At 34.9% G+C, this 72,089-nt stretch overlaps 1 protein-coding gene across 1 annotated transcript; it reads left to right on the forward strand.

The window, feature by feature from the left end:
* Positions 1–15,456: 15,456 nt before the first annotated feature.
* On the forward strand, positions 15,457–18,371 carry LOC143887643 (uncharacterized). The gene is made up of 4 exons (XM_077391758.1): positions 15,457–15,964; positions 16,056–16,162; positions 16,302–17,210; positions 17,301–18,371. The coding sequence occupies exons 1-4, from the start codon at positions 15,457–15,459 to the stop codon at positions 18,369–18,371; spliced, it is 2,595 nt and encodes an 864-aa protein (XP_077247873.1).
* Positions 18,372–72,089: the final 53,718 nt, after the last annotated feature.

Consider the following 72,089-nt stretch of genomic DNA (forward strand, 5'->3'; position numbering starts at 1 on the left):
AGAAGTCCTAGAGTTAGGAGTCCAACCTCATCACGACCGATTGCTATTATTAGCATTTGAGTCATAGATCTAGTTACACTACTTATCCCTTTTTCCCATTGGACAAGCCTAGTTACCTAGGATGTAGGTTAACCTGCATTAGTCTAAGGGATGTCTTGCACTTAGCTAGGACCATGTAGCATCTTAGATGAAGTCCTAGGAAAATAAGATCTTCAACTTGAACTAAATAATTTCTCTTAAAACTGTTGAAACAGTCAATCCAGTCTAGATCGGTGTCTTAGATGAGTTAGGCATAAGTAGCTTAGTTTAAGTGCACCGAACTACGTCGAGTTTGATCCCAATGAGGCTTGGGTACGTAGGCAGCTTGGATGCTTGATGGCATACCAATCACGAGTCGGCCTCATACACAAATGATGGGGTTTTGTATATTAGTTTTTTCTAAATTTTTAATTAAATTAAATAAATATATAGGATTTCCCCCAAATTAGAATTTTATGAGAATATTCACTTAGATTGAATCCAAACAAATCAAGAAAATCAAGATACACATTTGGGAATACATTAAAATTAGATTCTAGGATGCATGTCATATAGTTCGCACATTAATAAAGAGTTAAATGAGCCATTTAAAAGAAATTCAAAAGAGTTAACTTTTGGAATTGAAGACCGATTAGTGCAAGTGGTGGTAACTCCCCATACCTTCCATTCTCGTAACCAGGTAACGAGTTTAGATTTCTGGTCAATTATGGGTCCTAGATCCCTCATCTAGGTGGCGACTCTGTCACTCTCTTTTGCGTGGAATTCGGATTACCTTAGTGATCCCAAGTTCATGGAAAAGATGAATTAAATCACACCTTGCTAGATTCGACAGCTTACCCCTGCCCTTATGGGTACTGGGTTGCACGTTTGTTTGCACCCTATGGCTTGGTTGCTGCCTCTTTGGTTGGGTAATTAAAATCAATAATAAAAAGCACATGACATTCGCGTGGGTACGAGAGACCAAGAGAGAGGAAGACGGCTCGCGGGCCATTCCCCTCTCTCGGGATCGGGTCCCACAGTTTGGCGACTCTGCTGGGGACCACCTAACTTCATTAAAACTTCAAAGGATAACCCATTTGAATTTAATTTAACTGGCTCATAAAACACTCTATCTTATATCTTATACTTGTTAGATTAGTTTGTATGTTTTTTTTTCTCATCACATTTTACTCAACTTTAATCTAACAAAACATGAAGGCATCATAGATTTCGCAAACATATTGCACACACTTACATCACTTGCATCTAAACCCTTGCATCTCACATGCACATACGTCCTATTTTAGGAACCCGAAGTCTTATCTAGCATGGTTGACTGTGATTTCATCACCTGATGCCTCTGTGCTAAAGAAGCATTCCACTCTTAGCCTTGTACCTTTATGGTGCGTAAACGGATCTCTTGTTCACGTACTGATACGCCGGACACTGGTACAGTATATTGAGCACAGATTCGCGCTAAGGAAACTCTTGGCCTTACCCCTAGATTACCCCACACATGCATGTAGTATACGAACACACGTGCATCACTTATGTGGGCCTAGCTTAGGATATCCTACCCATTTGTGTCTAGATTAGGCCGTAGTCCATCTTCCAATGGCTACGATCGGTCCTTAGGTACACAAACAAAGTCATGAGTCGAGATCCTCTCTCCACTCCGCTAGATTAGGATTAGGGTTTGATGCCTTCAGGTAACACTGTTAAAATGTACGAAGATTAAAAAACTTTCCCTTTGGGGTTAGGATATAAATCCCATCTTTCCTAAGCTCTCATAGGATTAGTCATTCTTGATCTACCCGTTGAAAGTAATCTTATGTAATCTCATCTAATCTTTTGATCAGTTGTCTTTCATTCATACGATTCGATCATGTCTTCATGCTTTCTTTAAACTGGCAGGAACTTGTCCCAATCTCATGTTTATGTATTCTTGATCCTTCTTGTATCCCTTCTCTTGGCGTACAAGCACCATGTCTACTCGTAAAATTCTTGATTGGATCCGTGGTACATTAAAGGAATCACACATCTATGCCATAAGTGAGCAAGAGAAAAATCTCTTCGGCTACATGGCAACCATTGAGCTCGATTGGGGATTACTCTATGCCGCATCAGAGTGTTGGGATCCCGATCATTATGTCTTCCGTTTTGGCAACCAAGAAATGTGTCCCACTTTTGAAGAATGGTGTGCCTTGTCGGAATATCCTGTGGATAGCCCTCTGGTAAAGCCATCCTGTGTGCCGGATTATCATCCTTTATTCCTTCGCTTAATGAATAATCCAGATGAATCCATGGACTCTTTCATAAAAGGCCAAGAAATGTCCATGCAACTGCTGATCGACACTTACCCTCCTATTGGACACATTGGCGCTGTTGATATTCAAAAGGCCAGACGTCGCGCTTTGAGATTCTGCTCCTTTGCTAGGTTCCTCACTGTCCAGCCTTCTAGCTTCGCGTCAGCTTCTCTTTTAGATCTCGTTGATCAAATGGATCGTGGTGCCAATCCAATCACTACTATACTTGCAGAAACCTTCAATGGATTGGATGATATGGCTCGTCTTCGTGCCAGCTCAGGTCCAGGCTCTTACGTTCGCTCTTTCGTTGGGTCCTTCTCAGGATGTCCTGCATTACTTCAGGTGTGGTTATGCCACAAGCTAAAAATCGCAGCTCCTGTACATTTCGATCATACATTGTACACCTTCAGCGAATGGCGTCATGATGTTTCCTTCGATCATAAAAGCGATTGGGCTGATTGGTTAAGTTCTCACCCACAAAATCAGATTTGTTGGCAAATTCCTAGAATCTAAGAAGCTGTCTTCAACACTGGAGAGGCCAATTACATTCGCCTTCTTGGTCTCAAAAAGACTTCCTTCTATGTTCCTGCCAGAATTCTACGTCAGTATGGAAGGGAGCAATCTATTGTGCCTCCCCTTCGTCATTTTTATCCACCTGAGGATCTCAAGCCCAAGATTGTCAGAGCCGTTTCATCTGCTTGGGATCTCAAAATCATCAAACCTTTAAAGGAGTCAGTTGAGGAAGATTATCATCTGAAGAAGAAGTCTATAAAGAATATTTAGTTTCATGTTTAATCTTATCAGTTTATCTTTGAAAGAGTGAACCATGTACTCAAGCTTTAATGATTGATCAATAAAGTCCATCTTTCTCTTTCATTATCTTCGTCTATGCGTGAATCATCGTCTATTTTTCTCTGTGATTTGAAAATATGTCTTTCAAATATTTCAGGGAAGTGACACCATAGCTAAGCCTACTACTCCTTGGGTTCGGATTTCTTCACGATTGGAGAGGAAATCTGTCTCTCTGCCACCTTCTCTGAGAACCCCAGCATCTCCTCCTTTCTCATCCTCATCCTCGCCAATGGCAGAAAACCAAGATAATCTTCCACCTATTGTTGTTACAGATACTCTCGCCTTAATTCTCCAGCAACTTCAAGACCTCAAAGAGGAGAACCGAGTTATCAAGGCCCAGCTTTCCGAGAAGTTGGCGCCATCGTCTTCCAAAGATAAAGGGCCTATGCACCATACAGCTACTTCAGCAGCACCTGCCCAGCCAGTGTTCATCCCTATCCCGGATAAAACTCAAGAAGAGTTGGAAAAAGAACAGTACAAGGAAGGTCACAGTAAGCCTGCTTACTCAGCGGTTGATAAGACTGTTATGGAGAAATTAGAAAGTCTTACCAGGAAAGTTCAAGACATCCAAATTCAGGACCAGGGTGGTTTCAACCCAAGTGATCTTACATTGTTTCCTGAAATCCGTCTCCCTGCCAATTTTCAAATGCCGGATTTCGATAAATATGACGGCGTTGGTTGTCCCGTCACTCACTTGCAGATGTTTACCATTATGTGTCAGCCTCAAGGCTTATCTCCTGAGAAAATGGCCCAACTATTCCTCGTTTCGCTCACTAAAGTAGCTAGGAGATGGTTCATGGTCCTAGACAAAACCCGTTATAGGACATGGAAGGACATTGGCAAACAATTCATCAAGCAATTCAAGTATGATGATGGGACAAAAATCACTAGAAATGATTTAGAGAGAACCAAGCAAGACTCGAAGGAATCTTTTCTAACCTTTGTGAAAAGATGGAGGAGACTAGCAGCCCAAATGATGGAGCGCCTTTCTGAGGAAGAGAAGGTCCAAATAATTATGAAGAGTATTTCCCCCCAACTCCAGTATCACATGTCTCTACAGTATTATCTAGATTTCAAATATTTCATCGTGGCAGGCACCCAAATAGAGGAGGCTATGGCTCAAGGTGTATTCAACCGTAGCAACCCAAACACCAGAGATTTCAAAAAGTCCCCTCTAGCCTAAGTTAGTAATATTTCTCATTCCAATGCTCAGTCATCTAGGTCTCAGGAACCTCTAGTGATGGACTATGCCCAACCCGCAGCTGCACCTCGACAACGAACCCAGACTGAATTTACCCCTCTTCCTATTCCACCTTCAGAGGTACTTAAGCAATGTCTTGCCTCAGGTCGCATAACCCTACCCGTCATCCGGGCTCCCCCCAATCCTTTACCTGCAAATCGGCGAGCTGACCAACACTGTGAGTATCATAGGGGTCCTGGTCATCTTACTGACAACTGCATTGCCTTGAAATTTAGGATTCAGAAACTCATTGATGAGAAAGGCATTGCATTCCAGCCAAGACCCAATGTTACCCAAAACCCGTTACCCGGTCATGCCAATCCTCCTGGTGCCATTAATTCCATAACCATAGGAGATTCTGAGTTTGACCCTCTCACCCTCATCTGTGCCTTAAAACCCGTTTATGAACCTCAAATAATCTTCTGTGATGAGTCATACCTAAGAGAGTCTGTATCTCTCTTGGTGATCACCTATGAGCCACAAGTTCCGCAAGTTATTACTTATGACGAGCTAGAGCTAGATGAGGTCAGACATGTTACTAGGGGAGGAAGGATCTTCAAACCTGTCGAACTGAGAGTCGAAAATCCAAGGGCATTGGCTCGAGGAGAAGAGCCGCAATGTGTGAAAGACCCAGATGATGAGGTTGTGCCACAGTTGAAGAAAACTCAAGCTGTTATATCTGTTTGGGGATTATTGATAGCGTCAAAGAAACACAGGGAAGCCGTGTTAAAAGAATTGAATACTACACAGGTGTCTTCAGAAATATCACCAGAACAATTGGCAGAAGTTGTTGCTCTCACACAAGCTGCCAGAGTCATTAGCTTCTCAAATCAAGAGTTGCCTCCTCAAGGTCGGAATCATGCTAGAGCTCTTCATGTCACCATTGTCTGTAAAAGAAAGTACCATCAGTGTTAGTAGATAACGGATATGCGTTGAATGTGTGTCCGTTGAGAACTGCCATTACCTTGGGTTTCGGTCCCACTGATTTTTCCGAATCAACCCTCGAGATCCTCGAATATGACAACACCCGCAGAAATGTAGTTGGGGTCCTTACCACCAAGATTGTTGTAGGTGGTCAAGAATTTGAAGTTGAGTTTCAAGTTATTGACATCACGGCCTCGTTTAATATGCTTCTGGGACATCCCTGGTTACATAAGGAAGGTGTTGTTGCTTCAACCCTTCATCAAAAATTGAAGTTCATCAAAGATGGAAAGTTGATCACTGTCAGAGGTGACGAAGAGCCAGAAATAGGACAAATAACAGGAGAAACTCTGATTCTCCCAGTTGCAAAAGCAGAAGACTACAACTTGAATGGTTTTGCGTTCGACGTTGCTGCTATCTCCTATGAAGAGGCCTCTCATGAGGAGTTGTGTTTACCTTTTTTCATCAGTCCTGTGGTTGCCAAGATAATGAGAAAAATGAATTACTTTCCTAGCATGAGTTTGGGCCGTAATCCGAGCAAGGCATCTCACTGGCGCCCAATCAAAGCAAACCATGGAACTTTTGGTCTTGGGTATATACCTATTGAGGAAGAGGAAGAAGCCATGAAAAAATTATTGAAATTGAGGGAAGAAATTCGCCGCACCGAAGAGGTACTCCGAATGGCTCTATACTCCTTATCAATGAATGGACACTTTGTTAGGGAAGGCGAGACTTTACCATACTATGGGTTTTCCGAACCTTCCTTGAGGTGCTTGATTCACAATAAAAAGAAAATACAACTGTCATTTTTAGAAAAAAATGAATCACATGCAATGGAGATTGTAAAACACATAACAGATCATAAACAACATGGCTGCCTACAATGATAGATCTAGAGATGGGAGAATAGATGATCTAGTCATCCATAAGTGAAAAAACAAAACAAAAAAATAAAAATAAATCTTCCAACTCATAGACATAACCTAATTATAATCAGAGTCTTCACAGAGTCTTCATATCCTTATGAATAAAAGAGTATTCAATAAATATAGAGCTATACACCATCTCATTTAGAGCTACAATATCAGATTTTTTTTTAAACAATTTAATCAACAAAAGATAAAAGATAAAATGGCTGAAATTACAGGTTTTGATTTTTTTATTTTTTATTTAAAAAAAAAAAAAATTGGCATAAATTTCAACAATAAGAATGAAATCTATGAAACTAAGGATGACAAGAACTGCTACTAAGATAGAACTCATAATCATATTTGAAACAAAATATTTCGAACCTAACAGATCTGATAAGGAGATGAAAAATACCTGAAAATTTCTTCCTTTAACGAGATTAAGAAGATCTCCTTGAACTTCAACCTTGTGCTCTTGCGATTTCCTTCTTCAGTTCTTCAATTTCTAGTCAAGCTTACAAAGAAGCTTTGACTAAATAAAAAATTCAAGACAACGACCAAAACTCCAAGGAATTGCAGGAATGCACTAATTCTAACTAACGAAAATAAACTTTGCATGGATCTGTGTTATGTAAACCAAAGGTTTAGACATAGAATTAGGGCTTAAAGGACAAAACCTTTGATCTAGGGTTTCTAAGTGAGGAAACAAAGAAATCTACTAGAAAATATGAAAATAAAAGAAGATCTACAGAGATATGATGATAGAAAGGGAAAGAGATATGGTCGGAACTTGAAATCTAAGATTTCTGCTAAGGAAATCTAAGATTTGAGGAAAGGAAAATTACAGATCTATGAATTTCAAGGTTAGAAAGAGACGAGATTTAACAGAGAATGAAGATCTGTAAAAAAAAATTGATTTGAGACTGGCCTGAGTTCCGATCGGAGAAGTAGCTTGAGTTAGGGTTTCGAGAAAGAAACAAGTGAGAATTTGTCAATAGATGAAGAAAAAGATGAAATAAAGTAAAGATCTGCATAGAGAAAGAGTAAAGGAGAACTTTGGTTAAAAATTGGCCGGAATTTGACCGGAGTATTGTCGGAGAAGATCGGAGAAGAGAAATGTTAGGGTTTGGGTTTTTAATTTGGGGATTTTTCTCTCCTCTCTCTCTCTAAAGGTTTTCAACGAGAAAATTCATTTTTACAAATGAGACCTAACGTCTCTATTTATAGCTCTTTTTTTTCGATAATTTTTTCGACCCCCAAATGTTCTCTGGACAGCCTCTCTGAATATTTAACACTAAGTTTTCACGAAACTGGGTAGTCTGCAAGAAAAGTTCTAATGGAAAATAAGGGAATAAATTTGCTCCTTTAGTTACCCAGGGACAACCCTTTACAGCAAGATATACTAACCTGGCTTACCCCTAAACCGGATAAAATACCCCCCTTCTGCTACACTATTTTGCACTGTCCTACAAACTACGCTCATCTCACTGGGCAAACGTTGACGGATTTCAACGAAATTTTAGAGGGACCTACTTGGATTCTTATCCTACCTTAGCATGAAATTTGGGACATTAAATCATTAATTTGGAAGGATTTCAATCAAACATGGGAGGTTTAGGGTACGGTCAAAATGGGGTGTCTACAGTACTCGTGACCATTGGACGACTTAGAAGAAATCTTACCAATAATATCAATTCCCCACACCAAAAACGGTCAAGGAGAGGTAAGAGAATGCAATTCGGCGAGTGGTACATGCATAAGATTCGCATGTATCTGACATTTATAGCACTTCTTGACAAATGCATGACAATTTGCCTCCAATGTCAGCCAATAATATCCCAAGCGTAAAATCTTCTTTGCCAACATCTTTCCATTCATATGAGGCCCACACACCCCTTCATGCACATCTGCGAGAATTTCTTCTGCTTGATCTTCAGTGACACATAAAAGTTGAATTCCATCAAAAGACCGTCGATATAACTCTCCTCCACAAATGACAAAATTAGCTGTCAATCTCTGCAAAGTCCTTATTTCTTTATTCGAAGCCTCATCGGGATGCCCCTACCTGAGATGTAGTTCTTATGTCAGTATACCATGGCTTACCATTGGGACATCTTGCAGCTGTTTCTATAGCATCAACATATGCAGGAGCCCATTGCTCCTGAACCGTGATGGGTCTTCATATTGTGAGGTATGTCAATTATAGAAGCTAACGTCGCTAAGGCATCGGCGAATCTATTCTTCAACCTTGGTAAATAACTGAAAGTGATGCACCGGAATTGTTGAACAAGAACATCCAAGTATTCATGATATGGCTATAGCTTTTCTTCTCTGGTTCTCCACTCTCCATGAGTTTGGCAAATGATTAACTTTGAATCTCCATATATGTCAAGATCCTCTATGCTTAAGGCCAATGCGGCCTCAAGTCCAACAATGCATGGTTCATACTCTGCCATATTGTTGGTGCAATTAAATTGTAACTTAACGGCAAGGGAAACATGCTCATTTCGGGGTGACACAAGCAATGCCCCTACTCCTTGCCCTGTTTGGTTTGATGCACCATCAAAATAGAGGGTCCAACCAGTTTCTGGATATTCATCTTTTATCATTATGATCTCTTCATCTGGGAACATCGGCTTGAAGGGCTGACTTTCTTCTCGAAGTGCTTCTGCCAATTGTTCAGCAATGGCTCGACCCTTTACTGATTTTTGGGTTACACGGGTGATGTCAAACTCAGACAACAATAATAACCATCTGGCAGTCCTGCCTGTCAGGGCTGGTTTTTCAAAGAGATACTTCAGAGGATCCATCCTTGACAAAAGCATGACCTTATGTGATAAAAGGTAATGTCTGAGTCGCTGAGTAGCCCAAACCAAGGCTAAACAGGTTTTTTCTAGGACAGTGTACTTCTGTTCATACTCCAACATCTTCTTGCTAAGATAATATATAGCCTTTTCATGCTTGGTTTCTGGATCTTGTTGTGCTAACATACAACCCATGGTGGTTTCTGTGACTGACAAGTAAAGCAACAATGGGTGCCCCGGTATTACTGGTGCTAATATCTGTGGTTCAGACAAACTTTGCTTTATCTTCTCAAAGGCCTGTTGACATTCCTCTGTCCATTCTTTTGAAGCATTTTTCTTTAAGAGCTTAAAGATAGGTTCGCAAGTTGATGTAAGATGAGCAATGAATCGTCTTAGGAACTATATCCTTCCTAGGAATCCTCAAATTTTGTTTTAGGCGGCGGCATCTCCTGGATAGCCTTAATCTTCTGAGGATCTACCTCTATGCCCCTTTGGCTCACCATAAACCCCAGCAAGTTACCGGATGTAACCTCGAATACACACTTGCTCGGATTCAGACGCAACTGATACTTGAGTATTCTTTCAAAGAACTTTTTGAGATTCGAAATATATGATCGCTCGTTTCTTTAGCTTTCACAATCATATCATCGACATAGACTTCAACTTCCCTGTGTATCATGTCATGGAGTAAGGCTGTAGCTGCTCTTTGGTGTGTCGCACCGGCATTCTTAAGACCAAATGGCATTACCCGATAGCAATAGGTCCCCCATTGTGTAATGAACGAGGTCTTAGTTATGTCCTCGGGTGCCATCTTAATTTGATTGTAACCGGAGAAACCATCCATGGAAGATAATAATTTTTGCCCGGCCGTATTGTCTACCAGGATATCGATATGTGGTAGAGGAAAATCATCTTTTGGACTTGCCTTGTTCAAATCCCTGAAATCTACTCACATTCTCACCTTCCCATCTTTCTTTGGTACAAGCACTATGTTTGCAAGTCATTCTGGATATTCCACTACTTGTAGAAATCCAGCAGTCAACTGCTTAGTAATTTCTTCCTTTATTTTCAAGATCCACTCGGGCTTCATTCGCCTTAGTTTCTGCTTTTTAGGTTAATTCCCGGTAATAAAGGTAGCTTGTGTTGGACGATGTCTTCACTCAACCCGGGCATATCTTTGTAGGACCAGGCAAAGACTTCTTTATATTCCCTAAGTAGGTTTATTAATTCGTCGGGCTCTTTAGGAGATAGAGTATTTCCAATTCGTATTTCCTGTATTAAATCTTCTGTTCCGATGTTTATAATTTTGATTTCATCTTTAAGAGGCTGGGCTCGGCGTTCCTCCTCTTGTTTGAGCATATGCTGCAACTCAAGGGGAGTATCGTGGATCCCTTCTTCCTCGTCTGAGGAGGGAGTGTTATCATTATTAAAGTCAGAAGCAAACACAAAGACATACTGAGAATCAGATTTCATTGACTTGAAAGAAATTACATCATCATCATTAGACTCATCTTGAACAGGCTCAGGATTCACATTATAAATAAAATCAAAAAATGACTTGCCTGGACTAGGCACTGACACGGACTTAACCGTCTTGACTCAACTCGACTTAGCAATAAGATAAGTAGGAAAAATATTAGAACTCCAGTTTGAAAGATTTTCTATTGCAGGTGCAATCTGACTCTGAGGTTCAGTAAAAGTAGCATCGCTCTGAATAGCCGCTACTAGCACATCTTCACGATCTGTCTCTTCTTGTCCTTTAGAATGGTCTAAAACTGGCAACTGCTGCCAAGCAACATCAGGCTCATCCTCTTCAAACAAGGACTCCAACATATCTGGCTCAAGGTAGACTAACCAGTCCTCAACAGTTTTCTCAACACAATGCACCGGCGGTTCTGTTTCTGGGAGAGCAAGGCCACTAAATATTTCAAAACAAAGTATCATGATTCCTGTCACTGAGTCATACCATGGTCACTAATTTCTTAACTGTGATCCATGTAAGGCTTGAGTTCCTAATCCTTTTGAATATAACCAGATGCAATTTCTGCAACCATAGATATCAAATTTCAAATTTCCAGAGCTGAACGTCTAGTTAAAATTTCCATTTGATATGACCTTGAAGCCATAGCCATTAATCCTTGCTGTACAAAGGGCCTTTATGGCTTTGAATTGAAATAATTAAGGATTTCTATTTGATAAAGTCCAAGATCCAGTGAAGCTTTTACACCTGTTGCAATTAAACCTAAATATATGTGATTGTGTGTTGTTGAGAATCAATGGTAGATTTTTCATAATTCATATTAATTCTCTCTGAATATGTACTCGATGATATGTGGCTTTGATCTTGTTTGAAGATTTGTGGAAAATCTGTAGTACCTCATTACTGGCCTTTTAATGCTGCATAGATATTGGCTAGTGTAAAATATGTACATATAAGAAGTTGTGATCTTAATGTAAATAAATCATGATCCAGGCTTCTAATTAGTAGTCATCATATCGGTGTTCTTGGTTTGGGCTCTGAATGTCGAGCTTTCTTGGTTTTGACAATTGTACATATTCTTCCTATTGATAATATGGGCTTTGCTTTGTTTTTGGAAGGCATATCAAATTGACATGTTTTATTGTTTAGAACCATATTTATATGTGGCTGCTACATCTTGAGGTGTTGGATATGTTGAACAATATTACAAGGCATATGAACTCAAGATTCATTCTTTTTTTTTTAGTATGGATAGTTATAAATACATGGTGTTTTATCGGTAGTAGTAGTGATTTATAAAAAAAAAAAAAAAAAAAGGGTTTGACATGCTCAGCATGTTCAAACCAACTGGGGTTATTATGTTTGTTTGATATGGTTTTCAAAGTTTATTAAGTTCAGAATAATGCAAGATAAAGGATTCATTTTTGGTTTTTTATAATTACCATTACTAGAATGTTCAAATAAGAGATAGCATGGTTTCAAGTATGAGGGTACTGTTTGCTAGTTTAGCATTCAAGGCATATGTTTTCCTTGTATTTTGTTTTGTACTAAAACAAGTTCTAATGATTATTCTTTTTCATTTTGTTTGAATCTGAGTTGTGTATATGTCGTATGTGTTTGAGTGTGTGTGCGTGTGTCTGTAGGTATGGTTGTGTTTTTATGTGTATGGTTCATAGCTTGCTTCAGACCAATGCATTTAGTATTTCAGTTTTTTTTATCCAATACATTTTTGCTCACAATTCAGCCCCTATTTTTAAGCGCAGTTTTAAGCCCCTGTTATTACCCCAATTCAGTCCCATTTTTAAGCACGAATCGGCCCCCGTTTTGTGCAGATTCTGTCCACCGAATCTGTCCCTGTTTGTGCATGAGTTTCATCCCCGAATCAGTCCTGTTTTAGCACAATACAGTCAATGGAGATACTCTTTATTTTCACGTAAACTCAGTCCATGTTTTGGTCTCAGCTTTGGCATCAATTCAGCCAAAGGTTAACCCCATGTTTTGGCACAATGTGAGCCCATGGTTCGACCACTGTTAACACAGTTTTGTCCACCAAATCTACCCCTATTTGAGCGCAGCTTTTAGCCCCACGGCAGCCCCTGTTTCAACGCAGATCCAACCCCACTTTAGCCCTGTTTGAGCACAGTTTTCACTATGTTGCTACCCAGTTTTTTTAGTCCACAGGCTGGCGACTCTGCTGGGGAGTTCTTGAAAAATTCCATTTGTTACTAACTTTGAAGAATTTTGGGCAAAAGACATTATAAATGGGAATTTAATCGCTTAGAATCCAGGGGCACCAAATAGGTGTTTACAACAAGGGATTCACACACTGCACGGCATACATCATTTTGTTTTTTATTTTTCTATTATTTGATTTTATTATTATTGGCTCCATGGGATAAATACAGTACATGCCAGATGGGATGTCATTACCCTGCTGGGATTGTTGTATCTATTACCAAGCTATGCGTCGGTGCTGCAACTGTAAACACTAGGCGTACTTGTGTTTACAGCAGCCGATGAGCAATGAAGCATACTATGTATAACACTAGGCGTACTTGTGTTATACATGTTAAGTATTGATCATAAGCATAGTACCCGATATATTGAGTTCGGAGCCCTACTTTCATTTTACATATATTATGTATATGAATATATATGGGATCATATTTTAGGGCTGGTGCCCCTGGTTAGGATATATATGTATATATCTTATATATTGATTATAAGATTGGGGCCTACTCTTTAGTGAGGTTTCCTTGTCTAATCTAATCAGTTTTATCAATCCGTTTTTCATATCTAGACCCGACCAGTGGCTTTTACTTGCCCCTCTCATGGTTGTGGCCTATCTTTTGCTCTATTCATTGAGATTTTGTCCATATGTCTCTTGATTATAAGATCAGGACCTACTTTCTAGTAGAGATTCTTGGCTTGAATCAATCCGTCTTGTTTATTCATCTCTCAGATCTAAACCTGGCTAGTGGCTTATACTTGTCACACTCATAGCTACGGTTTATTCTTTGACCCAGTGATGATAAATTTCACCCGTTTTTATCCTTCAGATTCAAACCTCATTTATCCATTCTTTTGTTGTATCATTCATATTGTGTATGTATTAATCAAATTTTTATTTGTTTTGTCTTTAGATATGGTCGACAGTTTGTCTGCTGTCTCTATGATCATAGTCTATCATTGTTGATCTCCTTGATCATACAGTTTTGACATCCATCTTCCAGATTTAGATCCGGTCTATGATCTAGTTTTGTCATTTTGTGACCGCGGTCTCGTTTCTGAGTTTCTGATCATCTTTGATCATCATTAGAACATTCGATGTCACCAATTGTATCCTTCATATGTTTGATCGTTAAGTTTATCTCTATTCTTTGATTATTCCAAGTTATCTTCGTTCCCTCATTATCCCTTCCTATCTTTATGTCAGGTTTGATTATGGTGAATATTTTGTTGGATAACTGGATAGCCGATGCAATTAAAGCTCTTCCGCGTGAACAATCACAGAGAAAATATGGCTGATCATTTCATCAATTCGTTCACTCATTTGAACAGTCGGGATATAAATTAGAAGTTTCTCCAAGCAGCTGCGGGACTTTGGGATCCTGTTCTTCATGTCTTCCGATTTGGTCGTTTCGAACTCTGTCCCATATTTGAGGATTGGTGTACCCTGCTAGAGCTCCCATCTGAGGGACTCTGGATTAAACCTTCAAGAATAGAATCCCCTCATAATCTGTTTTGCAAACTGTTCAAAAATGAAACTGTGGATGCTCTGCCATGTTTAACGGATAAGTGCGCAAAAATTCAGGACTTGATTAAGCTTTTTTTCCAAAAACGTCGATCCTACCCATTCTCGTTTTCAAGATTGTCGACGTAATGCTTTAATCTTTATGGTCTTCGCACGACACGTTCTTCGCGGAAACTCCCATGTTGCATCTTTGACCCTATTAAGAGTGGTAGATCAGATTAATGAAGGGAGGAATCCTATACCCACCATGTTAGCAGAGACCTTCTTCGGACTAGATCTTATTGCTTCCCAAGAGATCAAAGACAATTTTTGTGGGTGTGTAAAGTTATTATATGTCTGGCTTGGTGAGAAACTTCAAATTCTTCAGCGAGAAAACCAAAATCCGTATACCCTGAAAAATTTCCGTACATGGAAACCAATCGCCAATCAACCTCAGTCTATTGATGAATGGCGCAATTGGTTGCAACATGTAGAGTGGAGCCAGTTTCGTTGGGTGAGTCATTCGTGCTTCCAAGTTTTCACTAGCACTTACCCACATGGGTCTTGAGAAATCATCTTTTTATGCACCCATGCGATTTCTCCATCAGGTTACGGGAATTTTATGTCCTCCCGGAGCCGTAGTCCCTCCTCTTTGTGAAGATCTCACTCCTGATCTTATCAGATCCATTGTGGCTGCTTGGGGAAACAAAAATATGGAAAGGAGGTTCAGTTTATCATCCCAAGCCCGACGTGAAGAAATATCGGAAGAGCCTGCAAGCAGGAGAGCTCGGATCGAAGAGTCTTGAGATTCCATATCTGTTTTGTTATCTTGATTTCTGTATTTCCTTTTTAACTGACAATCTTCTTATCCAAATTGTGATCAGAGACTAGTTTTGTCATATGTTGTAATCACAGTTCGAAGCTTTATCAATGAAAGTGTGTTTGTTTTCTCTTATCTTTATTTGCTCAGAATTTCTTATTTCACTCATCATTCATTTAATCTAATATGTTAATTTCCATTCAGGGTTCTGAAAGAGAGCAACCATCGCTCCATCAAAAGATAACTAGTCCAAACCTACCTGGTCTAGATCTTCTTTTGTTTCTAGACTTGTCCGTCATTTTGACTCACCTATATCATCCAGAGAATCTTTATCCCCTACATTTGAGTTACCTAACTCATCTGAGTCTGACCAAATGGCTGATTTGACTGATCCCATGGTGGTTATTCAAGAGATGCTGAGAAACATGTCTCGAGATATCTCGGGATTGAAAGAGGAAATGGCCGTCCTAAAATCCCAAAATACCGACAAGACCTCTACTTCTAGAGTGCCTGTCATCCAGCCTACTCCTGCTGCATTTCCTAACCCCAATAGACCTCATATTCCTGCTGAGGAGATTGACCTCGACGAGGATCAATATGCCGAAGAATATTGCGCTCCGCAGACGAATAGGGAGAATGAGTTATTCAGTAGGTGTCAGAAGATGGCCAAGGACATTGAAAGCATGAAATTCCAAGGGCCGAAGAGGTTCGATATTTCTGAGTACTTTGAGACTCCCATTGTTACTTTACCGCCGAAGTTCAAAGCACCAGATTATGATAGGTATGATGGCACCGGGTGCCCGAGGAACCATGTCATATGGTTCATAACCCTCTCTCAACAGCACGAGTTGAGCCTGAACAAATGGCTCAGCTATTTCCCATGTCTCTCTTGGGAATAGCTAAGAAGTGGTTTCTGAGGTTGAAGCCGGAGGAAAGCAAAACTTTAGATGATATATCGAACCTTTTTGTTGAGCAATTCTCGATGGAGGAGGGGATCGAGATAACAAAGAGAGATTTGAAACAGCTAAAGCAAGGTCCCTAAGAGACTTTCACGTTGTTTATCAGGCGCTGGAGGCGCAAGTCTGCTCAGTTGAGTCAGAGGATGCCATAAGAAGATCAAATCAAGTTAGTGATCAAAAGTCTGTCGCCACAGTACTTCCATTTCATAGCACCCCAACACTATCCCACTTTTGATCATTTGATAAAAACTGGCACCCAGACGAAGGACGCTATAGCCAAGGGGCTTAGAGCAAAGGCACTATCCGATGTGCGGGATGGCAAGAGGCCTATGGCCCCACCTAAAGAGGTTCACACAATGAATTACTTTAAGCCAGCTTTCAGACCAGAGGTCAAGGCTGTTGCTAAGGTTGCCAGACCGGTAAGGAAAAATATTTTCAGGCAATTTGATCCCCTCCCTTACCCTTTACCAATGATATTGAAAAAGCTGGTAAGGGATAAAAAGATAAAACTTCCGGATCTAAAACCTGTGCCAAATCCATTACCACCATACTGGAGGCTGGACCAGCATTGTGAGTATCACAGAAATTCTGGCCATTTGACTGAAAATTGCCTCGCCTTGAAGCATGCCATCCAAAACATGATTGATAAGGATGAGCTCTCAGTTAAAGGGCCGAATATTACTCAGAATCCTCTCCCGAATCATCGTGCTGCTCCTCCTCCTGCAGCTAATGCCATCTTTTGTGATGAGCCCATCCTTGATCCCTCTGCCCTTATATGTGCTATCATGACAGATAACACCTATGTTTTAGAGTTTGATGAGGAAGAACTTCAGGATGTGAAAAGGAAGCAGCCCTATATATTGTCATTCAGTGACATAGAGATTGCTGAGTCCTCTTCGTCTCAGTCGTATACCTCTCATTATGGTGATATGGGGAAAGAAGGGAAGACTCCATATGTTTTGGAAATGGATGACTTCCAGCAAGAAGATGTCAGAATTCCTTACATTTTAAGTATGGATGATGATGAGTTACTGCTGCTAGATGATCAATGTGATGAGATGCGTCACATGACCAGGGGAGGGCGAGTCTTTAAGCCTCCTGAGTTGAGCGCTGACAATCCGGCTGAGATTGCAAGGGCTGCTGATAGCCAGAGGCAGAATCGGTTTGTGGTGAATGAAGAAGATGATAATCTTCTGAAACAGTTGAAGAAAACCCAAGCAAACATCTCTGTTTGGGGTCTCTTGATGTCATCTTCAAAGCACCGAAAAGTGGTGCTGAAAGAGTTAAATTCTGCCCAGGTGTCTGTTGAGATAACTCCTGACGAGCTTGTCAGTGTAGTTTACGTGGCCAGAACAGCGAAGACTCTTTCGTTCACGGACAATGATTTGCCCCCAGAACGGAAGGACCATACGAAGCCGCTCCGAATTTTTGTTGTTTGCAACAAAAAGAAGGTGCCTGAAGTCCTTATCAACAATGGGTCTGCCCTGAACGTATACCCATTAAGTACAGCAACTACCTTGGGTTTTGGACCTGAGAGCTTCATTCCTTCAGATCAGGGTATTTTGGCCTATGATGGGACTAGGCGTGATGTGATAGGGACCTTAATAGCTGAAGTACTGATAGGTGGAGATGAATTCGATATTGAGTTCCAAGTTCTTGATATTAAGGCCTCATTTCTGTTGTTGATTGGCCGCCCATGGTTACATAAGGTTGAAGTTGTTCCATCTACCTTGCATCAGAAATTGAAATTCATTTTGAACCATAAGGTGGTCACTGTTAAAGGAGACCCGGATTTGGAAGTGGGTCAGATTTCGCAAGAATTGACCCTGGGAAAGGAGGGAGATATTAGTTTGACTGGTTTCTCCTTAGAAGTGACGACTATAACTATTAAAGAAGCAATAAATGAAGAGATCTTCTTTTTGAGCAGTACAAATTCCAATGTAGTCAGGATGATACGTCTACAGGGTTATATCCCAGGGGCAGGACTTGGCAGATACCATCAGGGTATGACTGAGTGGCCAGTGTTCAAGACCTTTAATGGTTTATTTGGACTTGGGTATGAACCGACCAGGGCAGAGGTCAAAGAGATGAAGCGCTACATGATGAAATGGGCAGAGTGTCGCCGTAGAGGTTTGGACTTGCCGATGGGACCATTTGATTTAACAATGAATGGGCGTTTTCATAAGGAAGGAGCAAATTTTCCTTTCTGTGGCTTTACAGAAACCTGGATAGATGAGTCTACTGGGCAGAGACTTCCTGGGTTGGAAATCTTCTTTGATTGTGATTTGGATGATGAGCCGATAAGTTTACAAGCCACTGAAATAGACTAGGCAGATACAATGGAGCCGGATGCACTGAGTTCCCTTTTTCATGAGAGGTCACAGACTGTGGTCGTGATCGGCAAGAGCCCGCTTATACTCAATCCCACTCATCTTATCACCCCGGCTGAGGGACCTTTGACTAACTGGACCTCTCAGGTTACTTTTCAGTCCTGTCATTCTCCTTCAAAAGAGTCAGTTGTTTATAAGTATGTGTCATTCTCTGAGTCTAATTCAGGGTCTTCTATTTCTAATGATTCTTTTAGTGCAGGTACTTTAGAGGTCAAGTCTATTTTTGAGGTCAGTGGTGAGTTCACTTCTCCTAATGAGGTCAAGTTGGAGGCTGTTTCTGCTGATGGGCCTGGCGTTTCTTCTTTGCATTTGTTTGAATCGGTTGATACTGATGTCAACCTACCATTTGAGTCTGTAAATACATTTCATGAGTCCATTGTAAAGCCTGATGTGGGCCATTCGTCATTGGATGTATTCAATTCTACTTTCAATGAAATAAAGGACTTTTCTTCTGTGTATATTCCTGTTTCTGTTTCATCTACTGAATCTGCTTTAAAATCTGATAATAATAATGATAATCAAGACTCCCCCTCTGATGAGGATGCCGACAAAACTTCCCCTGAAATCAAACACATGATTCAACAGGAGGAGAGTCGCCGAGCAAAACCACTCGAAGAGGAAATTGAAATCGTGAATATTGGTGATGAAACTTTAATTTGGGAAATAAGGATTGGCAAAACTTTATCTCCTGAGGAGCGCAAAGAATTAATCTCTTTACTTAAAGAGTTCAAGGAGGTCTTTGCTTGGTCTTATGATGACATGCCGGGATTAAGTGAGGAGATTGTTCAGCATAAATTACCCTTGATCCCTGGCATTAATCCAAGCAAAAACTCCAAAAACTCAAAACTGAATGGGAGTTGAAAGTTTATGAAGAAGTCAAGAAGCTTCTAGAGGTGAAATTCATCCAAGTGGTCGAATACCCTGAATGGCTCGCTAATGTAGTACCGGTGCCTAAGAAGGACGGGAAGGTTCGAATGTGTGTCGATTTTTGGGACCTGAACAAGGCAAGTCCGAAAGACGATTTTCCATTGCCGAACATTGATCTCCTGGTAGATAATACGGCTGGACATGCACTGTTATCCTTTATGGACGGATTCTCCGGGTATAATCAGATTAAGATGGCGCCTGAAGACATGATGAAAACAACGTTTATCACTCAGTGGGGTACTTACTGTTACAGAGTAATGCCATTTGGTTTAAAGAATGCTGGTGCGACTTATCAGAGGGCTGCAACCACTCGTATTCATGATATGATTCACAAAGAAGTCGAAGTCTATGTAGATGACATGATCGTTAAAGCAAAGACTAGACCAGAGCATACAGTTGCCTTGAGAAAATTCTTTGAGAGAATCAGGAAATATCAGCTTTGCCTGAATCCAAACAAGTGTGTATTTGGAGTTACATCAGGTAAACTCCTTGGATTTATGGTCAGTGAAAGAGGAATTGAGGTGGATCCTCAAAAGATCAAGGTAATCCAGGAAATTGAACCGCCAAAAACAGAAAGGCAGATCAGAGGTTTCCTTGGGAAAGTTCAATATTTGAGAAGGTTTATATCTCATTTAACTATGACATGTGAACCAATTTTTAAGCTTTTAAAGAAGAGCTCCTCGAAGAAGTGGAATGATGAATGTCAGGAAGCATTTGAAAAAGTTAAGCAATGTTTATCTTTGCCTCCTGTCTTATCACCTGTCATTCATGGCCAACCCTTGTTGATGTATTTGTCAATTACAAACACTGCAATGGGTTGTATGCTTGCTCAGCGAGATGCAGGGTCTAAAAGGGAGAAGCCAATCTATTACATCAGTAAAAAGATGCTAGAATATGAGTTAAAATACACTGTTTTGGAAAAGACTTGTCTACCATTAGTTTGGGCTACCCAAAGGCTTAGACACTATCTGTTATCGAACAAGGTATTTTTACTGTCACGGATGGATCCGTTGAAGTACTTGTTTGAAAAACCCGTCCTTACAGGAAGAACCGCAAGGTGGTTGCTATTGTTATCTGAGTTTGACATCACTTATATCACTCAGAAGTCCATCAAAGGACGGGTCATAGCAGAGCAGTTAGCTGATTCTCCTACAGAGGAGAATGTTTTTCTGAAAACTGAATTTCCTGATGAAGAGATCATGGACATTGAAGAAGAAACTCTGAGTACCAAGTGGTCGATGTATTTTGACGGAGCAGTCAATAACCGGGGTCAAGGAGTAGGTGCAGTTTTGATATCTCCAAAGAAAGAGTATATTCCTATATCCATCAAGCTTCAGTTTGAGTGCACGAATAACATGGCAGAATATGAAGCTTGTATTGCAGGACTTGAGGCAGCTTTAGCTCTTCAAATTAAAGACATAGATGTGTTTGGTGACTCAATGCTCATTATTTGTCAAATCAATGGGAAATGGAAAACTCGAGAGGATAAATTGATCCCTTATAATACATATTTGGAATTTCTGGTTAAAAAATTTAAGAATATCATTTTTACTCACTTGTCAAGAGCCAGGAACTATTTTGCTGATGCTCTGGCTACTTTGGCTTCGATGCTTGACATCTCTGCAACTATGGAAGTCCAACCCTTAGCTGTGAGATTACAGTGGGCTCCAGCGCATGTGAATGCAATCGAGATATCAGCCGGGTGTCCAGATGGGAAGCCGTGGTTTATTGACATCAAGAACCTCATTTCTGGTAAAGGACATCCTCCTGAAGCTTCGAGCAAAGAGAGGAAGACTCTTCAGAGATTGGCTGCCAACTTCATCATTTGTGGTGAAGAGCTGTACAGGCGATCTTTTGATGGTATTCAACTCTTATGTGTTGATGAGGACAAAGCTGCAAAGCTTATTGAGCAGACTCATGAAGGAGTTTGTGGCCCTCATATGAATGGAAAAATGTTATCCAGAAAGATTTTGAGACTTCATTTTTATTGGCCCACAATGGAGGCAGACTGTTTTGCTTTTGTGAAGAAATGCCACAAGTGCCAGGTCTAGAATCTCATTCATATTCCTCCGTCGGAGTTGCATTCTTTGTCTTCGCCATAGCCATTCTCAGTATGGGGAATAGACATAATTGGGAAGATTTATCTGAAATCCTTGAGTGGCCATGAATACATTTTGGTAGCTATTGATTATTTTACGAAGTGGATCGAAGCTGCATCCTATGCTTCCATAACTTCGAACACATTTGCGAAGTTTATCCGTACAAATATTATTTGTAGATATGGAGTACCCCATGAGCTGATTTCAGATAATGGATCACATTTCAAAAAGGAGGTTTTACACCTGTGTGAAGAGTTCAAGATAAGACATCATAAGTCATCTCCTTACAGACCTCAAACAAACGGGGCTATAGAGGCAGCGAACAAGAATATCAAAGTCATTATTAGTAAGATGACTGAGACTTATAAAGACTGGTCGAACAAACTTCCATATGCTTTGTGGGCTTATCGGACATCGATCAGGTCTTCGACAGGTATGACTCCGTATTCTTTGGTGTACGGAATGGAAGCAGTTTTGTCGGTTGAGTTGAGAATTCCCTCTTTGAGAGTGATGATAGAAGCTGATTTACCCGAGTCTGAGTGGGCAAGAGCTAGACGTAATGAGCTGCAGATGATAGATGAAAAGAGGCTGAGAGCCTTATATCACATTCAGGGATATCAAAGGCGGATTGAAAGAGCTTTCAATAAGAAGGTTCGTGTCCGAGACTTGAAGCCTGGAGATCTTGTTTTGAAGTCCAAAAGAGCACCAGTATTCGATCCGAGAGCGAAATTCAGGCCAAACTGGTCTGGTCCTTACATTATTGATGAAGTCCTGCCTGGAAAAGCCGTAAGACTCCTCAATGAAAATGGAGAAAAATTAAATGAACCTACAAACCTGGATCAGTTAAAAAAATATTACGCCTGATACACCAGGAGGCCATCTTTGATCGATTTGAGCTTTGAGCCAACAACCTATATGTTTAAAACCATTTACAAACCCTTTGGGCCAATAAAAAAAATATAAACCTTCTTTCTTTGACAAACTTAAACCAGGGGCATCTTTTATGACTCGCGTCATAAAAGATATTGAACCTGAACTATGTTATGACCTGATCCCTTTTTAAGGGTACGTAGGTAGCTTGATTAATTCAGGTCCGGTCGCATCTTTTGTAACATTTTGGGTGAACTACGCAGACCTGATTTCCATTTTCTTCAGGGATACGTAGGCAGTCTGGAAGGTCCAGATTCAGTTTAAAAACATTCAAACACACTAATGTTTACCCTACTTGAACCTAAGCCTACCTGAAAGTCCTTCTGGTGTATTTTAGGCCCAGGTTTGTAGAGAAACAGAAAGAAAAAAAATGATGGAATCTTAGACTCCTTAGACTGAAAACCTGAAAGGGCAGTCTAGGCAAAAGTTAGGGTCATTCACCCGCTAAGCTGAAAAACCGAAAGGGTGGCTTAGGAAAAAATTAGGGTGCAGAGCCTGCTGGATGAAAAATTCGCAAGGGCAGACAGTCCAAGCAAAAATTAAGGCATACGGTCCGCTAAATCGAAAACCTGAAAAGGCGATTTGGTCATGGCAAGGACTTCGTGCAGAAAGGACAATTTCCAAGAGTCAGCTAGACTTTCTTTTCTTTGGCATTACTTCAATGTCTGAGTAAGCGCCAGCAAGGCTTTCTTTGATACTCTTTGGGTTAAGGAGGTTAAAACTAAGCAATCGAAAGGGATAATAACCATAACTGAAATACTGAAAAGGGGAATGAAACACTTTTAAACGCGGTATTCAAAAGATTCTAAGAGTGGTTGGCTTTTACCATTTTAAAACATTTATCAGTCTAAGAAGTAGATTCAGTCTCTCTTAGTATAAAAGTCATGTGTTTGACAGAGTCTTCGTTTGTTTTTGTCAAAGTTCTTCCTTTGTCAAGTTGAGTCTAAGTTTCGAGGTCTTATTAGTCAAAGTTCTTACAAAGCTGGGGTGATAAGAAACCCTCAGAGAAGCAGAGGATTCATGGCACCTGTGAATAATGTGAAACTAAGCAGAGTTCAGAAAGTGAGAAACTCTTGAGCTCCTTTGCAGTATCAGCAAATAGCAGAAATGAAGGGAATTTTAAGCAGAACAAGTTTCTTGTACCTGTGAAAAGCCTTGTAAATTCATATGTTCGTGAGATGAATCTTTTGTAAATCATAAGTGTTTGATAATGAAAAGCCTTTGGCCTATTTTTCTTGTGTTGCTCTATAATGAATCTTGTTATGGAAGTAATCATACTAGGGGCATCTTTTATAACTTACGTCATAAAAGATGTCAATCAAGCGATGATGTTTGAGATGGATATTTTCATCAGTTATAGACTAGAGAAGTTTGAACATGCTCTTTTGAGTTGAGCTCCTCAGTCTATTTGTTCTCCTTTAGAGTCCAGTCTTTTGGAAATTCTTTACCCCAGCGGAGTCTAGAATTCATTCTGGCAATCTTCAAAACTCTGTTGAATGTTTTCCATCCTTTGAAAAAGGGTTGATACCCGAAAATTTCTTCAAGTTACTTGAGTCCGGTCTTTAAACAAGATCATGTTTTTTAGTCACTCTTTGTGAGAGATGACTGGTCCATCAATGAAATCAATAAGAGTCAATCTTTTGCTTCATTTGTTTTGAGATTTTTTTTATATAAGGTAGAAAGTGACCAGAGTCTGTATCTCATGGCCTGGTCTTTTTCCTGCATCAAGTTGAAAGTTTATAATGTCTTTTCCTTCAATAATACATTTTTTTTAGTGGTATAAAAAGATTAGAAATTGAATGCTCCGTGTTTCATGGTTTTGATTTTCTTTCATCGTTTTGAGAAGTTTTCAATAAAGTTGGAAATTACCGAAGTCTGTTCTGCGCGGTTTGGTCTTTTTCTTTAGTTTTCGAAATAAGACTCTTTGAGTGTTTAGTTTTATACTTGTTTTGGTGAAGTCTTTTATACAATGATAAAAAAAAATAAAAAAAACTCTTTGAGTGTTTGGTTTTGTATCTGTATGGATCTGGTTTATGCGGCACCATACAAATCAAGGTTGATTCGCAATGTGTCGCTACCTAATGAGGTTAGAGGTCAGGCATATCTGCGAGGGTTCATATGGAGCTGGTTTATGCAGAGCCTTATGAATCTGGGTTTACATGGAGCTGATTTATGCAGTGTCATGTAAATCTTGGGTGATTCGCTACCTTGAAAGAGAGGAGTCAGAGTTACCTTGATAGCTAAACAAATGGATTTTCAGCAATGGTCTGTATAGCTATCGCCCTGGTTTTAAACTCTTTGAGTGTTTGGTTTTACATTTAATATTGTATATCTGTGAAGGGTTCGCATGTAGCTGGTTTATGCAGCACCGCATTTATTTTGAAAAATCGCATGAAGCTGGTTTATGCAGCACAACATTTATTTTGAAAAATTGCATGGAGCTGGTTTATGCAACACCATGTTTTTGAAAAAGAAATTTTTGGATGTTTGGTTTTGTAATATCTGTGAGGGGTTCATATGGATCTGATTTTTGCAGAACCATAAGAATTTGGATTTATGAAGAGCTAGTTTATGCAGCATTGCATATAACAAAAAAAAAACTTTTGAGTGTTTATTTTTATGATTATTTTGGTATATCTGAGAGGAGGTTCATATGGATCTGGTTTGTACAGAACCATACGAATTTGGATTTCTATGGAGCTGGTTTATGCGGCACCATATAAAATAAAATTTCTTTGAGTGTTTGTGATTTCAAAAATGAAAGAGTGTTTGTGTTTTGTGATTGTTTAGTTGTGTTATGAGCGTTAGAGAGAGACTATCTCTTTCAGATGTCATGGTTCCTAATTTTTTTAGGATTAGTGAGAGATCATTTCTCTATTTGTTTTGAGTCCTGTAATGTATTTTTGTTGTTTTAGTTTTGTGAATATCGTTTTCAAACCAAAAACTCAAAAATTACTTTCTTTTGTTTTCGGGTCGATCAAAATGTGTTGTCTGTTCGACTATGGCATTCGCGCGACAAGCACGCTTTGCCAAAGAGGGGCATCTGTAGACACCCCATTTTGACCGTACCCTAAACGTCCCATGTTTGATTAAAATCCTTCCAAATTAATGATTTAATGTCCCAAATTTCATCCTAAGGTAGGATAAGAATCCAAGTAGGTCCCTCCAAAATTTCGTTGAAATCCGTCGACGTTTGCCTAGTGAGATGAGCGTAGTTCGTAGGACAGTGCAAAATAGTATAGCAGAAGGGGGGTATTTTATCCGGTTTAGGGGTAAGCCAGGTTAGTATATCTTGCTGTAAAGGGTTGTCCCTGGGTAACTAAAGGAGCGAATTTATTCCCTTATTTTCCATTAGAACTTTTCTTGCAGACTACCCAGTTTCGTGAAAACTTAGTGTTAAATATTCAGAGAGGCTGTCCAGAGAACATTTGGGGGTCGAAAAAATTATCGAAAAAAAAGAGCTATAAATAGAGACCTTAGGTCTCATTTGTAAAAATGAATTTTCTCGTTGAAAACCTTTAGAGAGAGAGACGAGAGAAAAATCCCCAAATTAAAAACCCAAACCCTAACATTTCTCTTCTCCGATCTTCTCCGACCATACTCCGGTCAAATTCCGGCCAATTTTTTAACCAAAGTTCTCCTTCGCTCTTTCTCTGTGCAGATCTTTACTTTCTTTCATCTTTTTCTTCATCTAATGACAAATTCTCACTTGTTTCTTTCTCGAAACCCTAACTCAAGCTACTTCTCCGATCGGAACTCAGGCCAGTCTCAAATCAATTTTTTTTACAAATCTTCATTCTCTGTTAAATCTCGTCTCTTTCTAACCTTGAAATTCATAGATCTGTAATTTTCCTTTCCTCAAATCTTTGATTTCCTTAGCAGAAATCTTAGATTTCAAGTTCCGACCATATCTCTTTCCCTTTCTATCATCATATCTCTGTAGATCTTCTTTTATTTTCATATTTTCTAGTAGATTTCTTTGTTTCCTCACTTAGAAATCCTAGATCAAAGGTTTTGTCCTTTAAGCCCTAATTCTATGTCTAAACCTTTGGTTTACATAACACAGATCCATGCAAAGTTGATTTTTGTTAGTTAGAATTAGTGCATTCCTGCAATTCCTTGGAGTTTTGGTCGTTGTCTTGAATTTTTTTTTTAGTCAAAGCTTCTTTGTAAGCTTGACTAGAAATTGAAGAAGTGAAGAAGGAAATTGCAAGAGCACAAGGTTGAAGTTCAAGGGGATCTTCTTAATCTCGTTAAAGGAAGAAATTTTCAGGTATTTTTCATCTCCTTATCAGATCTGTTAGCTTGTGTTCGAAATATTTTGTTTCAAATATGATTATGAGTTCTATCTTAGTAGCAGTTCTTGTCATCCTTAGTTTCATAGATTTCATTCTTATTGTTGAAATTTATGCCAAGTTTTTTTTTTTTTTTTTAAATCAAAAATCAAAAAATCAAAACCGGTAATTTTAGCCGTTTTATCTTTTATCTTTTGTTGATTAAATTGTTTAAAAAAAAAATCTGATACTGTAGCTCTAAATGAGATGGTGTATAGCTCTATATTTATTGAATACTCTTTTATTCATAAGGATATGAAGACTCTGTGAAGACTGATTATAATTAGGTTATGTCTATGAGTTGGAAGAATTTTTTTTTTTATTTTTGTTGTTTTTTCACTTATGGATGACTAGATCATCTATTCTCCCATCTCTAGTTCTATCATTGTAGGCAGCCATGTTGTTTATGATCTGTTATATGTTTTACAATCTCCATTGCATGTGATTCGATTTTTTCTAAAAAATGACAGTTGTATTTTCTTTTTATTGTGAATCAAGCACCTCAAGGAAGGTCACTAATTTCTTAACTGTGATCCATGTAAGGCTTGAGTTCCTAATCCTTTTGAATATAACCAGATGCAATTTCTGCAACCATAGATATCAAATTTCAAATTTCCAGAGCTAAACGTCTAGTTAAAATTTCCATTTGATATGACCTTGAAGCCATAGCCATTAATCCTTACTGTACAAAGGGCCTTTATGGCTTTGAATTGAAATAATTAAGGATTTCTATTTGATAAAGTCCAAGATCCAGTGAAGCTTTTACACCTGTTGCAATTAAACCTAAATATATGTGATTGTGTGTTGTTGAGAATCAATGGTAGATTTTTCATAATTCATATTAATTCTCTCTGAATATGTACTCGATGATATGTGGCTTTGATCTTGTTTGAAGATTTGTGGAAAATCTGTAGTACCTCATTACTGACCTTTTAATGCTGCATAGATATTGGCTAGTGTAAAATATGTACATATAAGAAGTTGTGATCTTAGTGTAAATAAATCATGATCCAGGCTTCTAATTAGTAGTCATCATATCGGTGTTCTTGGTTTGGGCTCTAAATGTCGAGCTTTCTTGGTTTTGACAATTGTACATATTCTTCCTATTGATAATATGGGCTTCGCTTTGTTTTTGGAAGGCATATCAAATTGACATGTTTTATTGTTTAGAACCATATTTATATGTGGCTGCTACATCTTGAGGTGTTGGATATGTTGAACAATACTACAGGGCATATGAACTAAAGATTCATTCTTTTTTTTTTAGTATGGATAGTTATAAATACATGGTGTTTTATCGGTAGTAGTAGTGATTTAAAAAAAAAAAAAAAAAGGGTTTTGACATGCTCAGCATGTTCAAACCAACTGGGGTTATTATGTTTGTTTGATATGGTTTTAAAAGTTTATTAAGTTCAGAATAATGCAAGATAAAGGATTCATTTTTGGTTTTTTATAATTACCATTACTAGAATGTTCAAATAAGAGATAGCATGGTTTCAAGTATGAGGGTATTGTTTGCTAGTTTAGCATTCAAGGCATATGTTTGCCTTGTATTTTGTTTTGTACTGAAACAAGTTCTAATGATTATTCTTTTTCATTTTGTTTGAATCTGAGTTGTGTATATGCCGTATGTGTTTGAGTGTGTGTGCGTGTGTCTGTAGGTATGGTTGTGTTTTTACGCGTATGGTTCATAGCTTGCTTCAGACCAATGCATTTTGTATTTCAGTTTTTTTTATCCAAAACATTTTTGCTCACAATTCAGCCCCTATTTTTATGCGCAGTTTTAAGCCCCTGTTATTACCCCAATTCAGTCCCATTTTTAAGCACGAAACGGCCCCCGTTTTGTGCAGATTCTGTCCACCGAATCTGTCCCTGTTTGTGCATGAGTTTCATCCCCGAATCAGCCCTGTTTTAGCACAATACAGTCAATGGAGATACTCTTTATTTTCACATAAACTCAGTCCATGTTTTAGCCTCAGCTTTGGCATCAATTTAGCCAAAGGTTAACCCCATGTTTTGGCACAATGTGAGCCCATGGTTCGGCCAATGTTAACACAGTTTTGTCCACCAAATCTGCCCCTGTTTGAGCCCAGCTTTTAGCCCCATGGCTGCCCCTGTTTCAACGCAGATCCAACCCCACTTTAGCCCTGTTTGAGCACAGTTTTCACTATGTTGCTACCCAGTTTTTTTAGTCCACAAGTACATACATGTTGCGATTTACTACTTCACCAAGTGGGTTGAGGCCGCTTCTTACGCAAAACTTACGTCTGCATCAGTTGCTAAATTCATACGCACCAATATCATATGCAGATATGGAATTCCCCATGAACTTATCTCAGATAATGGATCTCATTTCAAGAAGGAAGTAATCACTCTTTGCCAAGAGTTCAAGATTAAGTATCATAAATCCTCACCTTATCGACCACAGACAAATGGAGGAGTAGAAGCTGCAAACAAAAATGTCGAGGCTATCATTAGCAAAATGTCAGAAACTTATAAGGATTGATCGAATAAGTTACCGTATGCCTTGTGGGCTTACAGAACATCAATTAGAACTTCAATTGGGGCAACCCATTACTCTCTTGTTTATGGGATGGAGGCAGTGTTACCTGTTGAGATCCGTGTACCTTCGCTCCGAGTGTTAACTAAGGCTAAGTTGCCAGAAAATGAATGGGCAGATGCCAGATATAAAGAGTTGAACATGCTAGATGAGAAGAGATTAAAGGCGCTTTACCAAGTGTAGGGTTACCAGTGCAGAATAGCCCGGGCTTTTAATAAAAAGGTTAAGATTAGAGATCTAGAAGAAGGCAATCTTGTTCTGAAAGAGAACCGAGCACCAGTGTTTGACCCAAGGGGCAACTTCAAACCTAATTGGTCAGGACCATACATGGTGGACCAAATCTTACCCGGAAAAGCCGTCAAGCTCCGTAATTTAAATGGAGAAATATTACCAGAACCAACAAACCTTGATCAACTCAAGAGGTTCTATGCTTGAACACCAGAAGGCCGTCTTTTGACCGAATAAATCCCAAATTCATAATCGAAGCTAAGAAAATATAAATAACCTTTTGCGAACCCTTTTGAGCCTAAGCAATATTTTTCTTTGAAAACCCATCAAACTAGGGGCATTTACCCTGAACTACGCATGACCTGATCCCTACACTAGGGTACGTAGGCAGCTCGGTCAAACCAAGTTCGATTGTTTCAAAAGAAAAATTCAATCATTCCAAAAAGAAGTTGAAAAGAAAAAAAAAGAAAAAGAAGAAAAAAAAGAAAAAGAAAAAAGAAAAAAAATTGAGTGAAAAGAAAAGAGAAGAAAAATTAAAATACCTTCAAACTAGGGGCATCCGCCCTGAACTACACACGACTTGATTCCTACCCTGGGATACGTAGGCAACCTGTTCACAGGTTCGGTCGAAATTTTTGCAAAACCTTATGCTATTCTTTGAAAAGCCCTACCTCACCTATAAAGTCCTTTTGGTGTTCAAGTAAAAAAGAAGAAATGAAAAAAAATGAAAAAAGAGAAAAAAGAAATGGAGCTTGAAGATCTACTAGATTGAAAACCTGAAAAGGCGATCTAGGCAAAATTTAGGATCATTCCCCTGCTAAGTTGAAAACTTGAAAGGGCAGCCTAGGCAAAAGTTAAGGAGGTGGCCTGCTGAGTCGAAAACCTGAAAAGGCGATTCCGGCAAAAGTTAAGGCCAAGAGGTCTGCCAAGTCAAAAATCCAAAAAGGGAGACTTGGTCGTGGTAAGATTGGGTTCACGTTAGAAGAATTACATTGATCTCTAAAATCACAGTAGGTCAGGCAAAGCTAATAACAACGATTCCCGAAACTAGGGGCATTAATTTCTAGCAATTAGAAGGTTGATAGAAAAATACATACTGTTTTAAATAATAAGTGAAGATGTCTATCAATAGAGAAACATTCTGTAAAAGAGGCTAACCCTACCCCAAAAGAAAATACTGATAAGTCAGAAGCATCACAGGATTACTTGAGTAATATTTCTTACTTCGTCATTTTATTGCAAGTACATGTGATTTTTAATTGTTTAGAAAAAAATATTTTACGAATTCTATTTTAAGAATTGTTGTAGGGTACAATCACTCAGAAGACAGGTTCATTAACAGGTTCTGAGAAACTTGGAAAAGGCAAGACTGTCATGAATGACGAAAAATCTTTGAAGAATGATCTCTGGTCAATGAATAGAAGAAAGTTAGAATGTCTCAAGCTGGGGTAGGTTGCTAATGAAGTGACATCTCATATTCAAGCCTTGAAAGTCCTTTACTACATGGTGTTATTAAATCCTTTGCTTCCAAAGTTATTAAATGGAGATTTCGATTTTCTTTTTTCTAATAATCTCTGTCAAAACTCAAATTATCATATCTCTCTGAGTCCATTTGAAAATGGTCTCTTCTCTTTGAGCATCATACAAATGTGATGTCTCATTTCCTTAGAATCCGTATAAATACGGTATTTCATTCTCTCTGAGTCCATTAAAAAATGGTCTCTTATTCTCTTTGATCATCATACAAATGTGATGTCTCATTTTCTTGGAATCCGTAAAAATACGGTATTTCATTATCTCTGAGTCCATTCCAAAATGGTCTCTTATTCTCTTTGAGTCCATACGACTATGGTCTCTCATCCCTTTTGAGCCTGTATAAATACGGTATCTCGCCCATTTGAAAATTATCTCTCATTCTCTTTGGGCCCGTACGACTACGGTATCCCATTTCCTTTGAGCCCGTACAACTACGGTGTCTCATTCCCTTCGATTCCATATGACTATGGTCTCTTATTTCCTTTGGGCCTGTACAACTACAGTGTCCCATTCCGTTTGGGCCCGTACGATTACGGTGTCCCATTTCCTTTGCGCCTGTACAACTACGGTGTGTCATTCTCTTCGAGTTCATACAACTATGGTCTCTTATTCTCTTTGAGCATCATACAAATATGATCTCTCATTTCCTTGAAATCCATAAAAATATGGTATTTCATTCTCTTCGAGTCCATATAACTATGGTCTCTTATTCTCTTTGAGCATCATACAAATATGATGTCTTATTTCCTTAGAATTTGTATAAATACGGTATCTCATTCTTTCCAAGTCCATACGAATATGGTATCTGATCTCCCTTGAGCCCGTATAAATACTATATCTCATTCTTGTCGAGTCCATTTTGAAGATGGTCTCTAATTCTTTCCTAGCCCACTTGAAAGTGGTATCTCATTTCCTTTGAACCCATACAAATATGGTATCACATTTTATCTGAGCCCGTTCAGAAATGATGCTTCGTTTTCTTTTAAAAAATCTTTCAAAAGTCATCTATTATTCTCTCTGAAATCATTTGAAAATGGCATCTCATTTCCTTTGAAACCGTTCAAAAATGGTATTCCTTTCCCTCCGAAATCCATTCAAAAATGGTATCCCATTCCTTCATTGTCCGTTCGAAAACGGCGCCACATCATAATCATCTTTTTTTCTGGATTGCACGATTTTTGCACCCAGAATGAATCCGATTCTCCGTTATTCTGAACTACCACCTCGTGGTGTTTAAAGTAAATGATCGTTGATAGCATTCTAATTCTAGGACTTCATCTAAGGTTTTGCATTAGAAAGCATTTAGAATTTAGGTTGCATGTTGTCTAGAGAGTCCTTTGTTGGCAAAATGCTGCGCAAAATGGTGTTGTCACTTTTGCTTTGGTATTCAATAACTATGTCATCTCTACCAAAGAAGGGCATCTGTAGACACCCCCATTTTGTTCCGCTTTAATCAACAAAGAAGTTAGTGTTTTCCTATCGGTTTTTTAGTGTTTTCCCTTTCCGTATCCGCCTCTTCCGTTTTCTCCATCTTTTCTGTTATTTCCACCATGCTTTGCATTTTTTCGTTTCACAAGAATCTAAACAAGAGAGAATTTGAACTTATTTGGTGGGCCCGCATCAAACATTTTGATTAAATTTGGATCAAGTCAGTGCACCCCGCATCGTTGATTTTTGAATTTATTTTGATCCAATGAGTACGATCGTTTTTTATGGAGGACTTATATGTGTTTTGGTCATATATGCAATGGGGTTCGCGAGTGTCGGTTTGGATTATTCCGTGAAAAAATGATTTGTGGGAGCACAACCCGTTTATGCCGTGGCTAATAAAGCGGATCGTTCAGATCATGTGCAACGCATGCCAAATTCAAGTAGTGACTCATCATTTGGACGGTTCAAGATAGTCCAATGGAGGGGATTTAGAGGTACAATTTGGTGGTGCCACGACCCCATCAATTTGATAGCTGGAATCAGCCCATGGAAATGTTCTAAAGAGCGCAACGAATCTACAATGTGGCCTACCTATTGGATGGCTTAGATCATCTAAAGGAAATAATTAGGCAGGCAAGGCCAATTCGGACCATGGCACATTCAAATTTGAATAGTTGGGATCACCATATGGAAATGATTTAGGAGTGCGCTACTAAATCGCATTGTGACCCATCATTTGGGTGGTTTGGATAGTCCCAAGAGAATGCTTTTGAAGGGCCAATATAGGTAATTCACTGATTTCATTTGGAAGTGGTGTTAAGAGAAAAAGAGGAATGGCATTTGGACGATCAAGATGATGCTTAAACAGGATATATTAGGTATTGGAATCCGAAGTTGTCTTTGTTTTTTTAGTCGCTGTCGTCAAATATATAAAAAAGAGAGAGAGTTGCTATTCTTAGGGCGATGAAATCATTCAACAGATTTCTCTTCTAAATATAAGAGTTGCCAAGGATGGTAGGATAGTGCAATTTCTCTTTTATCCTTGCAGGGGCAGCAAATAGGTGAATGTGTGACAATTGGATGTAGTGTTGCTTTTCTATTATAAACAAGGATATTAAGGAGTTTTTGGTCCTTGCAATCTACTAGATGTGGCTTTACAAAGATAAGCAACGGATGGTGTTTTGTTAATACTCTATGTCAAGCTTGCTTTGAAAATGGGGAGGATGCCTACTCAAATTGGAAAGTTGCTATGGTCAATATGCCACTTGGGAGAGGGAATAATTTATTTCTAAACAATCAGATCATGGCCCACTCTCTTTGACGCAAGCATGTCACGTAGGATTCCCCTCTTTGAAGGAAAGAAGTTTATATGAGACTTTCTTTTTGGTAATCAATGCTTTTTCTCTCCCAAAATAAAATGACAATAAGCTGCTATCCATGGTAACTAAGAGAGTTGTGGCAACAATAGATCTTTCATCCCTCGTCCTCACACTTTCTCTTGAGCTTTTTTTAGCAACATTCTATCCTTGATTGTTTTGGGAAATTGATATCTTTTGGAAAATTAGCATTCTACAATTTTGAAAAGTGGATTCACCTAATTGTCACTGATAGAAATTTCGGCAACTTTTGATTTTTAAAGGAAGGCAAGCATAAAAAAAAAGAAAACCCAATACTCTTTCTTTTTATTAAAAATGGCAAGTCAGCCCTCTCGTTAGAAACGATAAAGAACAGCCTGCTCCTTCATTGGAGGGAGATCTCTTGTTATTGGTAGCACCACCTTCGTCAGGATTCCAGCCGAACAGTACTCTATCGCTTGTTGGTACCCGTATTCCATACCAGAAACAATACTCAAAACTCATACATTTTTATTGATAAAAGCTAATTTATCCCTCTCAAGTCTTGTGTTCGAACTACCAAGTGTGACAAAATTTCTCTTGTTGAGTCATTATTCCCACTAAAAAAATCTTACTGCAGAATCTTTGAGAGCGAAATCTCTTGGTAATCAAAAACCCATATAGGCACTTGGGGATTAAAATCTTGGCGACCAACGTGGTTATTAGTTAGGTCTACATTGGACGATCCTTCTTTCATTCGGCCAAGCTCTCTTCTAGTGAAGCAAGCCCTCTTTCATCGCCTCTCGGATATACGTCAAGGCGGCTTACACGTGGCAATTCTGGGGTTTTTTTTCTATTGCGTAAAAAAGGGTGCGACAAAGCGTATACCTCAGATTTACGCACTCTAGAGACAAGGAACGCGATCAACGGTAGGTTCCTCCATTTTTTATAATATAAAAAGTAGAAAAGCATGTTTAGGGCCATTGCTTCTTTGTTTTCTTCATGATTTTCGTAAAAGCTACCAAGCATGATCTAATATGATTTTGGTGGGTCAGTTTATTTGATTATCGATTTTGGTAAAAAAGGAACCATTATATGAGAAAATTGGGTGTTTAACTGATTTGGATGTCTAGTGGCTTTTAAATCATTTTTACAAAGTGAGTGTTTTAAAACCAAGGGATTTTCATGAAGCTATTTTTTCTGAGTCTTAATGTGGTTAAAATAGCTCCAAAAATCTAAAAATTCCTGTAGATTTCATTTGTTTTGATGGCTCAAAAATTGGTCTAAATAATACCCGGAAATAGGATTTTGATGGTTCTAAAAATCGTTCATATAACAATATCATTCAAAACTTATTGAAATTTGGTCCTCAGTAGATTTTTAATGTTTAAATATCATACAAAAAGTTTCAAAACATTTGGAGTTTTTTTATTATTTTTACTAGAATTTTTTTGATAAAATCACTGATTTCCATGTATATGAAGGACATATCATTAAGCGAACTGTTTAAAAGCTGAAATTTGGTAGCAAGATGAACTAACCAGTTAGAATCATATTGCAAATTTCTTGGGAATTTTGGACATATTTTAATATTTCTTATTGATTTTTAACTGCTCTGACCAGAACATAAATATATCTGTTAAAAATAATAAATTATCAAAATAATGTCTGACAAGTATTTCATAATTGTGTATTTATCCGAGAATATTTTAGTAAAAATATGGTTGGATTTGGAATTCGTTGGCTGTATATTTTAGTGTAATGTCATCAATCTGACCCGAAAGTGGAAAATCAATTAAAAATCGAATTTCAATCTTTAAAATCATGAAAAATTCAAGCAGAATATATTTTTCAAGAACACATTATATCCTGATGTTTCTGGAACAGATAACGTAATTAACTATAGGCTTCTTTGTAAAATCATTAATCTGATCCAATTGTGATAAATTCATTTAAAAATCCAAATTAATTCAAAGCACCTTAAAAATTTTCAGAGAACTCTAACTTTTCATCATGTATTCAATCACTAAGCCATCTGAAACAGAAATCTTAGGAGTAATAGATTTCCTTTGTAAAATAACATGCTAGGATAGTTTAGATGCCGAGATCGTAACCATAATCGTATACTAATTGCGATCGATCCAGCATAATTGGAGTGCGTAAATTATAGTATTGTATTGGCTCCGAGGTCCACTGTCCACGGAAAGCCTGAGAAATATTCCAGGCAATAAGATACTATAACTTACGTGCTAAATTATACAACGGTTGAGAGCACGATTCCCTTCCATGGTTGCGATTCGAGGCCGAAACTTTCGAACCATATAGCCTTCGGTATTCCTTAGATGTTTAGGAATCGAAAATCCTTAAAATCGAAAATCATCAAGTTCAACAAATTGAACTAGCTCACTTCATGTCTTTGGAACTGTTGGATTACGGCTTCCCATCATAGGAACCTTTAGGGCCTCTTAGGAACACTTACGTCACGTTGTGTCCTAAGTTTTAGGGAGCTCTAGAGTTAGGAGTCCAGCCTCATCACGACCGATTGCTATTATTAGCAATTGAGTCATAGATCTAGTTACACTACTACTTATCCATTTTTTCCATAGGACAAGCCTAGTTACCTAGGATGTAGGTTGACCTGCATTAGTCTACGGGATGTCTTGCACTTAGCTAGGACCATGTAGCATCTTAGATGAAGTCCTAGGATAATAAGATCTTCAACTTGAACTAAATAATTTTTCTTAAAACTGTTGAAACAGTCAACCAAGTCTAGAGCGGCGTCTTATATGAGTTAGGCATAAGTAGCTTAGTTTAAGTGCACTGAACTACGTCCACTCTGATCCCAGTGAGGCTTGGGTACGTAGGCAGCTTGGATGCTTGATGGCATACCAATCACGAGTCGGCCTCACACACAAATGATGGGGTTTTGTATATTAGTTTTTTTCTAAATTCTTAATTAAATTAAATAAATATATAGGATTTCTCCCAAATTAGAATTTTAGGAGAATATTCACTTAGATTGAATCCAAACAAATCAAGAAAATCAAGATACACATTAGGAAATACATTGAAATTAGACTCTAGGATGCATGTCATATAGTTTGCACATTAATAAAGAGTTAAATGAGCCATTTAAAAGAAATTCAAAAGAGTTAACTTTTGGAATTGAATACCGATTATCGGGCAGGAATGGTGCATGTGTTGGTAAATCCCCATACCTTCCATTCTCGTAACCAGGTAACGAGTCTAGATTTCTGGTCAATTATGGGTCCTAGATCCCTCATCTAGGTGGCGACTCTGTCACTCTCTTTTGCGTGGAATTCGGATTACCTTAGTGATCCCAAGTTCACGGAAAAGATGAATTAAATCACACCTTGCTAGGCTCGGCAGCTTACCCCTGCCCATATGGGTACTGGGTTGCACATTTGTTTGCACCCTATGGCTTGGTTGGTGTCTGCTTGGTTGGGTAATTAAAACCAATAATAAAAAGCATACGCCATTCGCGTGGGTACGAGAGACCAAGAGAGAGGAAGACGTCTCGTGGCCCATTCCTCTCTCGCGGGATCGTGTCTTCTTTCAGACTAGGATTATTTCCTTATTTGATTACTCACATGTTTAGCTGTAGCTCTCACATGCTTAGCTGTAGCTCTTTACTATTGCTGATTATTACTTTTGCTATCATCTACTGGCATTTGCTCATTGTACAGGTTTGTCTCTTTAGCTATAGTTATGTGTGCATTTGTTTACCGCTTTCTTAGATGTGATGAAGTAGGATTAGATGTGATATGTGGAGACAGGAGCAGGGTTATTTGGCATTGGATTGGCTCTAGTCTTCTCCGCCTCCCTGAGAGACGGTGGATTCAAGTGCTCATTCTGATGACAAACGATACTGATACCAACTCCTTTTAGGCATAGATATTAGAAGTGATGTGTGGTCACCATCTCTAGGAATGTCTAAAACATAGATGCTTTATAAAGTTTATAAAATAAAAAACTTTCTGTTTTTTCATTCTCCATCATTCATCAACGAAATCTAAGATTCAATATCATCTCATCATTATCTCAAAACTTGGCTAAAAGCTCAGTCACACCATCTCTAGGGTTTACTAAATCTAAAATATTGATGTTTTATAAAGTTTCAAAAGTAAGAAACTTTCCATTTTTTCAATCTCCATCCTTCATCACCTAAATCTAAGATTCAATACCCTCTCATTCTCTTCCCAAAACTTGGCTAAAAGCTCGTTAACATCATCTCTAAGGTTTCCTATGTCTAAAAGATTGATGTTTTATAAAGTTTTCAAAATAAGAAACTTTCTATTTTTTCAATCTCCATCCTTCATCAACCACATCTAAGATTCAATACCATCACATCATCATCCCAAAACTAAGCTGAAAGCCCCTTGACACCATATATAGGGTCTCCTATGTCTAAAAGATGGATGTGTTTTTAAGTTACTAAAATAAGGAACTTTCTATTTTTTCAATCTAGATTCTCTATCAACTAAATCTGACATTCAATACCATATCATCCTCACCTAAAAACTTGGCAAAAAACTCCATGACACCATCTCTATGGTTTCCAATGTCTAAAAGATGGATGCTTTATAAAGATTCTAAAATAAGAAACTTTCTATTTTTTAAATCTCCATCCATCATCAACTAAATCTAAGAATGAAAACAAATACTTCCTCATCTCAAAACTTGGCAAAAACCTTCATTACACCATCTCTAGGGTTTACTAAGTCGAAAATATTGATGTTTTATAAAGTTTCGAAAATAAGAAACATTCTATTTTTTCAATCTCCATCCTTCATCAACGAAATCTAAGATTCAAAATCCTCTCATTCTGATCCCAAAACTTGGCTAAAAACTCACGGACATCATCTCTAGGGTTTCATATGTCTAAAATATGGATGTTTTAGAAAGTTTTTAAAATAAGAAACTTTCAATTTTTCAATCTCCATCCATCGTAAACTAAATCTAAGATTCAATACCATAACATCCTGATCTCAAAACTTGACTAAATGCTCTACGACACCATCTCTAGGGTTTATAAAGTCTAAGAGATTGATATTTTGTAAAGTTTCTAAAATAAGAAACCTTCTATTTTTTCAATCTCCATCCTCCATCAACTAAATATAAATTCAATACCCTCTCATTCTCATACCAAAACTTGGCTAAACGCTCGTTGATATCACCTCTAGGGCTTCCTATGTTTAAAAGATAGATGTTTTATAAAGTTTCTAAAATAAGAAACTTTCTATTTTTTCAATCTTCATCCTTCATCAATTAAATCTAAGATTGAATAAAATCTCATCCTCATCCCAAAACATGGCTAAAAGCTCCTTGACACCGTGTCTAAGGTCTCCTACCTCTAAAAGATTGATGTTTTGTAAAGTTTCTAAAATAAGAAACTTTCTATTTTTTTAATTTTCATCCTTTATAAACTAAATGTAAGATTCAATACAATCTCATCCTCATCTCAAAACTTGTTTAAAACCTCATTAACACCAACTTTTCGGTTTCCTATGTCTAACATATTGATTTCTTACAAAGTTTCAATAACAAGAAACTTTCTATTTTTTCAATCTCCATCCTTCATTAACTAAATTTATGATTCAATATCATCTCATCCTCATCTCAAAACTTAGCTAAAAGCTCCTTCACACCATCTCTAGGGTTTCTAATGCCTAAACGTTAGATGTTTTATAAAGTTTCTAAAATAAGAAACTTTCTATTTTTTCAATCACAATCCTTGTTCAAATAAATCAAAGATTCGATACCATCTAACCGTCACCTCAAATCTTGGCTAAAAGTTCCTTGACACCATCTATGGGGTTTCTTATGTCTAAAAGATAGATGTTTTATAAAGTTTCTAAAATAAGAATCTTTATAATTTACAATCTCCGTCATTGATCAACTAAATCTAAGATTCAATACCATCTAATCCTAATCTCAAAACTTGGCTAAAAGCTTGTTGACACCATCTATAGCGTTTCCTATGTCTAAAAGGTGGATGTTTTATAATGTTTCTAAAATAAGAAACTTTCTATTTTTCAAGCTCTATCCTTCTCCAACTAAATCTATGATTCAATACCATCTCATCCTCATCCCAATAGTTGTCTAAAAGCACTTTGACACCATCTCTAGGGTTTCTTATGTCTAAAAGATGTAAGTTTTATAAAGTTTCTAAAATAAGAAACTTTATATTTTGTCCATCTCTATCCTTCATCAACTAAATCTAAGATTCAATACCATCTCATTCTCATCTCAAAACTTAACTAAAAGCTCCTTGACACCATATTTACGGTTCACTAAGTCTAAAAGATTAATATTTTATAAAGTTTCTAAAATAAGAAACTTTCTATTTTTTCAATCTTCACCCTTCATCAACCTAGTCTAAGATTCAATACCCTCTCATTCTCATCCCAAAACTTGGCTAAATGCTCGATGATATCATCTCTAGGGCTTCCTAAATCTAAAAGTTGGATATTTGATAAAGTTTCTAAAATAAGAAACTTTCTATTTTTTCAATCTCTATCTTTCATCAACTAAATCTAGGATTTTATACCCTCTCATTCCCAAAGCTCGTTCACATCCACTCTAGGGCTTCCAATGTGTAAAAGATGGATATTTTATAAAGTTTCTAAAAGAATCAACTTTCACTTTTTTCAATCTCAATCCTTCATCAACTAAATCAAAGATTCAGTATCATCTCATCGTAATCTCTAAACAAGGTTAAAAGCACTTTGACACCGTGTCTAGGGTCCCCTATATCTAAAGATGGATGTCTTATACAGTTTCTAAAATAAGAAACTTTTATTTTTTAAATCACCAACCTTCATCAACTAAATGGAAGATTCAATATCATCTCATTATCATCTCAAAACTTAGCTAAAAGCTCATTGATACCATCTCTAGGGTTACCTATGTCTAAAAGATTGATGTTTTCCAAAGTTTTTAAAATATGAAACTTTCTATATTTTCAATTTTCATTCTTTATCAACTAAATTTAAGATTCAATACCATCTCATACTCACCTCAAAACTTGGCTAAAAGCTCCTTCACCCCCATCTCTACGGTTTCCTTTGTCTCAATACAAGGCTAAAACCTTCTTTAAACAATCTCTATGATTTACTAAGTCTAAAAGATTGATGTTTTACAAATTTTCTAAAATAAGAAACTTTCTATTTTTTCAACCACCATCCTTCATCAACGAAATCTTAGATTCAATACCCTCTCATTCTGATCCCAAAACTTGGCTAAAAGCTCGTTGACATCATCTCTAGGGTTTCATATGTTTAAAAGAAGGATGTTATAAAAATTTTCTAAAATAAGAAACTTTATATTTTTCAATCTCCATCCGTCGTAAACTAAATCTAAAATTCAATACCATATCATCCTCATCTCAAAACTTGGCTAAAAGCTCCTTGACACCATCTCTAAGGTTTATTAAGTCTAAATGATTGATATTTTGTAAAATTTCTAAAATAAGAAACCTTCTATTTTTTCAATCTCCATCCTTCGTCAACTAAATTTAAGAATCAATACCCTCTCATTCTCATCCTAAGACTTGGTTAAATGCTCGTTGATATCATCTCTAGGTCTTCCTATGTTTAAAAGATGGATGTTTTATAAAGTTTCTACAATAAGAAACCTTCTATATTTTCAATATCCATCCTTAATCTACTAAATCTAAGATTCAATATCAGCTCATCCTCATCCCAAAATATGGCAAAAGCTCCTTGACACCGTGTCTAGGGTCTCCTACGTCTAAAAGATTGATGTTTTGTAAAGTTTCTAAAATAAGAAACTTTATATTTTTTCAATCTTCATCCTTTATAAACTAATTCTAAGATTCAATACCATCTCATCCACATCTCAAAACTTGGCTAAAAGCTCCTCGACACCATCTTTTGGGTTTCCTATGTCTAAAAGATTAATGTCATAAAGTTTTAAAAATAAGAAACTTTCTATTTTTTCAATCTCCATCCTTCATCAACTAAATTGAAGATTCAATATCATCTCATCCCCTTCTCAAAACTTTGCAAAAAGCTCCTTGAGACCATCTATGGGGTTTCCTATGTCTAAAATATTAATGTTTTATAAAGTTTTTAAAATAAGAAACTTTCTATTTACAATCTCAATCATTGATCAACTAAATCTAATATTCAGTACCATCTAACCATAATCTCAAAACTTAGCTAAAAGCTCATGGACACAATCTAAAGGGTTTCCTATATCTAAAAGATTGATGTTTTATAAAGTTTCTAGAATAAGAAACTTTTTATTTTTTCAATCTCCATCATTTATCAACTAAATCTAAGATTCAATACCATCTCATCCTCATCTTAAAACTTAACTGAAAGCCCCATGACACTATCTCCAGGGTTTCTTATGTCTAAAAGATGGATGTCTTATAAAGTTTCTAAAATAAAAAACTTTCTATTTTTTCATTCTCCATCCTTAATCAACTAAATATAAGATTCAATACCCTCTCATTCTCATCTCAAAAGTTAGCTAATAGCACGTTGACATCAACTCTAGGGTTTCATATGTCTAAAAGATGGATGTTTTTCAATACCCTCTCATTAGGATTTCATGTCTAAAAGATTGATATTTTATATAGTTTCTAAAAGAAGAAACTCTCTATAGGGTTTCATATGTCTAAAAGATTGATGTTTTATATAGTTTCTAAATTATGAAACTTTCAATTTTTCAATCTCCATCCATCGTAAACTAAATCTAAGATTCAAAACAATATTATCCTGATCTCAAAACTTGGCTAAAAGCTCATTGACACCATCTCTAAGGTTTATTAAGTCTAAAAGATTGATATTTTGTAAAGTTTCTAAAATAAGAAACCTTCTACTTTTTCAATCTCCATCCTTCATCAACTAAATCTAAGATTCAATACTCTCTCATTCTCATCCCAAAACTCGGCCAAACGCTCGTTGGTATTATCTCTAGGGCTTCCTATGTCTAAAAGACATGTTTTATAAAGTTTCTAAAATAAGAAACTTTCTATTTTTTCAATCTCCATCCTTCATCAACTAAATCTAAGATTCAATACCATCTCATCCTCATCTCAAAACTTGGCTAAAATCTACTTGACAACATCTCTAGGGTTTCGTATGTCGAAAAGATGGATGTTTTACAAAGTTTCTAAAATAAGAAACTTTCTATTTTTTCAGTCTCCATCCTTAATCAACTAAATCTAAGATTCAATCCCCTCTCATTCTCATCTCAAAAGTTGGCTAAAAGCTCGTTAACATCATCTCTAAGGTTTCCTATGTCTAAAAGATAGATGTTTTATAAAGTTTCTAAAATAAAGAACTTTCTATTTTTTCAATCTCGATCCCTCATCAACTAATCAACTAAATCTAAGATTCAATACCATCTTATCCTCATCTCCAAACATGGCTAAAAGCTCATTTACACCATCTCTAGGGTTCACTAAGACTAAAAGATTAATATTTTATAAAGTTTCTAAAATAAAAAACTTTCTATTTTTTCAATCTCAATCCTTCATCAACTAAATCTAAGATTCAATACCCTCTCATTCTCATCCCAAAACTTGGATAAAAGCTCGTTGGTATTATCTGTAGGGCTTCCTATCTCTAAAAGACAGATGTTTTATAAAGTTTCTAAAATAAGAAACTTTATAATTTTTCAATCTCCATCCTTCATCAACTAAATCTAAGATTCAATATCATCTCATCCTCATCTCAAAACTTGGCTAAAATCTACTTGGCAACATCTCGAGGGTTTCGTATGTCGAAAAGATGGATGTTTTACAAAGTTTCTAAAATAAGAAACTTTCGGTTTTTTCAGTCTCCATCCTTAATCAACTAAATCTAAGATTCAATCCCCTCTCATTCTCATCTCAAAAGTTGGCTAAAAGCTCGCCAACATCATCTCTAAGGTTTCCTATGTCTAAAAGATAGATGTTTTATAAAGTTTCTTAAATAAAAAACTTTCTATTTTTTCAATCTCGATCCCTCATCAACTAAATCTAAGATTCAATACCATCTTATCCTCATCTCCAAACTTGGCTAAAAGGTCATTTACACCATCTCTAGGGTTTACTAAGTCTAAAAGATTAATAGTTTCTAAAGTTTCTAAAATAAGAAACTTTCTATTTTTTCAATCTCAATCCTTCATCAACTAAATCTAAGATTCAATACCCTCTCATTCTCATCCCAAAACTTGGATAAAAGCTCGTTGGTATTATCTGTAGGGCTTCCTATGTCTAAAAGACAGATGTTTTATAAAGTTTCTAAAGTAAGAAACTTTATAATTTTTCAATCTCCATCCTTCATCAACTAAATCTAAGATTCAATACCATCTCATCCTCATGTCAAAACTTGGCTAAAATCTACTTGACAACATCTCGAGGGTTTCGTATGTCGAAAAGATGGATGTTTTACAAAGTTTCTAAAATAAGAAATTTGGCTAAAAGCCCCTTGACACCATCTCTAGGGTTTACTAAGTCTAAAAGATAGACGTTTTATAAATATCTAAAATTACAAACTTTCAATTTTTTCAATCGCCATCCCTCTTCAACTAAATCTAAGATTCATTACCCTCTCATTCTCATCCCAAAACTTGGTTAAAACCTCGTTAACATCATCTCTAGTGTTTCCTATGTCTAAAAGATAGATGCTTTATAAAGTTTCTAAAATAAGAAACTTTCTATTTTTTCAATCTCCATCAATGATCAACTAAATCTAAGATTAAAAACAATCTTATCGTAATCCCAAAACTAAGCTAGAAGCTCCTTCACGCCATCTCTAGGGTTTCCTATGTCTAAAAGATAGATGTTTTATAAAGTTTCTAAAATAAGAAACTTTCTATTTTTTTAATCTACATCCCTTATCAACTAAATCTAAGATTCAATAGTATCTCATCTTAATCTCAAAACTTGGCTAAAAGCTCATTGACACAATTTCTAGGATTTCTTATGTGTAAATGATTGATGTTTTATAAAGTTTCTAAAATAAGAAACTACCTATTTTTTCATTCTCCATCCTTTACAACCTAAATCTTAGATTTAATACCTTCTCACCCCAATATCAAAACTTGGCTAAAACCTCATTGACACCTTCTCTAGGGATTACTAAGTCAAAACAAATAATGTTTTAACAAGTTTCTAATATTAGAAACTTTCTATTTTTTCAATCTTCATTCTTCATCATCTAAATCTAAGATTCAATATCATCTCATATACATCTAAAAACATGGCTACAAGCTCCTTGACACCGTCTCTAGGGTCTCTTACGTTTTAAAGATGGATGTTTTATAAAGTTTCCAAAATAAGAAAATTTCTATTTTTTCTATTTTCATCCTTGATAAAGTAAATCTAAGATTCAATACCATCTCATCCTTATCTCAAAACTTATACTAACTCCTTCACCCCATCTCTATGGTTTCCGAAGTCTAAAAGATGGATGTCTTTTAAAGTTTTTAAAATAAGAAACTTTCCATTTAATACCCTCTCATTCTCATCCCAAAACTTGGCTAAAAGCTCGTTGATATCATCTCTAGGATTTCCTATGTCTAAAAGATTAATGTTTTATAAAGTTTATATAATATGAAACTTTTTATTTTTTCAATCTCCATCCTTGTTCAAATAAATCAAAGATTGAATACCATCTAATCCTCATCTCAAAACTTAGCTAAACGTTCATTCACACCATTTATGAGGTTTTCTATGTCTAAAAGATTGATGTTTTATAAAGTTTTTAAAATAAGAAACTTTCCATTTTACAATCTCCATCCTTGATCAACTAAATATAAAATTTAAAACCATCTAATCCTCATCTCAAAACATAGCTTAAAGCTCGTTGACACCATCTATTGGGTTTCCTATGTCTAAAAGCTGGATGTTTTATAAAGTTTATAAAGTAAGAAACTTTCTATTTTTTAATTTCAATCCTTCACCATCAAAATCTACGATTCAATACCATCTCTTCCTCATCCCAAAACATGGCTAAAAGCACCTTGACATCATCTTTAGGGTCTCTTATGTGTAAACGATAGATGTTTTATAAAGTATCTATAATAAGAAACTTTCTATTTTTTCAATCTCCATCATTTATAACCTAAATCAAAGATCCAATACCCTCTCATCCTAATCTCAATACTTGGTTAAAAGCTCTTCGACACCATCACTAGAGGGTTCCTATGTCTAAAAGATGAGTGTCTTACAAAGTTTCTAAAATAAGAAACTTTCTATTTTTTTAATCTACATCCCTTATCAACTAAATCTAAGATTCAATAGTATCTCATCTTAATCTCAAAACTTGGCTAAAAGCTCATTGACACAATTTCTAGGATTTCTTATCTGTAAAAGATTGATGTTTTATAAAGTTTCTAAAATAAGAAACTACCTATTTTTTCATTCTCCATCCTTTACAACCTAAATCTTAGATTTAATACCTTCTCACCCCAATATCAAAACTTGGCTAAAACCTCATTGACACCTTCTCTAGGGATTACTAAGTCAAAACAAATAATGTTTTAACAAGTTTCTAATATTTGAAACTTTCTATTTTTTCAATCTTCATTCTTCATCATCTAAATCTAAGATTCAATATCATCTCATATACATCTAAAAACATGGCTACAAGCTCCTTGACACCGTCTCTAGGGTCTCTTACGTTTTAAAGATGGATGTTTTATAAAGTTTCCAAAATAAGAAAATTTCTATTTTTTCAATTTTCATCCTTGATAAAGTAAATCTAAGATTCAATACCATCTCATCCTTATCTCAAAACTTATACTAACTCTTTCACCCCATCTCTATGGTTTCTGAAGTCTAAAAGATGGATGTCTTTTAAAGTTTTTAAAATAAGAAACTTTCCATTTAATACCCTCTCATTCTCATCCCAAAACTTGGCTAAAAGCTCGTTGATATCATCTCTAGGATTTCCTATGTCTAAAAGATTAATGTTTTATAAAGTTTATATAATATGAAACTTTTTATTTTTTCAATCTCCATCCTTGTTCAAATAAATCAAAGATTGAATACCATCTAATCCTCATCTCAAAACATAGCTTAAAGCTCGTTGACACCATCTATTGGGTTTCCTATGTCTAAAAGCTGGATGTTTTATAAAGTTTATAAAGTAAGAAACTTTCTATTTTTTAATTTCAATCCTTCACCATCAAAATCTACGATTCAATACCATCTCTTCCTCATCCCAAAACATGGCTAAAAGCACCTTGACATCATCTTTAGGGTCTCTTATGTGTAAACGATGGATGTTTTATAAAGTATCTATAATAAGAAACTTTCTATTTTTTCAATCTCCATCATTTATAACCTAAATCAAAGATCCAATACCCTCTCATCCTAATCTCAATACTTGGTTAAAAGCTCTTCGACACCATCACTAGAGGGTTCCTATGTCTAAAAGATGAGTGTCTTACAAAGTTTCTAAAATAAGAAACTTTCTATTTTTAGTCTATATCCTTCATCAACTAATTCAAAGATTCAGTATCATCTCATCCACATATCAGATTTTAGCTAAAAGCTCCTTGACACCATCACTAGGGTTTCTTATGTATAAAAGATGGATGTCTCATAAAGTTTCTAAAATAAGAAACTTTCTATTTTTTCAATCTCCATCCTTCATCAACTAAATCTAAGATTCAATACCCTCACATTCTCATCCCAAAACTTGGTTAAAACCTCGTTGATATTATCCCTAGAATTTCTTTTGTCTAAAAGATAGATGCTTTATAACGTTTCTAAAATAAGAAACATTCTATTTTTTCAATCTCCATCCATGATCAACTAAATCTAAGATACAACACCATCTTATCATCATCCCAAAACTAGGCTAAAACCTTCTTCACACCATCTCTAAGATCTCTTATGCCTAAAAGATGATTATTTTATAAAGGTTATAAAATAAAAAACTTTCTATTTTTTCAATCACCATCCTTTATCAACTAAATCTAAAAGTTTTTTAAAGTTTCTAAACTAACACACTTTCTATTTTTTCAACCTCCATCATTTACAAACTAAATCAAAGATTTAATACCATTTCACCATAATCTCAAAATTTTGTTAAAAGCTCCTTTACACCATCTCTACGGGTTCCTATGTCTAAAAGATGGATGTCTTATAAAGTTTCTAAAATAAGAAACTTTTTATTTTTTTAGTCCACATCCTTCATAAACTAACTCTAAGATTCAATATCATCTAATCCTTAGCTCAAAACTCAGCTAAAAGCTCCATGACACCATCTCTAGGGTTTCCTATGTCTAAAAGATGGATGTTTTATAAAGTCTCTAAAGTAAGAAACTTTTCTATTTTTTCGATCTCCATCCTTTATCAACTAAATATAAGATTTAATACCGACTCATCCGCATCTCGAAACTTGGCTAAAAGCCCCTTGACACCATCTCTAGGGTTTACTAAGTCTAAAAGATAGATGTTTTATAAATATCTAAAATTACAAACTTTCAATTTTTTCAATCGCCATCCCTCTTCAACTAAATTTAAGATTCATTACCCTCACATTCTCATCCCAAAACTTAGTTAAAACCTCGTTAACATCATCTCTAGTGTTTCCTATGTCTAAAAGATAGATGCTTTATAAAGTTTCTAAAATAAGAAACTTTCTATTTTTTCAATCTCCATCAATGATCAACTAAATCTAAGATTAAAAACTATCTTATCATAATCCCAAAACTAAGCTAGAAGCTCCTTCACACCATCTCTAGGGTTTCCTATGCCTAAAAGATAGATGTTTTATAAAGTTTCTAAAATAAGAAACTTTCTATTTTTTTAATCTACATCCCTTATCAACTAAATCTAAGATTCAATACTATCTCATCTTAATCTCAAAACTTGGCTAAAAGCTCATTGACACAATTTCTAGGATTTCTTATGTGTAAAAGATTGATGTTTTATAAAGTTTCTAAAATAAGAAACTACCTATTTTTTCATTCTCCATCCTTTACAACCTAAATCTTAGATTTAATACCTTCTCACCCCAATATCAAAACTTGGCTAAAAGCTCATTGACACCTTCTCTAGGGATTACTAAGTCAAAACAAATAATGTTTTAACAAGTTTCTAAAATAAGAAACTTTCTATTTTTTCAAGCTTCAATCTTCATCATCTAAATCTAAGATTCAATATCATCTCATATACATCTAAAAACATGGCTACAAGCTCCTTGACACCGTCTTTAGCTCTCATGTGCTCATTGAAAAACATGGCTTAAAGCTCGTTGACATCATAACTTGGATTTCTTATTTCTGTACGATAGTGGTTTTATAAAGTTTTTAAAATAAGAAACTTTTTATTTTTTCAATCTCTATCCTTTATCAACTAAATATAAGATTCAATACCATCTCATCCTTATCCCAAAACTTGGCTAGAAGCACCTTGACTCCATCTATAGGGTTTCCTATAGATGAAAGATCGATGTTTTATTAAGTTCCTAAAATAAGAAGCTTTCTAATTTTTCAATCTTCAACCTTCATCAACTAAATCTAAGATTCACTACCCTCATATGCTCATCCCAAAACATGCCTTAAAGATCGTTGACATCATCATTAGGGTTTCTTATTTCTAAATGATGGACGTTTTATAATGTTTCTAAAATAAGAGATTCTATATTTTTGTATCCCCATCCTTCACCAACTAAATCTACGAGTCAATGCCATCTCATCCCCATCCCAAAATTTGAATAAAAGCGCTTTGACTCCATCTCTAGGGTTTCTTTTGTCTAAAGGTTTGATGTTTTATAATGTTTCTAAAATAAGAAGCTTTCAAATTTTTCTATCCCTATCCTTCATCAACTAAATCTAAGATTCAATACCCTCATATGCTCATCCCAAAACATGGCTTAAAGTTCGTTGACATCATCACTAGGATTTCTTATTTCTAAATGATGGATGTTTAACAATGTTTCTAAAAATAAGAAACTTTCTATTATTTCAATCTCCATCCTTTATCAACTAAGTCTAAGATTCAATACCATCTCAGCCTAATCTCACAACTTGGCTAAAAGCTCCTTCACACCATCTCTATGGTTTCTTATGTCTAAAAGATGATTGTTTTATATAGTTTTTAAAGTTAGAAACTTTCTCTTTTTTCAATCTCCATCCTTGTTCAAATAAATCAAAGATTCAATACCATCTAATCCTCATTTCAAGCCTCAGATAAAAGCTCTTTTTACACCATTTATGAGGTTTCCTATGTCTAAATGATTGATGTTTTAAAAAGTTACTAAAATAAGAAACTTTCCATTTTATAATCTCCATCCTTGATCAAGTAAATCTAAAATTCAGTACCATCTAATCCTCATCTCAAAACGTGGCTAAAAGCACGTTGACACCATCTATTGGGTTTCCTATGTCTAAAAAAAATGGATGTTTTATAAAGTTTATAAAATAAGAAACTGTCTATTTTTCAATCTCAATCCTTCACGAACAAAATCTACGAGTGAATCATCTCATCCTCATCCTCTCCATCCTTCATCAACTAAATCTAAGATTCAATACTCCCTCATTCTCATCCTAAAACTTGGTTAAAATCTCGTTGACATCATCTCTAGGGTTTCCTATGTCTAAAAGATAGATGTATTATAAAGTTTCTAAAATTAGAAACTTTCTATTTTTTTAATCTACATCCCTTATCAACTAAATCTAAGATTCAATAATATCTCATCCTAATCTCAAAACTTTGTTAAAAGCTCATTGAAAAAATTTCTAGGATTTCTTATGTTTAAAAGATTGATGTTTTATAAAGTTTCTAAAATAAGAAACTTCCTATTTTTTGAATCTCCATCATTTACAACCTAAATCTTAGATTTAATACCTTATCACCCTAATCTCAAAACTTTGCTAAAAGCTAATTGACACCTTCTCTAGGGATTACTAAGTCAAAACAAATAATGTTTTATAAAGTTTCTAAAATAAGAAACTTTCTATTTTTTCAATCTCCATTCTCCATCATCTAAATCTAAGATTTAATATCAACTCATATACATGTAAAAATATGACTAGAAGTTCATTGACACTGTCTCTATGGTCTCTTACGTCTAAAAGATGGATGTTTTATAAAGTATCTATAATAAGAAACTTTCTATTTTTTCAATCTCCATCATTTATCAACTAAATCAAAGATCCAATACCCTCTCATCCTAATCTCAATACTTGGTTAAAAGCTCTTCGACACCATCGCTAGAGGGTTCCTATGTCTAAAAGATGAGTGTCTTACAAAGTTTCTAAAACAAGAAACTTTCTATTTTTTAGTCTATATCCTTCATCAACTAAATCAAAGATTCAGTATCATCTCATCCATATATCAGAAATTAGCTAAAAGCTCCTTGACACCATCTCTAGGGTTTCTTATGTCTAAAAGATGGATGTTTTATAAAGTTTCTAAAATAAGAAACTTTCTATTTTTTCAATATTCATCATTTATCAACTAAATCTAAGATTCAATACAATCTCATCATCATTTCAAAACTGAGCAAAAAGCTCCTTGACCCCATCTCTACAGTTTCCCATGTATAAAAGATGGATGTCTAATAAAGTTTCTAAAATAAGAAACTTTCGATTTTTTCAATCTCCATCATTTATCAACTTTCTATTTTTTCAATATTAATCATTTATCAACTAAATCAAAGATTCAATACAATCTCGTCTTCATCTTGACTCCATCTCTAGAGTTTCCTATGTCTAAAAGATGTATGTCTTATAAAGTTTCCAAAATAAGAAACTTTCGATTTTTTCAATCCACATCATTTTCTCAACTAAATCAAAGATTTAATATCATCTCATCATCGTCTCAAAACTTAGTTAAAAGCACCTTGACACCATCTCTAGGGTCTCGTATGTCTAAAAGATTGATGTTTTATAAAGTTTTTAGAATAAGAAACATTTTATTTTTCAATTTTCATCATTTATCAACTAAATCAAAGATTCAACACCATCTCATCCTCATCTCAAAACTTAGAAGCACTTTGACCCCAACTCTAGGGTCTCATATGTCTAGAAGATGGATGTCTTATAAAGTTCCTAAAATAAGAAACTTTCTATTTTTTCAATCTCTATCCATCATCAACTAAATCAAAAATTCAATATTATCTCATCTTCATCTCAAAATTAGCTAAAAGCCCCTTAACATTATCTTTAGGGTTTCCAATGTCTAAAAGTTGAATGTTTTATAAAGTTTCTAAAATAAGAGATTTTATGTTTTTGAATCTCCATCCTTCACCAACTAAATCTACGATTCAATACCATCTCATCCTCATCCTAAAACTTGGCTCAAGTACGTTGACTCCATCTCTAGGGTTTCCTATGTCTAAAAGATGGATGTATTATAAAGTTCCTAAACTAAGAAGCTTTCTAATTTTTCAATCTCCATCCTTCATCAACTAAATGTAAGATTCAATACTCTCGTATGCTCATTCCAAAACATGGCATAAAGCTCGTTGACATCATCACTAGGGTTTCTTATTTCTAAATGATGGATGTTTTAAAATGTTTCTAAAATAAGAAACTTTCTATTTTTTCAATGTCCATCATTTATCAACTAAATCAAAGATTAAATATCATCTCAAAACTTAACTAACAGCTCCTTTACACTATCTCTCGGGTTTCCTATGTGTAAAAGACTGATGTTTTATAAAGTTTCTAAAATAAGAGACTTTATATTTTTTAATCTCCATCCTTCACCAACTAAATCTACGATTCAATATCATCTCATCCCCATCCCAAAACTTGGATAAAAGCACTTTGACTCCATCTCTAGGGTTTCTTATGTCTAAAAGATGGATGTCTTATAAAGTTCCTAAAATAAGAAGCTTTCTAATTTTTCAATCTCCATCCTTCTTCAACTAAATCTAAGATTCAATACTCTCATGTGCTCATTCAAAAACATGGCTTAAAGCTCATTGACATCATAACTTGGGTTTCTTATTTCTGAACGATAGTGGTTTTACAAAGTTTTTAAAATAAGAAACTTTTTATTTTTTCAATCTCCATCCTTTATCAACTAAATCTAAGATTCAATACCATCTCATCCTTATCCCAAAACTTGGCTAGAAGCACCTTGACTCCATCTATAGGGTTTCCTATAGATGAAAGATTGATCTTTTATAAAGTTCCTAAAATAAGAAGCTTTATAATTTTTCAATCTTCGTCCTTCATCAACTAAATCTAAGATTCACTACCCTCATATGCTCATCCCAAAGCATGCCTTAAAGCTCGTTGACATCATCATTAAGGCTTCTTATTTCTAAATGATGGACGTTTTGTAAAGTTTCTAAAATAAGAGACTTTATATTTTTGAATCTCTATCCTTCACCAACTAAATCTACGATTCAATACCATCACATCCCTATCCCAAAACTTGGATAAAAGCACTTTGACTCCATATCTAGGGTTTCTTATGTCTAAAGGATTGATGTTTTATAAAGTTCCTAAAATAAGAAGCATTCTAATTTTTCAATCCCTATCCTTCATCAACTAAATCTAAGATTCAATACCCTCATATGCTCATCCCAAAACATGGCTTAAAGTTCGTTGACATCATCACTAGGGTTTCTTATTTCTAAATGATGGATGTTTAACAATGTTTCTAAAATTAGAAACTTTCTATTATTTCAATCTCCATCCTTTATCAACTAAATCTAAGATTCAATACCATCTCAACCTAATCTCAAAACTTGGCTAAAAGCTCCTTTACATCATCTCTAGGGTTTCTTATTTCTAAAAGATGGTTGTTTTATATAGTTTCTAAAGTAAGAAACTTTCTCTTTTTTCAATCTCCATCCTTGTTCAAATAAATCAAAGACTCAATACCATCTAATCCTCATCTGAAGACTCAGCTAAAAGCTCTTTCACACCATTTATGAGGTTTCCTATGTCTAAAAGATTGATGTTTTAAAAAGTTACTAAAATACCAAACTTTTTAATTTACAATCTCCATCCTTGATCAACTAAATCTAAAATTCAATACAATCTAATCCTCATCTCAAAACGTGGCTAAAAGCACGTTGACACCATCTATTGGGTTTCGTATGTCTAAAATGTGGATGTTTTATAAAGTTTTTAAAATAAGAAACTTTCTACTTTTCAATCTCAATCCTTCACGAACAAAATCTACGAGTGAATATCATCTCATCCTCATCCTCTCCATCCTTCATCAACTAAATCTAAGATTCAATACTCTCTCATTCTCATCCTAAAACTTGGTTAAAATCTCGTTGAAATGATCTCTAGGGTTTCCTATGTTTAAAAGATAGATGTTTTATAAAGTTTTTAAAATAAGAAACTTTCTATTTTTTTAATCTACATCACTTATCAACTAAATCTAAGATTCAATAATATCTCATCCTAATCTCAAAACTTCGCTAAGAGCTCATTGACAAAATTTCTAGGATTTCTTAATTTTGAAAGATTGATGTTTTATAAAGTTACTAAAATACGAAACTTACTATATTTTCAATCTCCATCCTTTACAACCTAAATCTTAGATTTAATACCTTCTCACCCTAATCTAAAAAGTTGGCTAAAAGCTAATTGACACCTTCTCTAGGGATTACTAAGTCAAAACAAATAATGTTTTATAAAGTTTCTAAAATAAGAAACTTTCTATTTTTTCAATCTCCATTCTTCATCATCTAAATCTAAGATTCAATATCATCTCATATACATGTAAAAATATGGCTAGAAGCTCCTTAACACCGTCTCTAGGGTCTCTTACGTCTAAACGATGGATGTTTTATAAAGTTTCTAAAATAAGAAACTTTCTATTTTTTCAATTTTCATCCTTTATAAAGTAAATCTCAGATTCAATACCATCTCATCCTTATCTCAAAACTTATACAAACTCCTTCACCCCATCTCTATGGTTTCCGATGTCTAAAACATGGATGTCTTTTAAAGTTTTTAAAATAAGAAACTTTCAATTTTTTCAATCTCCATCCTTTATCAACTAAATCAAAGATTCAATATCATCTCATCATCATCTCAAAACTTAGCTAAAAGCACTTTGACACCATCTCTAGGGTTTCTTATGTCTAAAAGATGGATGTTTTACAAAGTTCCTAAAATAAGAAACTTTCTATTTTTCAATCTCCATCCTTCACCAACTATATCTACGATTCAATACCAACTCATCCTTATCCCAATACTTGGCTAAAAGCACCTTGACACCATTTCTAGGGTTTCCTATGTCTAAAAGCTGTATGTTTTATAAAGCTTCTAAAATATGAAACTTTCTAATTTTTCAATCTCCATCCTTAATTAACAAAATCTAAGATTCAATACCTTCTTATTCTCATCACAAAACTGAGCTTAAAACTCGTTGACATCATCATTAGGGTTTCTTATGTGTAAAAGATGGATGTTTTATAAAGTTTCTAAAATAATAAACTTTCCTTATTTTCAATCTCATTCCGAAATCAACTATATATTAGATTCAATATTATCACATCCTCATCCCAAAACACGGCTAAAAGCTCGTTGACACCGTCTCTAGGTTCTCCTACGTCTAAAAGAATGATGTTTTATAAAGTTTCTAAAATAAGAAACTTTCTATTTCAATCACCATCCTTCATCAAATAAAAATAAGATTTAATACGCTCTCATTCTCATCCCAAAACATGGCTAAAAGCTCGTTGATATCATCTCTAGGATTTCCTATGTCTAAAAGATTGATGTTTTATAAAGTTTATATAATATGAAACTTTTTATTTTTTCAATCTCCATCCATGGTCAAATAAATCAAAGATTGAATACCATCTACTCCTCATCTCCAAACTTAGCTAAACGTTCATTCACACCATTTATGAGGTTTTCTATGTCTAAAAGATTGATGTTTTATAAAGTTTTTAAAATAAGAAAGTTTCCATTTTACAATCTCCATCCTTGATCAACTAAATCTAAAATTCAAAACCATCTAATCCTCATCTCAAAACATAGCTAAAAGTTCGTTGACACCATCTATTAGGTTTCCTATATCTAAAAGCTGGATGTTTTATATAGTTTATAAAGTAAGTATTTTTTAATTTCAATCCTTCATCATCAAAATCTACGATTCAATACCATCTCATCCTCATCCCAAAACATGGCTAAAATCACCTTGACATCATCTTTAGTGTCTCTTATGTGTAAAAGATGGATATTTTATAAAGTATCTATAATAAGAAAATTTCTATTTTTTCAATCTCCATCATTTATCAACTAAATAAAAGATCCAATACCCTCTCATCCTAATCTCAATACTTGGTTAAAAGCTCCTCAACACCATCACTAGAGGGTTCCTATGTCTAAAAGATGAGTGTCTTACAAAGTTTCTAAAATAAGAAACTTTCTATTTTTTAGTCTATATTCTTCATCAACTAAATCAAAGATTAAGTATCATCTCATACACATATCAGAAATTAGCTAAAACGTCATTGACACAATCTCTAGTGTTTCATGTCTAAAAGATGAATGTTTTATAAAGTTTCTTATTAGAATAAGAAACTTTCTATTTTTTCACTATTCATCATTTATCAACTAAATCTAAGATTCAATACAATCTCATCCTCATCTCAAAACTGACCAAAAAGCTCCTTGACCCCATCTCTAGAGTTTCTTATGTCTAAAAGATTGATGTCTTTTAAAGTTTCTAAAATAAGAAACTTTCAATTTTTTCAATCTTCATCATTTATCAACTTTCTATTTTTTCAATATTCATCATTTATCAACTACATCTAAGATTTAATACAATCTCATCCTCATCTCAAAATTGAGCAAAAAGCTCCTCCCATCTCTAGAGTTTCTTATGTCTAAAAGTTGGATGTCTTATAAAGTTTCTAGAATAAGAAACTTTCGATTTTTTCAATCTCCATCATTTTCTCAACTAAATCAAAGATTTAATATCATCTCATCATCATCTCAAAGCTTAGTTAAAAGCACCTTGACACCATCTCTAGGATCTCGTATGGCTAAAAGATTGATGTTTTATAAAGTTTTTAATATAAGAAACTTTTTATTTTTCAATTTTCATCATTTATCAACTAAATCAAAGATTCAATACCATCTCATCCTCATCTCAAAACTTAGTTAAAAGCACCTTGACCCCAACTCTAGGGTCACATAAGTCTAGAGGATGGATGTCTTATAAAGTTCCTAAAATAAGGAACTTTATATTTTTTCAATCTCCATCCATCATCAACTAAATCAAAAATTCAATATTATCTCATCTTCATCTCAAAATTAGCTAAAAGCCCCTTAACATTATCTTTAGGGTTTCCTATGTCTAAAAGATAAACATTTTATAAAGTTTCTAAAATAAGAGACTTTATGTTTTTGAATCTCCATCCTTCACCAACTAAATCTACGATTCAATATCATCTCATCATCATCCTAAAACTTGGCTCAAGTACGCTGACTCCATCTCTAGGGTTTCCTATGTCTAAAAAATGGATGTATTATAAAGTTCCTAAACTAAGAAACTTTCTAATTTTTCAATCTCCATCCTTCATCAACTAAATGTAAGATTCAATACCCTCATATGCTCATTCCAAAACATGGCTTAAAGCTCGCTGACATCATCACTAGGGTTTCTTATTTCTAAATGATGGATGTTTTAAAAAGTTTCTAAAATAAGAAACTTTCTATTTTTTCAATGTTCATCATTTATGAACTAAATCAAAGATTAAATATCATCTCATCTTGTTCTTAAAACTTAGCTAAAAGCTCCTTTACATTATCTCTCGGGTTTCCTATGTCTAAAAGACTGATGTTTTATAAAGTTTCTAAAATAAGAGACTTTATATTTTTTAATCTCCATCATTCACCAACTAAATATAGGATTCAATACCATCTCATCCCCATCCCAAAACTTGGATAAAAGCACTTTGACTCCATCTCTAGGGTTTCTTATGTCTAAAAGATAGATGTCTTATAAAGTTCCTAAAATAAGAAACTTTCTAATTTTTCAATCTCCAGGCTTCATCAACTAAATCTAAGATTCAATACTCTCATGTGCTCATTGAAAAACATGGCTTAAAGCTCGTTGACATCATAACTTGGGTTTCTTATTTCTGAACGATAGTGGTTTTACAAAGTTTTTAAAATAAAAATCTTTCTATTTTTTCAATCTCCATCCTTTATCAACTAAATCTAAGATTCAATAACATCTCATCCTTATCCCAAAACTTGGCTAGAAGCACCTTGACTCCATCTATAGGGTTTCCTATAGATGAAAGATCGATGTTTTATGAAGTTCCTAAAATAAGAAGCTTTCTAATTTTTCAATCTTCAACCTTCATCAACTAAATTTAAGATTCACTACCCTCATATGCTCATCCCAAAACATGCCTTAAAGCTCGTTGACATCATCATTAGGGTTTCTTATTTCTAAATGATGGACGTTTTATAATGTTTCTAAAATAAGAGACTATATTTTTGAATCCCCATCCTTCACCAACTAAATCTACGATTCAATTCCATCTCATCCCCATCCCAAAATTTGAATAAAAGCGCTTTGACTCCATCTCTAGGGTTTCTTATGTCTAAAGGATTGATGTTTTATAAAGTTCCTAAAATAAGAAGCTTTCTAATTTTTCTATCCCTATCCTTCATGAACTAAATCTAAGATTCAATACCCTCATATGCTCATCCCAAAACATGGCTTAAAGTTCGTTGACATCATCACTAGGGTTTCTTATTTCTAGATGATGGATGTTTAACAATGTTTCTAAAAATAAGAAACTTTCTATTATTTCAATCTCCATCCTTTATCAACTAAATCTAAGATTCAATACCATCTCAGCCTAATCTCCCAACTTGGCTAAAAGCTCCTTCACACCATCTCTAGGGTTTCTTATGTCTAAAAGATGGTATTTTATATAGTTTTTAAAGTTAGAAACTTTCTCTTTTTTCAATCTCCATCCTTGTTCAAATAAATCAAAGATTCAATACCATCTAATCCTCATTTCAAGACTCAGCTAAAAGCTCTTTCACACGATTTACGAGGTTTCCTATGTCTAAAAGATTGAAGTTTTAAAAAGTTACTAAAATAAGAAGCTTTGCATTTTATAATCTCCATCCTTGATCAAGTAAATCTAAAATTCAGTACCATCTAATCCTCATCTCAAAACGTGGCTAAAAGCACGTTGACACCATCTATTGGGTTTCCTATGTCTAAAAGATGGATGTTTTATAAAGTTTATAAAATAAGAAACTGTTTATTTTTCAATCTCAATCCTTCACGAACAAAATCTATTAGTGAATCATCTCATCCTCATCCTCTCCATCCTTCATCAACTAAATCTAAGATTCAATACTCTCTCATTATCATCCTAAACCTTGGTTAAAATCTCGTTGACATCATCTCTAGGGTTTCCTATGTCTAAAAGATAGATGTTTTATAAAGTTTCTAAAATAAGAAACTTTCTATTTTTTTAATCTACATCCCTTATCAACTAAATCTAAGATTCAATAGTATCTCATCCTAATCTCAAAACTTTGTTAAAAGCTCATTGAAAAAATTTCTAGGATTTCTTACGTTTAAAAGATTGATGTTTTATAAAGTTTCTAAAATAAGAAACTTCCTATTTTTTCAATCTCCATCCTTTACAACCTAAATCTTAGATTTAATACATTCTCACCCTAATCTCAAAACTTTGCTAAAAGCTAATTGACACCTTCTCTAGGGATTACTAAGTCAAAACAAATAATGTTTTATAAAGTTTCTAAAATAAGAAACTTTCTATTTTTTCAATCTCCATTCTCCATCGTCTAAATCTAAGATTTAATATCATCTCATATACATCTAAAAATATGGCTAGAAGTTCCTTGACACCGTCTCCAGGGTGTCTTACGTCTAAAAGATGGATGTTTTATAAAGTTCCTAAAATAAGAAACTTTCTATTTTTTCAATTTTCATCATTTATAAAGTAAATCTAAGATTCATTACCATCTCATCCTTATCTCAAAACTTATACAAACTCCTTCACCCCATCTCTATGGTTTCCGATGTCTAAAAGATGGATGTCTTTTAAAGTTTTTAAAATAAGAAACTTTCGATTTTTTCAATCTCCATCCTTTATAAGCTAAATCAGAGATTCAATATCATCTCATCATCATCTCAAAACTTAGCTAAAAGCTCTTTGACACCACCTCTACGGTTTTTTAGGTCTAAAAGATGGATGTTTTCCAAAGTTCCTAAAATAAGAAATTTTCTATTTTTCAATCTCCATCATTCACCAACTATATCTACGATTCAATACCAAGTCATCCTTATCCCAAAACTTGGCAAAAAGCACCTTGACACCATTTCTAGGGTTTCATATGTCTAAAAGCTGTATGTTTTATAAACCTTCTAAAATATGAAACTTTCTAATTTTTCAATCTCCACCCTTCATTAACTAAATCTAAGATTCAATACCTTCTTATTCTCATCCCAAAACTTGGCTTAAAACTCGTTGACATCATCACTAGGGTTTCTTATGTGTAAAAGATGGATGTTTTACAAAGTTTCTAAAATAATAAACTTTCCTTATTTTCCATCTCCATCCGAAATCAACTAAATATTAGATTTCATATTATTACATCCTCATCCCAAAACACGGCAAAAAGCTCCTTGACACAGTCTCTAGGTTCTCATATGTCTAAAAGAAGGATGTTTTATAAAGTTTCTAAAATAAGAAACTTTCTATTTCAATCACCATCCTTCATCAACTAAAAATAAGATTTAATACCCTCTCATTCTCATCCCAAAACTTGGCTAAAAGCTCGTTGATATCATCTCTAGGATTTTCTAGGTCTAAAAGATTGATGTTTTATAAAATTTATATAATATGAAACTTTTTATTTTTTCAATCTCCATCCTTGTTAAAATAAATCAAAGATTGAATACCATCTAATCCTCATCTCAAAACTTAGCTAAACGTTCATTCACACCATTTATGAGGTTTTCTATGTCTAAAAGATTGATGTTTTATAAAGTTTTTAAAATAACAAACTTTCCATTTTACAATCTTCATCCTTGATCAACTAAATCTAAAATTCAAAACCATCTAATCCTCATCTCAAAATATAGCTAAAAGATCGTTGACACCATAATTTGGGTTTCCTAGGTCTAAAAGGTGGATGTTTTATAAAGTTTATAAAGTAAGAAACTTTCGATTTTTTAATTTCAATCCTTCACCATCAAAATCTATGATTCAATACCACTCATCATCATCTCAAAACATGGCTAAAAGCACCTTGACATCATCTTTAGTGTCTCTTATGTGTAAAAGATAGATGTTTTATAAAGTATCTATAATAAGAAACTTTCTATTTTTTCAATCTCCATCATTTATCAACTAAATCAAAGATCCAATACCCTCTCATCCTAATCTCAATACTTTGCTAAAAGCTCCTCGACACCATCACTATAGGGTTCCTATGTCTAAAAGATGAGTGTCTTACAAAGTTTCTAAAATAAGAAACTTTCTATTTTTTAGTCTATCTCCATCATCAACTAAATCAAAGATTCAGTATCATCCCATCCACATATCAGAAATTAGGTAAAACCTCCTTGACACCATCTATAGGGTTTCTTATGTCTAAAAGATGGATGTTTTAAAAAGTTTCTAAAATAAGAAACTTTCTATTTTTTCAATATTCATCATTTATCAACTAAATCTAAGATTCAATACAATCTCATCCTCATCTCAAAACTGAGCAAAAAGCTCCTTGAGCCCATCTCTAGAGTTTCCTATGTGTAACAAGATGGATGTCTCATAAAGTTTCTAAAATAAGAAACTTTTAATTTTTTCAATCTCAGTCATTTCTCAACTAAATCAAATATTTAATATCATCTCATCATCGTCTCAAAACTTAGTTAAAAGTACCTTGACACCATCTCTAGGGTCTCCTCTGTCTAAAAGATTGATGTTTTATAAAGTTTTTAGAAGAAGAAAGTTTCAATTTTTCAATTTTCATCATTTATCAACTAAATCAAAGATTCAATACTATCTCATCCTCATCTCAAAACTCAGTTAAAAGCACCTTGACACCATCTCTAGGGTCTAATATGCCTAAAAGATGGATGTCTTACAAAGTTTCTAAAATAAGGAACTTTCTATTTTTTCAATCTACACCCTTCGTCAACTAAATAAGAAATTCGATATTATCTCATCTTCATCTCAAAATTAGCTAAATGCCCCTTCACATTATCTTTAGAGTTTCCTTGGCCTAAAAGATGAATGTTTTATAAAGTTTCTAAAATCAGTGATTTTATATTTTTGAATCTCCATCCTTCACCAACTAAATCTACGATTCAATACCTTCTCATCCTCATCCTAAAACATGGCTAAAAGTACGTTTACTCCATCTCTAGGGTTTCCTATGTCTAAAAGATGAATGTAATATAAAGTTCCTAAACTAAGAAGCTTTCTAATTTTTCAATCTCCATCCTTACTCAAGTAAATGTAAGATTCAATACCCTCATATGCTCATTCCAAAACATGGCTTAAAGCTCGTTGACATCATCACTAGGGTTTCTTATTTCTAAATGATGGATGTTTAACAATGTTTCTAAAATAAGAAACTTTCTATTTTTTCAATCTCCATCCTTGTTCAAATAAATCAAAGATTCAATACCATCTAATCCTCATCTCAAGACTTAGCTAAAAGCTCTTTCATACCTTTTTTGAGGTTTCCTATGTCTAAAAGATTGATGTTTTAAAAAGTTACGAAAATAAGAAACTTTCCATTTTACAATCTCCATCCTTGATCAACTAAATCTAAAATTCAATACCATCTAATCCCCATCTCAAAACGTGGCTAAAAGCACGTTGACACCGTCTCTAGGGTTTCCTATGTCTAAAAGATGGATATATTATAAAGTTCCTAAACTTAGAAGCTTTCTAATTTTTCAATCTCCATCCTTCATCAACTAAATGTAAGATTCAATACCCTCATACGCTCATTCCAAAACATGGCTTGAAGCTCGTTGACTTCATCACTAGGGTTTCTTATTTCTAACTGATGGATGTTTTAAAAAGTTTCTAAAATAAGAAACTTTCTATTTTTTCAATGTCCATCCTTTATCAACTAAATCAAAGATTAAGTATCATCTCATCTTCATCTCAAAACTTAGCTAAAAGCTCCTTTACACTATCTCTTGGGTTTCCTATGTCTAAAAGATTGATGTTTTATAAAGTTTCTAAAATAAGAAACTTTATATTTTTGAATCTCCATCCTTCACCAACTAAATCTACGATTCAATACCATCTCATCCCCGTACCAAAACTTGGATAAAAGCACTTTGACTCCCTCTCTAGGGTTTCTTATGTCTAAAAGATGGATGTCTTATAAAGTTCCTAAAGTAAGAAGCTTTCTAATTTTTCAATCTCCATCCTTCATCAAGTAAATCTAAGATTCAATACTCTCATGTGCTCATTCAAAAATATGGCATAAAGCTCGTTGACATCATCACTTGGGTTTCTTATTTCTAAATGATAGTGGTTTTACAAAATTTTTAAAATAAGAAACTTTCTATTTTTTCAATCTCCATCCTTTATCAACTAAATCTAAGATTCAATTTCATCTCATCCTTATCCCAAAACTTGGCTAAAAGCACCTTCACTCCATCTATAGGGTTTCCTATAGATAAAAGATTGATATTTTATAAAGTTCCTAAAATAAGAAGCTTTCTAATTTTTCAATCATCATCATTCATCAACTAAATCTAAGATTCAATACCCTCATATGCTCATCCCAAAATATGCCTTAAAGCTCGTTGACATCATCACTAGGGTTTCTTATTTCTAAATGATAGACGTTTTACAAAGTTTCTAAAATAAGAAACTTTTTATTTTTTCAATCTCCATCCTTTATCAACTAATTCTAAGATTCAATACCATCTCATTCTCATCCCAGAACTTGGCTTAAAGCACCTTCACTCAATCTCTAGGGTTTCTTATGTCTAAAAGATTGATGTTTTATAAAGTTCCTAAAATAAGAAGCTTTCTAATTTTTCAATCCCTATCCTTCATCAACTAAATCTAAGATTCAATACCCTCATATGCTCATCCCAAAACATGGCTTAAAGCTCGTTGACATCATCACTAGGGTTTCTTATTTCTAAATGATGGATGTCTAACAATGTTTCTAAAATAAGAAACTTTCTATTTTTTCAATCTCCATCATTTATCAACTAATTCTAAGATGCAATACTATCTCAGCCTAATTTCAAAACTTGGCTAAAAGCTCCTTCACACCATCTCTTGGGTTTCTTATGTCTAAAAGAAACTTGTTTTATATAGTTTCTAAAGTAAGAAACTTTCTCTTTTTTCAATCTCCATCCCTGTTCAAATAAATCAAAGATTCAATACCATCTAATCCTCATCTCAAGACTTACCTAAAAGCTCTTTCACACCATTTTTGAGGTTTCCTATATCTAAAAGATTGATGTTTTAAAAAGTTACGAAAATAAGAAACTTTCCATTTTACAATCTCCATCCTTGATCAACTAAATCTAAAATTCAATATCATCTAATCATCATCTCAAAACGTGGCTAAAAGCACGTTGACACCATCTATTGGGTTTCCTATGTCTAAAAGGTGGATGTTTTATAAACTTTATAAGATACGAAACTTTCTATTTTTTGATCTCAATCCTTCACAAACAAAATCTACGAGTCAATATCATCTCATCCTCATCCCAAAAATTGGCTAAAAGCACCATGACACCATCTCTAAGGTTTACTAAGTCTAAAAGATTGATGTTCTACAGAGTTTCTGGAATAAGAAACTTTCTATTTTTTCAATCTCCATCCTTCATCAACTAAATCTAAGATTCAATACTCTCTCATTCTCATCCGAAAACTTGGTTAAAATCTAGTTGACATCATCTCTAGGGTTTCCTTTGTCTAAAAGATAAATGTTTTATAAAGTTTCTAAAATAAGAAACTTTCTATTTTTTCAATCTACATCATTTATCAACTAAATCTACGATTCAATAGCATCTCATCCTCATCTCAAAACTGAGCTAAAAGCTCCTTGACCCCATCTTTAGAGTTTCTTATGTCTAAAAGATGGATGTCTTATAAAGTTTCTAAAATAAGAAACTTTCTATTTTTTCAATCTCCATCCTTCATCAACTAAATCAAAGATTCAATATCATCTCATCCAAATCTCAAAACTTAGCTAAAAGCTCCTTGACACCATATCTAGGTCTTCTTATGTCTAAAAGACAGATGTTTTATAAAGTTTCTACAAAAGGAAACTTTCAATTTTTCAATCTCCGTCTTTCACCAACTAAATCTACGATTCAATACCATCTCATCCTCATTCGAAAACATGGCTAAAAGCACCTTGACACCATCTGTAGGGTTTCCTATGTCTAAAAGATTGATATTTTAGAAAGTTTCTAAAATATGAAACTTTCTAATTTTTCAATCTCCATCCTTCATAAACTAAAACTAAGATTCAATATCATCTCATCATCATCTATCATCTAAGATTCAACACCCTCTCATACTCATCTCAAAACTTGGCTAAAAGCTTCTTAACACCATCTCTAGGGGTTCCTATGTCTGAAAGATTGATGTCTTATAAAGTTACTAAAATAAGAAACTTTCTATTTTTTAAGTCTCCATCATTAATCAACTAAATCTAAGATTCAATATCATCTCATCCTCATCTCAAAACTTTGGTAAAAGCTTCTTCACACCATCTCTAGAATTTCATATGTCTAAAAGACGGATGTTTTATAAAGTTTCTAAAATAAGAAACTTTCAATTTTTTCAATATTCTTCCTTTATCAACTAAATCTAAGATTCAGTACCATCTCATCATTTTCTCAAAACTTGGCTAAAAGCTCCTTCGCACATTCTCTAGGGTTTCCTATGTCTAAAAGGCTGATATTTTATAAAGTTTATAAACTAAGATACTTTTTATTTTTTCAATCTCCATCCTTCATCAACTAAATCTAAGATTCAATTTCATCTCATCCTTATCCCAAAATTTGGCTAAAAGCTCCTAGACACCATCTATAGGCTTTCTTATGTCTAAAAGATGGATGTCTTATAAAGTTTCGAAAATAAGAAAATTTCTATTTTTTTCAATCTGTATCCTTAATCAACTAAATCTAGGATTCAATATCATCTCATCGTCATCTCAAAACTTCTCTAAAAGCTCCTTGACATCATCTCTAGGGATTCTTGTATCTAAATATGGATGTTTTATAAAGTTTCTAAAATAAGAAACTTTCTATTTTTTCAATCTACATCCTTCATCATCTAAATCTAGGATTCATTACCTTCTCAATCTCATCTCAAACTTGGGTAAAAGCTCCTTAACATCATCTCTATGGTTTCTTAAGTCTGAAAGATAGGTGTCGTATAAAGAATCAATAGAAAGTTTTGGATGTTTTAGCCAAATTTTGAGATGAGGATGACATGGAGCTTTTCCTATGTCTAAAAGATGGATGTTTTATAAAGTTTATAAAATAAGAAAATTTCTGTTGTTTCAATCTCCATTATTTATCAAGTAAATCTAAGATTCAATATCATCTCATCCTCATCTCAAAATTTGGCTGAAAGCTCCTTGACACCATCTAAAGGGTTTCCTATGTCTAAAAGATTATTGTTTTGTAAAGTTTCTAAAACTGGAAACTTTCTATTTTTTCAATCCCCATCCTTTATCAACTAAATTTAAGATTCAATATCAACTTATCTTCTTCCCAAAACATGGCTAAACGCACCATGACACATTATCTAGGGTCTCTTATGTCTAAAAGTTTGATGTTTTATAAAATTTCTAAATCTAAAATAAGAAACTTTCTATTTTTCAAATTTCAACCTTTATAAAAAATTCTAAGATTCAATATCATCTCATCCTCATCTCAAAACATGGCTAACACCTCCTTGATACCATCACTAGGGTTCCCTATGTCTTAAAGATTGATGTTTTATAAAGTTTCTAAAATAAGAAACGTTCTATTTTTTAAATCTCCAAGTTTAATCAACTAAATCTAAGATACAATTACCCTCTCATCATCATCTCAAAACTTGGCTAAAAGCTCCTTCACACCATCTCTAGGGTTTACTAAGTCTAAAGGATTGATATTTTATAAATATTATAAAATCAGAAACTTTCTATTTTTTTAATCTCTATCCTTAATCAACTAAATTTAAGATTCAATACCATCTAATCATCATCTCAAAACATGGCTAAAAGCTCGTTGACATCATCTCTAGAGTTTTCTATGTTAAAAAGATGGAACTTTTATATAGTTTCTAAATTCAGAAACTTTATTTTTTTACAATCCCTATCCTTCATCAACTAAATCTATGATTTAATACCTTCGCATCCTCATCCCAAAACTTAGCTAAAAGCTCCTTCACACTATCTCTACAGTTTTTATTGTCTAAAAGATAGATATTTTAAAAAAATTCTACAAGAAGAAACTTTCTATTTTTTCAATCTCCATCCTTAAGGGTGTCAATTTTGGCTCGGGCTCGGAAGCTCGCTCGAGCTCGGCTCGAATCATTAATGAGCCGAGCCGAGCCAGCTTCCCAGGCTCGTTAAGCTTAACGAGCCGAGCTCGATTTAGGCCAGGCTCGGCTCGGCTCGGCTCGTTAAGGCTCGTTAAGAATTTAATATATTTAAATATATATATTATATATTAATATATACATTAAAACGGTTGTCTAGGGAGTGAAAGGCGAGGGCAAAATATGTCACTTCATTTTTGGAACCCCATTTGTTACTAGGACCACCCCCCATAGTGTAAAAAAAGTAGTCAAATTACACTAGTAGGGCTGTCCCGAGCCCGAGCCGAGCTTTTGAGCTTAACGAGGGCCAGGCTCGGCTCGTTTACACCCCTATCCATCCTTCATACACTAAATCTAAGATTCAATACCCTCTCATCATCATCTTAAACTTTGGCTAAACGCTCCTTCACACCATCTCTTGGGTTTACTAAGTCTAAAAGATTGATAATTTATAAAGTTTTTAAAATAAGAAACTTTCTATTGTTTCAACCTCCATCTTTTATCAACTAAATCTAAGATTAAATATCATCTCATCCTCATCTCAAAACTTGGCTAAAAGCTCCTTAACACCATCTCTAGGGTTTCATACGTCTAACGGATGGATGTTCTATAAAGTTTGAAAAATAAGAAACTTTCTATTTTTTCAATCTCCATCCTTCATCAACTAAATCTAAGATTCAAAACCATCTCATCCTCAATTCATAACCTGGCTACGTTTAAAAAATTAATGTTTTATAAAGTTTCTAAAATAACAAACTTTCTATTTTTTTCATTCTCTATCCTTCATCAATTAATTCTAATATTCAATACCCTTTGATTCTCATCCCTAAACTTGGTTAAAAGCTCCATGACACCATCTCTAGTGTTTCATATGTCCAAAAGATGGATGTTTTAAAAAGTTTCTAAAATAAGAAATTTTCTATTTTTTCAATCTCCATCTTTTATCAACTAAATCTAAGACTTAATACGTTCTCATCCTTATCTCAAAACTTAGTTAAAAGCTCCTTAACACCATCTCGAGGTTTTCCTATGTCTAAAAGATGGATGTCTTATGAAGTTTTTAACATAAGAAACTTTAATTTTTTTCAATTTCCATCCTCAATCAATTAAATCTAAGATTAAATATCATCTCATGTTCATCTCAAAATTTGGCTAAAAGCTCTTTCACACCATCTCTAAGGTTTTCGTTGTCTAAAATATGTATGTTTTATAAAATTTCTAAAATATGAAAATTTCAATTTTTCAATCTCCACCCTTGTTCCACTAAATCCAAGATTCAATACCATGTCATCCTCATCCCAAAATATGGCTAAAAGCTCCTTCACACCATCTATAGGGTTTCTTATATATGAAAGGTGGATGTTTTATAAAGTTTCTAAAATTCGATGCTTTCTGTTTTTTCAATTTCTATCCGTGATCAACAAAATCTACGATTTAATACCATTTCATCCTCATCTCAAAACTTGGCTGAAAGCTCATTGACACCATCTCTAGGTTTTCTTATGTTTAAAAGATAGATGTTTTGTAAAGTTTCTAAAATAAGATACTTTCTATTTTTTCAATTTCAATCCTTCACCAACTAAATCTAAGATTAAATACCATCTCATCCTCGTCTCAAAACTTGGCTAAAATCTCCTTCAAAACATCTCTAGGGTTTCCTATGCCTAAAAGATGAATGTTTTACAAAGTTTCTTAAATAAAAAACTTTCTATTTTTTCAATCTCCATCCTTTATCAAATAAATCTAATATTCAATACCATATAATCCTCTTCTCAAAACCTGGCTAAAAGCTCCTTGACACCAACAATGGGGTGTCATTTGTTTCATAAATGGATGTTTTTTAAAGTTTTTAATGTCAGAAAATTTCTATTTCTTCAATCTCCATCCTTTATCAACTAAATCTAAGATTCAATATCATCTCATCTTCATCTCAAAACTTAGCTAAAAGCTCCTTGACACTATCTCTAGGGTTTCCTATGTTTAAAAGATGGTTGTTTTATAAAGTTTCTAAAATAAGAAACATTAAATTTTTTCAACCTCTATCATTTATCAATTAAATCTAAGATTCAATACCACCTCATCATTATCCCAAAACTTAGCTAAAAGCTCATTGACATCATCTCTAGGGTTTCCTACGTCTAAAAGACAGTAGTTTTTTAAAGTTTCTCAAATAAGAAACTTTTTATTTTTCCAATCATGATCCTTGATTAACTAAATCTAAGATTCAATACCATCTCCTCCTCATCTTAAAACTTGGCTAAAAGCTCCTTGACACCATCTCTAGGGTTTCCTATGTGTAAAAGCTGGATGTTTTATAGGTTTTCCAAAAGAAGAAACTTTTTGTTTTTTCAATATTCATCCTTAATCAACTAAATCTAAGATTCAATACCGTCTCATTCTCATCCCAAAACTTGGCCAAAAGCTCGTTGACGTCATCTCTAGGGTTTCTTATATCTAAAAGATGGATGTTCTCTAAAGTTTCTAAAATAAGAAACTTTCTACTTTTTCAATTTCCATCCTTATTATACTAAATCTAAGATTTTATACCATCTCATCAGCATCCCAAAACTTGGCTAAAAGGTCATTGACACCATCTCTAGGGTCTCCAATGTCTAAAAGATGACTGTTTTTTAAAGCTTCTAATATATGAAACTTTCTATTTTTTCAATCTCCATACTTCGTCAACTAAATCTAAGATGCAATATCATCTTATCTTCGTCCCAAAACATGACTAAAATCTCCTTCACACCATCTCTAGGCTCTCGTATGTTTAAAAGATGGATGTTTTATAAAGTTTAAAAAATAAGCAACTTACAATTTTTTCAATATCCACCCTTTATCAACTAAATCAAAGATTCAATACCATCTCATCCTCATCTCAAAACTTGGTTAAAAGCTCCTTAACACCATCTCAAGGTTTTCCTATGTCTAAAAGATGGATGTCTTATATAGTTTCTAAAATTAGAAACTTTTTTTTTTTTTTTCAATTTCCATCATTCGTCAACTAAATCTAAGATTCAATATTATTTTATCCTCACCTCAAAACTTTGCTAAAAGCTCTTTCACACCAACTCTAGGGTTTCCTTTGACACCATCTCATCATCATCTCAAAACTTGGCTATGAGCTCCTTGACACCATCTCTAGGATCTCTTATGCTTAAAAGATGGATGTTTTATTTAATGAATGTAAGCTTCAATAACTTCTCATCCTCCTCTCAAAACTTAGCTAAAAGCTCATTCACACCATCTCTAGGGTGTCTTATGTCTAAAAGATTAATGTTTTCCAAAGCTTCTACTACATGAAACTTTCAATTTTTTTCAATCTCCATTCTTCGTCAACTAATTGTAAGATTCAATATCATCCTATCCTCATCCCAAAACATGGCTAAAAGGTCCTTGACACCATCTCTAGGGTCACATATGTCTAAAGGATGGATCTTTTTTAAAGCTTAAAAAATTAGCAACTTACAATTTCTTTCTATCTCCACCATTTATCAACTAAATCCAAGTTTCAGTACCATCTCATCCCCAAGTCAAAACTTTGATAGAAGCTCCTTGACACCATCTCTAGGTTTTCCTATGTCTAAAAGATGGATGTCTTATTGTAAGCCCAATGGTTTTTACCTTGGCATTCCCATCTTGTTTTGATGATTCCAATACACAAGTGATCATTTATCTCTAATGTGTTTGATTGTCTAAGTTGTAGATCTTGATAAAGTAAGATCAAGGATGCTTGGATTGAAGGCCAAGAAGCCCACATTGGACCACTAATTGGAAGGCCAAAGTCATCAAGCAAGAAGTCATGAAGACTTGAAGACATGAAGAAATTAATATTGAAGACCATTTCTTAAATGTAATTGATCCAAACCTAGATTAGGTTTCTAGAGGCATAATTAAAGTAATCTCACACACCCTAAATAAACAAGTGATTGTACTTGTGGAGTTCCAACACCTTGGAACCCTCATAGCAATCCCATCTTGGTTGAGAACTGGAAGCCCAAAAACAGAATTGAAAATCTGCTCTGCATAGGCTTCTCGGAACTCCGAGAGTTTTTCTCGGAACTCCGAGAATTCTCGGAACTCCGAGAATTATTCTCGGAACTCCGAGAAATGGTCCAGTAGACTTTTTCCAATTTCTGTGAGGCTTCTCGGAACTCCGAGATTTTTTCTCGGAACTCCGAGAATTATTCTCGGAACTCCGAGAACACTCCAACGGTCTGAAAAAGAGCCGTTTGGAATTTTGCTGGAATTACCGTAATGCCACTGAACGGTCATATTTTGTTTTTCCTATAAATATGGTTGTTCTAAACATACAAACCATCAATCCTAACACTCTTAAACTTCATTTGAATACCCAAGAGTGAATCAAGCTTCAATTGTGCCTCTCATCACAAACTCTAGGATTTGGATCATAGGCTCTCAATTGTACATCTTTTGTAACCCTTGTGAAGGGATTTTTTAGTTCTTTCTTTCATCTTTCAAGATTTGTATTCGGGCGAGTATTCGGAGAAGCGGAGCCCTTTTTTCTCCGTGGTGAGGATTGCCACCAAGGTTAAAGCAATTGTAATTGGCACCGATCTTCGCCAAGGTTAAGAAGATCAAATAGTGAAGCCATCAACGGGTTTGGTTGGTGGAGTGGAGTAGGCCTCGGGTTTGAGGACCGAACCACTTTAAATCTCGGGTGCACTCTTTCTATCTCTTTGCTCTTTCATTTGCATTGCACCATTAGATTTAACTTGTATGCTTAAAATATTA

This window comes from Tasmannia lanceolata, unplaced genomic scaffold (genome assembly GCF_043159265.1).
Source record: "Tasmannia lanceolata isolate RefF3 unplaced genomic scaffold, GAP_Taslan_0.1 ptg000002l, whole genome shotgun sequence".
NCBI lineage: Eukaryota > Viridiplantae > Streptophyta > Magnoliopsida > Canellales > Winteraceae > Tasmannia > Tasmannia lanceolata.

Bases quoted from the DNA above. Each gene is read 5' to 3' on its own strand.
- LOC143887643 (XM_077391758.1), top strand. From the start codon at position 15,457: ATGGCTGATTTGACTGATCCCATGGTGGTTATTCAAGAGATGCTGAGA. The intron at 15,965-16,055 runs GTCTCTCTTGGG...CTTTTTGTTGAG, and splicing joins ATGGCTCAGCTATTTCCCAT to CAATTCTCGATGGAGGAGGG. The intron at 17,211-17,300 runs GTGAATGAAGAA...TCATCTTCAAAG, and splicing joins AGAGGCAGAATCGGTTTGTG to CACCGAAAAGTGGTGCTGAA.